The sequence below is a fragment of the Rhea pennata genome, chromosome 1 (assembly GCF_028389875.1).
Source record: "Rhea pennata isolate bPtePen1 chromosome 1, bPtePen1.pri, whole genome shotgun sequence".
NCBI classification, from domain to species: Eukaryota; Metazoa; Chordata; class Aves; order Rheiformes; family Rheidae; genus Rhea; species Rhea pennata.
The window spans coordinates 84,914,833-84,977,609 of NC_084663.1; the positions used below are offsets into that span (position 1 = coordinate 84,914,833).

The 62,777-nt window shown below is 45.8% G+C and overlaps 2 protein-coding genes across 9 annotated transcripts; one reads left to right on the forward strand and one right to left on the reverse strand.

The window, feature by feature from the left end:
* Nucleotides 1–22,343: 22,343 nt before the first annotated feature.
* On the forward strand, nucleotides 22,344–40,857 carry PHC1 (polyhomeotic homolog 1). 7 transcript variants are annotated; one of them, XM_062593676.1, is made up of 15 exons: nucleotides 22,344–22,384; nucleotides 27,027–27,183; nucleotides 27,777–27,887; nucleotides 30,549–30,626; nucleotides 31,369–31,518; nucleotides 32,518–32,673; nucleotides 33,863–34,361; nucleotides 34,651–35,453; nucleotides 36,605–36,752; nucleotides 36,874–37,079; nucleotides 37,487–37,601; nucleotides 38,204–38,312; nucleotides 38,993–39,143; nucleotides 39,986–40,217; nucleotides 40,557–40,857. In XM_062593676.1, exons 2-15 carry the CDS (start codon nucleotides 27,070–27,072, stop codon nucleotides 40,709–40,711), a joined length of 3,027 nt encoding a protein of 1,008 aa, XP_062449660.1. In that variant the 5' UTR covers nucleotides 22,344–22,384; nucleotides 27,027–27,069; the 3' UTR covers nucleotides 40,712–40,857. The 7 variants fall into 7 exon arrangements, with proteins under 7 accessions (XP_062449660.1, XP_062449639.1, XP_062449670.1 ...); XM_062593655.1 differs by lacking the exon at nucleotides 22,344–22,384 and adding an exon at nucleotides 22,526–22,581; XM_062593686.1 differs by lacking the exon at nucleotides 22,344–22,384 and adding an exon at nucleotides 22,526–22,581 and having other exon boundaries at nucleotides 34,705–35,453.
* A 2,256-nt stretch (nucleotides 40,858–43,113) lies between these two features.
* M6PR (mannose-6-phosphate receptor, cation dependent) lies at nucleotides 43,114–48,935 on the reverse strand. 2 transcript variants are annotated; one of them, XM_062593723.1, is made up of 7 exons: nucleotides 48,729–48,935; nucleotides 47,016–47,189; nucleotides 46,658–46,830; nucleotides 46,460–46,569; nucleotides 46,144–46,274; nucleotides 45,504–45,630; nucleotides 43,114–44,890 (listed from the first exon to the last, which is right to left on the reverse strand). In XM_062593723.1, the coding sequence occupies exons 2-7, from the start codon at nucleotides 47,186–47,188 to the stop codon at nucleotides 44,768–44,770; spliced, it is 837 nt and encodes a 278-aa protein (XP_062449707.1). In that variant the 5' UTR covers nucleotide 47,189; nucleotides 48,729–48,935; the 3' UTR covers nucleotides 43,114–44,767. The 2 variants fall into 2 exon arrangements, with proteins under 2 accessions (XP_062449707.1, XP_062449714.1); XM_062593730.1 differs by lacking the exon at nucleotides 48,729–48,935 and adding an exon at nucleotides 47,287–48,408.
* Between the last annotated feature and the right edge of the window lie 13,842 nt (nucleotides 48,936–62,777).

Consider the following 62,777-nt stretch of genomic DNA (forward strand, 5'->3'; position numbering starts at 1 on the left):
TGTCTGGGGAATGACAGAGGTTTGGGATGAGGTAGGCAGAGTGTAGGTGGATGGTTTGGGGAATGACAGAGATGGGATGGGGTAGACAGAGGGAGGTGGAAGGTTTGGCGAACAACGGAGGTTTGGCACAGTGGAGGTGGAAGGTCTGTGGAGCGACAGAGGCTCGGCATGGCAGAGGTGGAAGGAGTAGGCAACCAGAGAAGCTTGAGATGGCGAATGCGGAGTGTCTTGGCTTGACAGAGGCTCAGTATTGTGGAGGTGCAGGGTCTGGGGAACAACGGAGGCTCTGGACAGTGAAGGATCTGGGAACAATGGAGGCTTGGGACAGCAGAGGGTGTGGGGAATGATGGGGGCTTGGCACAGTGGAGGATCTGGGGAATGACAGAGGTTTGGGATGGCAGAGGGAGTGGAGAATGACAGAGGCTTGGCATGGCAGAGGTGGATGATCTGTGGAGTGACAGAGGCTCAGCACGGTAGAGGCAAAAAGACTGGGCAACCAGAACAGCTCAGGACATCGGCAGTGAAGTGTCTTGGGAGTGACAGAGACTCAGTACTGCGGAGGTTCAGTGTCTAGGGAACGATGGAGGCTCTGGACAGTGCAGAGTCTGGGCAATTACGGAGGCTCAGAAAGGTGGAGGGGGAAGGTCTGAAGAATGAAAGAGGATCTGTAGGGCTGAAGAGGAGGGCCTGGAGAAAGAGAGAGTCCCAGGACAGGGTGACCGCAGGTAGGTAGAGGGTCTGGGGAACAATAGCGGCTCTGGACGAGGTAAGTAGAGGGTATGGCTGAAGGTCTGGGGAACAACAGAGGCTTGGGATGGGGTAGAAAGAGGGTAGTCTAAGGGCCTTGGGAACAAGAGAGGCTCAGGACGGTGGAGGGTCTGGAGAATGACAGATGTTTGGGGCGGTGGAGGCATTCTGTCTGGGGAAAGACAGAGGCTTGGTAAAGCAGGGATTCTGGGAAATGATAGAGGCTCAGCATGGTGAAGGTGGAATGTCTGGGATAGACAGAGGGTCAGCAGAGGGTCTTGGGAATGACAGAAGCTTGGGGTGGGGTAGGCAGAAGGTAGATGGAAGGTATGGGGGACAAGAAGGACTCAGGATGGTGGAGGATTTGGGGAACAAGAGAGTCTCAGGGCAGCAGAGTGTATGGGGAATGAGAAAGGTTTGATATTCTCGAGATGAAGGGTCTGGGGAACAATAAAGGCTCAGCATGGCGAAGGAGAAATGCCTGAGGAATGGCAGAGGCTTGGGACAGGGTAGGCAGAGTGTAGGCAGAGGGTCTTGGGAATGACAGAGGCTTGGCATGGTGCAGTGTCTGGAGAATGACAGAGGCTCAACATGGTGGAGGCAGAGGGACTGGACAAGCCGAAAAGCTTGAGATACTGGTGACGGAGTATCTTGGGAGTGACAGAGACCCAATACTGCGGACACACAGGGTGTGGGGAACGATGGAGGCTTGACATAGTGGAGGGTCTGGGGAATGATAGAGGCTCAGGCTGACGGAGGTGAAGGGTCTGAGGAATGGTAGTAGCTCAGTATGGCATAGGAACTAAGCAATGACTGAGTCACGGGACAGAGTAGATGGAGTGTCTGAGGAGTGATGGAGGCTTGGGGTGGCAGAGGCAGGGGGTCTGGGCAATGACAGAGTTGCAGAATGGTAGAGCTGGAGTTTCTGGGGAAAGGCAGAGGCTCAGAAAGACAGGTGGATGCTCTGGGGAACAAGAGAGGCTTGGAACAGTGAAGACGGGTTTTGGGGAATGAGAGAGGCTTGGGATGGTGGAGGTGGAGGGTCTGTGGAAAAACAAGCTTGGGACTGCGAGTGTGGAGGGTCTGGGTAATAACAGATGCTCAGGACAGCAGAAGGTCTTGGGAATGAGAGAGGCTTAGGATGGCAGAGAGTCTGGGGAATGACAGGCTTGAGGTGGCGGTGATGAAGAGTCTGAGGAATGACAAAAGCTCGGGATGGCGGAGATGATAGTCTGGGGATTGATAGATTCTGGACAGCAGAGGCCAAGGGTTAGGGCAATGATAGAGGCTGAGGATGATGGAGATGGATGGTTGAAGGAATGAGAGAGGCCCAGGACAGGGTAGATGGAAGGTCTGGGAAATGACAAAAACTTGGCACAACCAAGGCAGAGTCTGGGCAATGACAGAGTCTTGGGACAAGGGAGTTGGAGGGTATGAGGAACAACAGAGATTCGGGGCAACAGAGGTGGAGAGTCCAGGCAACGACAGAGGCTCGGGATGAAGGAGGCGGAGAATCCGGAGAAGGAGACAGGCTTGGAACGGGGGAAGGTCTGGGGAATGAGAGGGACTCGGGACAGCGGGGGCAATGACAGAGTCACAAAACAACGGAGGTAGAGTGTCGGAGAAATGAGAGAAGCTCGTGATGGCAGAGGGTCTGGAGAATGACAGAGGCTTGGGCTGGTGGGGGTGGAAGGTCTGGGAATGACAGAGGCTTGGGACAGCGGATGTGGAGGGTCTGGGGAATGACAGCCTTGGGATGGAGAAGGGTATGGGGAATGAGAGAGCATGAAATACCTGTACACCAATGCATGCAGCATGGGGAATAAACAGGAGGAACTGGAGATCTGTGTGCGGTCGCAGGACCATGATCTCACTGGAATTACAGAAACATGGTGACATAGTTCTCATGACTGGAATGTTGTCATGGATGGCTATGTGCTTTTTAGGAAAGATAGGCCAGGAAGGCGAGGTGGTGGAGTTGCTCTTTATGTGAGAGAGCAACTGGAACATATTGAGCTCTGCCTAGGGGTGGATGAAGAATGAATCAAAAGCTTATGCATAAGGATTAAAGGGCAGGCTAACACGGGTGATACTGTTGTGGGTGTCTACTATAGTCTACCTGATTGGGAAGAGGAAATTGATGAGGCCTTCTACAAACAGCTGGAAGTAGCCTCACGATCACAGGCCCTGGTTCTCATGGGAGACTTCAACCGCCCTGACATCTGCTGGAAGGACAACACAGCCAGGCACAAACAGTCCAGAAGGCTCCTGCAGAGCATCAATGCTAACTTTGACACAGGTGGTGGAGGAGTCAATGAGGAGAGCTGTTCTGCTGGACCTTGTACTAACAAACAAAGAAGGGCTGGTTGGAGACGTGAAGGCTGGCCCAGCCTTGGCTGCAGTGACCATGAGATGGTGGAGCTCAGGATCCTGCAAGGAAGAAGCAAGGCAATAAGTAGGATCACAACCATGGACTTCAGGAGAGCAAACTTTGGCCTCTTAAAGGCCTGCTTGGAGGAATTCCATGGGTTAGGGCTCTAGAAGGAAAAGGGGTCCAAGAGAGCTGGCTAGTATTCAAACATCACTTCCCCCAAGCTCAAGAGCAGTGCATCCCAAGGAGAAAGAAGTCCAGCAAAGGGGCAGGAGACCTGCATGGATGACCAAGGAGCTCCTGGCAAAACTGAAACAGAAGAAGAAAGTCCACAGAATGTGGAAGAGGGGACAGAGAAAGACAGAGACTTGGGACAGCAGAAGTGGAGGGCCTGGAGAACAACGGAGGCTTGGGGTGGCAGAGACAGAGTGTCTGGGGAATGACAGAGATCTGAGACGGCAGAGCTGGAGAGTCTAAGGAATAAGAGAGCCTCAGAAAGGCAAAGTGTTTCAGCAATAACAGAGGCGTGGGATGGTGGAGGTTCTGAGGAAGGAGAAAAGCTCAGCATGGTGGAGATGGATGGTCTGAGGAATGACAGAGGCTCGGAATGGCAGAGGGTCTTGGGAACAAGAGAGGCTTGGCATGACAAAGGGTCTGGGGAACAGCAGAGCTGTGGGCTGGGATACGTAGATGGTACATGGAGAGTCTGTAGAAGGACACAGGCTCAGGACAGTGGAGGCAGAGGGTCTGGGGCAACGACAGAGACTCAGGATGGGGAAGGTGGAAGGTCTTGGGAATGACAGAGGCTCGGGATGGCAGAGGGTCTGGAAAATGACAGAGGCTTGGGATGGCAGAGATGGAGGGTAGGCAGAGGGTCTGGGCAATGATAGAAACTCGTAACAGCAGAGGCAGAGGGTCTGGGGAATGGCAAAGGCTCAGGATGGGGGAGGCTAAGAGCTGGAGAATGGCAGAGATTCTGGATGATGGAGTCCAAGGGCTGGGGCAAGGACAGAGATTGAGGATGGTGGAAGCGAATGGTTCAGGGAAAAACAGAGGCTTGGAATGGCAAAGATGGAGGGTAGGCATAGAGTCTGGGCAATGACAGAGGTTTGGCATGGTGGAGGAAGTGTGTCTGGTCAACGACAGAGGTTTTAGACAACAGAGATCGAGGGTATGGGGAACGACAGAAGCTCAGGATGGAGGAGGCAGAGGGTCTGGGGAACAACAGAGTCTTGGCATGGTGGAGGTGGATGATCAGGGAAACAACAGAGCCTTGGGACTGTGATGGGTAGAGGGTCTGAGAAAAGACAGAGGCTGGGAATGGCAAAGGGTCTGTAGAATGCCATATGGGGAATGATAGAGGCTTCGGACAGCAGAGGCCAAAGGTCTGGGGAATGACAGAGGCTCACGATGGCAGAGGTTCTGGAGAATGAGAGAGGCTCCAGATGGTGGAGGTTCTGAGGAATGAGAGAAGCTTGGGAGGGTGGAGGGTCTGGGAAACAACAGAGGATTGGGACAGAGGAGGCGGAGTGTCTGAGCTATAACAGAGGCTCCATATAGCAGAGGTGAAAGGTCTGGGCAATGACAGAGGTTCTGGATGGTGGAGGTGGAGGATCTGGGAAATGACAAAGGCTCTGGATGGTGGAGCCAGAAGGTCTGGGGAATGACACAGGCTCAAAATGGTGGAGACAGAGGGTCTGGGGAACAACAGAGGCTCGAGATGGCAAAGGCAGAAAGTCTGGGCAACTACAGAGTCTACACACTATGGAGGCAAAGAGTCTGGACAATGACAGAGGCTCCAAATGGTGAAGGTGCAGAGTCTGGACAATGACAGAGGCTAGGGACACCAGAGGCAGAGTGTTCGGGGAATGACAAAGGCTTGGTAAGGTGGAGGCAGAGTCTAGGGAATGAGAGTCTCAGGATGGTAGAGAGTCTGGGGAACAACAAAGGTTCAAGACAGGATACGTGGAGTGTATGGAGAAGGACACAGGCTCAGGACAGTGGAGAAGGGCCTGGGCAAAGACAGAGACTTGGGACAGCAGAGGTGGAGGGTCTGGACAAGTACAGAGGATTGGTGCAGCAGAGACGGAAGGTCGGGGCAATAACAGAGTTTTGACATGGCAGAGGCAGAAGCTCTAGGGAACAAGAAGGGCTTGGGACAATGGAGGGTCTGGGTAATGACAGAGGCTCAGGACAGCAAAAGGGCTAGGGAGCGCAGCTAACAGAGGCAGTGAGCAGATGCAGCAGTTTGCGCAGCACTGTCTCGGCTCTGCCTTGAACTTCTGGGGCCCATGTTGGACACTGTGGTCTGCTAACCCTTGTGGGATGAGGGGACTAGAGAGTGACTCTGCTAACAGGTAAGGGGAGCTGGGCAAGGGCAAGGGAAACTGCAGGAAGCCTTAGGCTCTCCTGGAAGAAGCCCCAGCAGTTATCCCCCACTCTAGCTGGGTGTAGCTACTGCTAACAAGCAGTCTCCTGTTGCCCCTGAATAGAGGGAGTTGGGGCTTTTGACACAGGTAGCCCTTGTTTAGGGTGGATCAAGTACCCTGTGGGTCGGTAGCAGAAAGAGGTCTATTTGAGAGCCAGGCCTGGAGCGCAGCTCCCAGAGGCAGCGAACAGATGCAGCAGTTTGTGCAGGAAGAACGCAGTTAGGTGCAAGAGGCCATCTTCGTCCAGCGCCAGTAGCGCCCACTCTTGCTAACATGGTTGTAACTCACTGTAAAGCATATTTGCCAGTAGCTGTGGGAATTGCTACATCAGCTGTGTCAGAAGTGTCAACCCAGACAGAGTCTCTTGCAGCAGATGCTGCCCTACAGGTCCCAGGCTGCAGGGAGTGCTTGAAGCCTCTTCAGAAGGCCTGGACTGATGGTCCGCCCTCCTGCAAGAGGTGTGCTGTTGTTGAGGATTTGTATTGTCAAGTCAAAGAGTTGCAGGATGAAGTCAGTAGATTGCAAAACATGCGAGAAAGTGAGCAGGAGATAGACAGGGTGTTCTCAGAGACTGTGCTGCTCCCAGAGTCCCAATCCTCTGCAGCAGGGGAGTTGCTGGAGGACTCTATGAAGAGCGAAATAGTACAGCACAGCACAGTGCTGTTGAAGAAGGCTGGAAGCTAGTTGATTCTTGAACAAAAAGAAGAAAGGCCCCTAATCCTCCTGTAGACCTGGAGTTACAGTTGAAGAACAGGTTTAGTGCACTCCAGGATGAGGAGAACCTGGACCTGGCCTCAAGGGAAGTAACTGAGCTGCCTGAGCCTGTGCCTTGCGTGACCACTCGGAAGAGGCCATGAGTGGTTGTAGTGGGTGATTCCATACTGAGGGGGACAGAGGTGCCTATCTGCTGACCTGACCCCTCCTCTAGAGAGGTTTGCTGTCTGCTGGGGGCGAGGATACGAGATGTGTCTGGAAGGCTACGAAGGCTTGTCCACTCATCAGACTACTACCTTCTGCTGCTCTTTCATGTGGGTGCTAAAGATACAGAGAGCAAACTAGAGACAATCAGGGAAAACTTCAAGGCCTTGGGCACAGTAGCTAAGGGTCTGGGAGCCCAGGTGGTCCTCTCATCGGTCCTGATGATTAGGGGGAGGCATGGGAGGAGGAATAGGAAGATTTCTCAAATCAACAACTGGCTACACTGCTGGTGTTGGCAACAGGGTTTTGGATTCTATGGAACATGGTTTGAAGACCAACAACTGGTGGGGAGAGATGGGATTCACCTCACCAAGCGGGGCACACTTGCCTTTGCAAATAGGTTAGCCAGCCTAGTAAAGAGGGCTTTAAACTAGGTAGGAGGGGGGAGGCAGGGTGTCATACAGACAGGGTAGACAACAAAACAGAAGTTGGGTTGGGGGCCTCCAACAGGTGCATGTAGCTGGGGATATGCATTTGGGACATGGCTATGGGTGACGCCCCTACACCCTTCCTGGGAAAGCTGCAGGCATGACCACCTCTTTAAAATGCATGTATACCAACGCATGCAGCATGGGGAACAAATAGGAGGAGCTGGAGATCTGTGTGTGATCGCTGGGCCATGATCTCATTGCAGTCACGGAGACATGGTGGGATAGCTCACATGACTGGAATGCTGCCATGGATGGCTGTTCTTTTTAGGAAAGATAGGCCAGGAAGGCAAGGTGGTGGAGTTGCTCTTTATGTGAGAGAGCAACTGGAATGCACTGAGCTCTGCCTAGGGGTGTAGGAGGAGGAGGCAATTGAGAGCTTATGGGTAAAGATCAAAGGGCAGGCTAGCATGGGGGACACTGTTGTGGGTGTCTACTACAGGCCACCTGACAAGGAAGAGAAAGTTGATGAGGCCTTCTATAGACAGCTGGAGGTAGCCTCACGATCACAGGCCCTGATTGTCATGGGGGACTTCAGCCACCCTGACATCTGCTGGAAGGATTACATAGCAAGGCACAAACAGTCCAGCAGGCTCCCGCAATGCATTGATGATAACTTCTTGTCACAAATGGTGGAGCAGCCTACGAAGAAGGGTGTCCTGCTGTACCTTGTCCTTACCAACAGAGAGGGACTGGTTAGAGATGTGAAGGCTGGGGGCAGCCTTGGCTGCAGTGACCATGAGATGGTGGAGTTCAGGATTCTGCGGGAAAGAACTAAGGCAACTACCAGGATTGCAACCCTGGACTTCAGGAGAGCGGACTTTGGGCTCTTCAGAGACCTAATTGGTGGAGTCTCATGGGTTAAGGCCCTAGAAGGAAGGGGGGGTCCAGGAAAGTTGGTTAATATTCAAACATCATTTCCTCCAAGCTCAAGAGTACTGCATCCCTATGAGTAAGAAGTGCAGCAAAAGGGGCAGGAGACCTGAATGGGTGAGCAAGGAGCTCTTGGCTGAATTCAGACAGAATAAGAAAGTACACAGCATGTGGAAGAGGGGACAGTCTACTTGGGAGAATTATAGGAATGCTGTCAGAGTACACAGAAATGCTGCGAGGAAGGCTAAGGCCCTGTTGGAATTGAGTCTGGCAAGGGATGTCAAGGACAATAGGAAGGACTTCTTCAAATACATCAGCAGCAAGAGGAGGACTAGGCGAAATGTTGGCCCGCTACTGAATGGGGCAGTGGCCCTGGTGACAAGGGATACAGAGAAGGCAGAATTACTGAATGCCTTCTTTGCTTCAGTCTTCACTACCAAGGGCAGCCCTCAGGAATCCTGCAGCCTGGACACGAGGGAGAAAGTCCAGAGAAGGGAAGACTTGCTTTTGGTTGAGGAGGATAGGATTAGAGACTTTCTGGACAGGCTAGACAGCCACAAATCCATGGGCCCAGATGGGATGCACCCACGGGTACTGAGGGAGTTGGCAGTTGTCATTGCGATGCCGCTCTCCATCATCTTTGAAAGGTCCTGGAGAACAGGAGAGGTGCCTGAGGACTAGAAGAAAAGCCAATGGCACTCCAGTCTTCAAAAAGGGCAAGAAGGAGGAATCAGACAACTACAGGCAGTCAGCCTCACCTCCATCCCTGGAAAGGTGATGGAACAGCTCATTCTGGATGGCATCTCCAGACATATGGAGGAAAAGAAGGTGATCAGGAGTAGCCAGCATGGATTCACCAAGGGGAAATCATGCTTAACCAACCTGATAGCCTTCTATGATGGCATGAATGGCTGGGTAGATGAGGGCAGAGGAGTGGACATTATGTACCTTGACTTCAGCAGGGCTTTTGACACTGTCTCCCATAACATCCTCCTAGGTAAGCTCAGGAAGTACGGATTAGACGAGTGGACAGTGAGGTGGATTGAGAACTGGCTGAAAGGCAGAGCTCAGAGGGTTGTCATCAGTGGCATGGAGTCCAGCTGGAGGCCTGTGGCTAGTGGTGTCCCCCGGGGCTCAGTACTGGGTCCCACCCTGTTCCACTTCTTCATCAGTGAGCTGAAGGAGGGGATGGAGTGCCTCTGCAGCAAGTTTGCTGATGATACCAAGCTGGGAGGAGTGGCTGATATACCGGAGGGCTGTGCTGCCATTCAGAGAGACCTGGACAGGCTGGAGAGCTGGGCGGAGAGGAACCTCAACAGAGATCAACAAGGGCAGGTGCAGAGTCCTGCACCGAGGGAGAAATAACCCTAGGCACCAGTACAAGCTGGGGGCTGACCTTCTGGAGAGCAGCTCTGCAGAGAAGGACCTGGGAGTGCTGGTGGATGACAAGTTGACCATGAGCCAGCAATGTGCTCTTGTGGCCAGGAAGGCCAATGGTATCCTTGGGTGCATTAGACAGAGTGTTGCCAGCAGGTCGAGAGAGGTGATCCTGCCCCTCTACTCAGCCCTGCTGAGGCCTCATCTCAAGTACTATGTCCAGTTCTGGGCTCCCCAGTCCAAGAGAGACATGGAACTACTGGAGAGAGTCCAGCACAGGGCTACAAAGATGATCAGAGGGCTGGAGCATGTGCCCCGTGAGGAATGGCTGCGAGAACTTGGCCTGTTTAGCCTGGGGAAGAGAAGACTGAAGGGGGATCTTATCAATGTGTATAAGTACCTAAAAGGAGGGTGTCAGGGGGACAGAGATAAACTCTTTTCAGTTGTCCCATGTGACAGGAGGAGAGGCAATGGGCAGAAATTGAACGACAGGAAGTTCTGCCTCAACGTGAGGGGGAATTTCTTCACTGTGAGAGTGGCAGAGCCCTGGAAGAGGTTGCCCAGAGAGGTTGTGGAGTCTCCTTCTCTGGAGATCTTCAAGGCCTGTCTGGATGCAACCCTGTCTAACATGCTCTAGATGACCCTGCTGAGCAGGGAGGTTGGACTAGATGATCTCCAGAGGTCCCTTCCAATCTTACTGATTCTATTATTCTATGATTCTGTGAGTAGACAGAGGGTTTGGAGAATGACAAAGGCTCAAGATGAGGTAGATGGAGGGGTAGGAGCAGGGTTTGGAGAATGACAGAGGTTTGAGACAGGATAGGCGGAGGGTTTGTAGAACAACAGAGTCTTGAGATGGAGTAGGTGGAAGTGTTTGGGGAGGGTTTCTTGAAGGATAAAGATTTGAGAGTTGGTATGGTTTCGAGAATGACCAAAGTTCAAGATGGGCTAGACAGAGTGGAGGAAGGCTTGGAGAGCAACAGAGGCTTGAGATGGATAGATGGAGAGTTTGGAGAACAGCAGAGTGTCAAGACAGAGTAGACGGAAACGTTGAGGAAGGGTTTCTTGAAGGATAAAGATTTTAAACATGGTAGGGTTTTGAGAATGATCAAGATTCAAGATGGGGTAGGTGGAGGCGCAGGAGGAGGGTTTGAAGAACGACAGAGGCTTGAGATGAGGCAGGGTTTGGAGAAGCAGAAAGGATTGAGATGGCTTAGCCTTGAGGTTGGGGTCAGGCTTTGGAAAAATAGAAAGGATTGAGATGGCTTAAGCTTGGGTTTAAGTCAGCATTTGTAGAAGGAGAAAGGATCAAGACGGCTTAGGCTTGGGACTGAGGTCAGAGTTTGGCATTTGGATATGCAGAATGGATTGAGATGGCTTAGTCTGAGGTTGGGATCGGGGTCTGGAGAAGCAGAAAGGATTGAGATGGCTTAGGCTTGGGGTTGGGTTTGTGGCTGGCATTTGGAGAAGGTGAAAGGATTGAGATGGCTTAGGCTTGGGGTCGAGACTGGTATTCGGAGAAGTAGAAAGGTTCTAGACAACTTAGGTTTTGGGTTCAGGTTGGAGTTTGGAGAAGGCGAATGTATGAAGGTGGCTTAGTTTTAGCATAGGGGCCATGTCTGGGGAAGCAGAGAGGATTGAGATAGCTTAGGCTTGGGGTGTCTGGGTTGGTGTTTGGAGAAGCAGAAAGAATCAAGACGGCTTAGGCTTGTGTTTGGGGCTGAGTTTGCGGTTTGGAGGAAAAGAAATGCTAGGGATGGGTTAGTAATAGTAGTATGAGTAGTGGTAGGGGTAGGGTTAGGCATGGGAACACAGGTAGGCATTGGAGTCGGGCAAGAAAAGGTAGACGTGTTAGGATTTGGAGAAAGGCTAGAGCTGGCTTAAGCTTAGGCTGAAGGCTTGATGAAAGAAAGACTAGTGAGGACTTAAGCTTAGGCTTAGGAGAAGGAGAAATGCTAGAGACAGGTTGGGGTTAGGGTTGGGGTTAGCATTCAGAGAAGCAGAGAGGCTAGAGACAGCTTGAAATTAGCATTGGAGAGGAAGAGAGGCTAGAGATGGGGCAGGGTTGGGGTCGGCATTTGGAGAATGAGAGAGGCTAGAGATGATTTGGGGTTGGGGGTCAGCATTTGGGGAAAGAGAGAGGCTAGCGACATGTCAGAGTCGGGGTCAGGGTTAGGCAGAGGGTTAGATTTTGGAGAGGGAGAAAGGACAGAGACAGATTAAGGTTGTGGTTTGGAGAAAGGCTAGAGATGGCGTAGGCTTGGGCTTAGACGTAGGCTTAGGCTTAGGGTTTAGAGAAAGAGAAAGGCTAGTGTCAGGTTTAGGGTTTGGGGTTTAGGGGTTGGGGTTAGAGTCAGGCGTAGGGTTAGGTTTTGGAGAGGGAGAAAGGACAGAGACAAATTGGGGTTGTGGTCGGGCTTTGGAGAAAGGGAAAGGCTAGAGATGGCATAGGCATAGGCTTAGACATAGGCTTAGGCTTAGGGTTTGGAGAAAGAGAAAGGCTAGTGTCAAGTCTGAGTTTAGGGTTTGGAGTTAGGTTTATAGTTTGAGGAAAGAGAAATAGTAGAAATGACATGGGAGTGGATCTGCAAAGAGGCTGGCTGAGGAAGGTGTATGGTGGCAAGAGAGCTGTGCTGTGAGGAGGTCCTGTTGTGGGCCAGATAAAGGGAGTCTCAGTGCTAGCATTGGCCTGAAAAACTTTTTAGGGTTAGCATAAGGTTTTTAGGGTTTTGAGAAAGTGAAAGGCTAGAGATGCTGTTGTATGAGGTCTGGGAAGTGGCTGCCAAGGGAAGGTGTGTGGTGGTAAGAAGGATTAGGTTTGGCTAAGGGTTTGGTTTTTTAGTCTAGTCTCTTTCCATTTTGGTTGAAGATCATAATCTCCTTGTCTTAGAACTCTGATCTGTATGACCACGTCCCTCACTTGGCAGAAAATACAGTCCAGTTTTCTCGTTTCAGCTACCCATGCCCAGGCATTCTGGATGGGTCATTCAACAGCCTCAGTAGCGGTACTTGTTTAGACTCTGGCAACACACAATTCCTTTCTGTTAAGGTATTCAAACAGATTCCCTGTAGCACTCCTAGCAAGAAAAGTATCTGGGGAATTTCAGAATGCAACATATTACAATAGGAGAGTAGAGTATATGCAGATGGCCCATTGGAATATGCAGTGCCATTAGCAAGGAAGCACATGAAAAAGGCAGGACACTAGTTAACAAAAATATAGGTGCTGGTTTAACAGAACTGATGTCCAAGGAAGAAATTACTAGGGCTGTCATACCATAAATATAAAGTAAAGCTATGAAATCAAGAACAAGAGCAGGACCAATGGGGAAAAAGTAAACAAATGGGCTTTTTATTTGAGAAGTGATGATGCTTATAAATGAGAAGAACTTAACGGAGGAAAAAAAATGGAGAAAATAATACAAACTGAAGCAAATCATATGATCAGAATTGTTTGACAGATCCCTGTTTAGCAACCTTTTGCTTGATCAGCATAGCTTAGGGGAGCTAACAAATCTGGTTTTGCTCTAACTGTAACATAACCATCTGTAGCATCTATCCAAAAAAGTGGGCACAGCCAGCTCTTCCAACCCCCTCCCCCAGCCATGGTTCTTGTGCTGTCCAATAGGGACAGAAAAAAAATGAAAATAAAAAACTCAAATAAGTGCCTAATGAGCATTTGGAGGAGGCAGAAAACCTGAGAAACTAAGTGATTCTGTGGCTAACTGAAAAAAGGACGGGACTGAGTTTAAAGGATCAAAAACACGAGGAAACTGAAAGAGGTCTCTAAGCAGAGTTACTCTAATACTGACACTTCCCAAAACATCCTGGGAGGTGTTAGGTATTTCCCTATGTTGCTCTGTCCATGGACAGAACAGGACATGGGAGCAAAAATGAACCACAAAAACTCCAAGGTGCCCTCTTGGCAAGTTTCCTCCTCTGGGTATTTAGGCTGTGTAGGAAGAGACTGGATAAGGATAGATTAGACTTCAGACAGGGTTGTTATAAATAAAAAAGACTGTAGCACAGTGCATTCAATGTACACAAGAGCACACTGTGTCTCTCCTGCCTTTGAATGGGCACATGATAAGGAACCATTTTCAAGCTTATATCATGAAATTAGGTCTGAATAGAAATTGGATCACCAATTTTCCCCTCCTTCATCTGATGGTAAGAAGCCTTGCCACTTTTTTATGGATAGGGTAGGTAAGTAAGGAAATGGAGCGTGTGAAATGTGAATACAAACAGAAGGGGTTTCTTTCCTGAGACTCAGAAATGTCCAAAATTTGCAATTTTATGAGTTGTACAGTTTGCCAGATTGTTTCTGATATGGGCCTATTTCCACTCTAAATAGTGGATCAACCCATTAAAAATGTCTCTCTCTCATGCTGATAGTCAATGTAGTTCATGTTGTCTTAGTGGCTAGGTGCAGTAACTTTGGAAAGTAGACTGATATTATGAGTTCTTGCTTTTTGATCTGTTTTTCTTTTTATATGCAGTTCTCGTTTTAAAGGAGGGGGGAGTGCAGAAGAGTGCCTTCAGGGTATTGCAGGTAACTGACACCTGGTGGTGGCTCCTTACACACAAACAAAGCATTCCAATCTCCCTCTTTTGTTTTCTAACATCCTACTTACTGCAGGGAGCAGAGAGGCCCTGGCATGGCATTGATCTGTATTTTCAGGGATGAGAAACAAAGGTGAGGAGATGTTGCAGCCTCTCTCCTTTCTCAGCTGGCAAACATGGAGAAGTCTGGTCATGGCAGAAGTGCAGATTCACACTAGGGTCATTCTTAGAGAAAACAGAATGTAGAGAAGGGAAAGAGGACATGGTGGTACCTTCAGAGTTGTGTGAAGTGTGGAGCTGGAGAGGTCAGGAGGAGGGCTTAGAAACTAGTACAGTTAGATGAACTTCCTTGCTCAGAGACAGAACAGAATGGCAATAACTTTGGGGCTGCTAGGAATATTTCTTGTCCAGCTTCTTCCTTCTGAAGCTAGTGATAGGTCAGCTTGGTCTGGGCTAGCAGGAGATTGATGAAGCCTTCCAGTGATGTGGTGAGGCTGTGGGTAGGCTGGTGCATGTGTAAGAAGGTGCAGATATCAAGAGGGAGGAGATCTGAGCAGCCTGTAAGAGATAACAAGGTGGGGGGGAGACTTGCTTTTTTCTGAGGCTGAGCAGGCAAGACTGGTAACTGGAAGGTGGGATCTCTGGTGAGCAGTGGAGGGTATCAGTAGGAGCAGTGCTATCTTCTCACCTCGTAGCACCTCTTATCCACATTGCAAAAAAAAAAAAAAAAAAAAAAAAAAAAAATCTTCTGAATGAATAGACAAAAAAACTGTCTCTTGCTTCTCGGACATCTACATGCATTTTCCACAAGCAAGCATTGCAGAAACTGACAGCTAGGCCACACCTTGCAGAAACACAGTTTTATCTGCAGCTCTCAAACTGCTTTCCTAACTCACCTCAACAGCCCCATATAGGAAAATGGATTCAGTGAGTCATTTATCATTAATCTTATCTTAAAGCAGTTGTGGTAGGTAGAAACTGCTTATGGTGAGCTGCCTGTATGTCCAGACACTCTGTGACTCCCATATGTAAGCCATGCTTTGTAAGAAACCATTATTAGGTACACTTGTGTACATTATTAATTCTTATAGTCAGTAATAATAGGCAGCAAGTTTTCATCATTACTAGGCATTTCACTGCTGTAGCTAAACTGGCTTTCCTCTCATTAGTGTATGAGCTCTAGAAGTACTGACTTGTGGCTAGAGGACTCACCAAGCTATTCAAATGCCTCTTTGAGAGTAGCCTTTGAAACACTGCAAGTTACCACAAATCAGAAACAGCTCCAAATTACATAGGTTAGATAGTGCTGTTAATACTGCTACTGAACCAGAGTGTGGCTTACAAAACTTACCTGAGGACGTAAGGAAATCACTGATGATTAATCTGCATCAAACTCCATGCTATATTAGTGTGACAGGATCTAGCTGTTATGAAACTAGCTTGATGTATGTATGTGAGCTACACTCACAATAGTGACTGCAGTGTTGACTTATCTCACTTATTTCCAGTTCACTGGGTCATGTCAAGTCAGCCTGTTCTCTGAGCAGGAAATCATCCCATGCTTGGAAGTCAGTCTGAATATGACTTCTGGCTCCCTCTGCACTCTCCATACTATAGGTCATACTATCAGTCTAAAGAGCGAACTCTTGAAGACTGAGGCTGAATATCACTGCAATCTATCATGTTCCCTGACAGTATCTATGATAACTCCTGTGTTCCTTGTCACAAGAGAAAGGCTTTTCCATCTGCAGTATCTGCAGGTTATTGTCTTCCAAACTGAAGAGAGCAAGGGAGTGTGTGTAAGGGAAAGAAGGCAAAAGAAGATGCATAGGATAAATGTCCATTTATATGCTTGTACTATATGAATCTGTACAGCAGAGTGTACAGACTCATCTTCATGCTAAGTAACGCTGTTTATCTACCTGTGTTTGAGGTTCATTCCCTACCACTGTTTTCCTTGTAAGTTGGAAAACGCATGTGAACTCAAAAGGTGCACTTTTCCTGCAGGGCCACTGAGTGTCAGTATCGTTCCATGGCTTGCTCTGAAGATGCAGTTTCTCCAGCAAAAGCTTCTGTAAAAATAGGTTCAAAAGCCCTAGCTTGCTCAAAAGCCCGGAGCTGAGCGACTTGTTCCCTGGCACTCTGTGCTATGGAAACGCACAGAATGCTCCTAAATTATAAACAAGAGCTGCTACCCATAAAATGAATCTTGGCTTATATTTATGCACCCTGGCAAGATTCCAGTCAGTTTCCATAAGTAAGTTTAATAAATTATAGCATGAGACTTGGTGACAACAATTTGGGGATAGAACAAATGCTTCATGAGGAGAAACTAAAAATGCTGGGACTCTACTATCTGGTGAGCTGCATGCTCTTCCATGTGGCCACTAATGATACCAAGGGCAAATTGGAAACTATCAAACAGAATTTCAGAGCTCTGATGGTGATGGTCAAGGGTCTGGGAGCACAGGTCATTTTCTCCTAAATCCTGCCACTGAGGGGAGAAGGATGGGAGGAGGAGCAGGTGGATTTTCCAAGATAACAACTGGCTGCACCACTGATGTTGGCAACAGGGTTTTGGTTTCTATGACCATGGGACCCTGTTTGAAGATCAGCAGTTTATTGGGAGAGATGGATCCACCTCACCAAGTGACGCATGTGTGTCTTTGTCAACTGGTTGACTGGCCTGGTAAGGTGTGCTTTGAACTAGGAAAGATGGAAAACCAGGAGAGTTATTGAGACAGAGTAATCAACAAAATGCAGCTGAAGTCAGGATGCCTTCAGTGGGTGCATGCAGCTGGGGTAGTGTGCATGGGACATAAGTATGGAGGATCCTCTTACACCTCATTTGGGAAACGTGCATTCTCGATTATCTCTCTAAAATACCTGTACACCAATGCATGCAGCATGGGGAATAAACAGGAGGAACTGGAGATCTGTGTGCGGTCGCAGGACCATGATCTCACTGGAATTACAGAAACATGGTGACATAGTTCTCATGACTGGAATGTTGTCATGGATGGCTATGTGCTTTTTAGGAAAGATAGGCCAGGAAGGCGAGGTGGTGGAGTTGCTCTTTATGTGAGAGAGCAACTGGAACATATTGAGCTCTGCCTAGGGGTGGATGAAGAATGAATCAAAAGCTTATGCATAAGGATTAAAGGGCAGGCTAACACGGGTGATACTGTTGTGGGTGTCTACTATAGTCCACCTGATTGGGAAGAGGAAATTGATGAGGCCTTCTACAAACAGCTGGAAGTAGCCTCACGATCACAGGCCCTGGTTCTCATGGGAGACTTCAACCGCCCTGACATCTGCTGGAAGGATAACACAGCCAGGCACAAACAGTCCAGAAGGCTCCTGCAGAGCATCAATGCTAACTTTGACACAGGTGGTGGAGGAGTCAATGAGGAGAGCTGTTCTGCTGGACCTTGTACTAACAAACAAAGAAGGGCTGGTTGGAGACGTGAAGGCTGGCCCAGCCTTGGCTGCAGTGACCATGAGATGGTGGAGCTCAGGATCCTGCAAGGAAGAAGCAAGGCAATAAGTAGGATCACAACCATGGACTTCAGGAGAGCAAACTTTGGCCTCTTAAAGGCCTGCTTGGAGGAATTCCATGGGTTAGGGCTCTAGAAGGAAAAGGGGTCCAAGAGAGCTGGCTAGTATTCAAACATCACTTCCCCCAAGCTCAAGAGCAGTGCATCCCAAGGAGAAAGAAGTCCAGCAAGGGGCAGGAGACCTGCATGGATGACCAAGGAGCTCCTGGCAAAACTGAAACAGAAGAAGAAAGTCCACAGAATGTGGAAGAGGGGACAGGCCACTTGGGAGGAATATAGGAATGTTGTCAGAGTAGGCAGGGATGTGATGAGGAAGGCTAAGGCCCATTTCGAATTAAATCTGTGGCAAGAGCTGTCAAGGACAACAGGAAGGGCTTCTTCAAATACATTGGTAGCAAGAGGAAGACCAGGGAAAATGTGGGCCCATTGCTGAATGGGGCAAGGGCCCTGGTGATGAAGGATACAGAGAAAGCAGAGTTACTGAATTGCTTCTTTGCTTCAGTCTTTACTGCTAAGGGCAGCCCTCAGTAATCCCAGAGCCCGGAGATGAGAGAAAGTCTGGAGAAAGGAAGACTTTCCTTTGCTCAAGGAGGATCGAGTTAGAGATCTTTTAGGCAAATGTGACACCCACAAATCCATGCGCCATGATGGGATGCACCCACAAGTACTGAGGGAGGTGGTGGATGTTATTGCTAGGCTGCTCTCCATCATCTTTGAAAGGTCATAGAAAACAGGAGAGGTACCTGAAGACTAAAGTCAATGTCACTCCAGTCTTCAAAAAGGACAAGAAGGAGGACCCAGAAAACCACAGGCCAGTCAGCCTTACCTCCATCCCTGGAAAGGTGATGGAACAGCTCATTCTGGATGGCATCTCCAGATATATGGAGGAAAAGAAGGTGATCAGGAGTAGTCAGCATGGATTCACCAAGGGGAAAATTCATGCTTCACCAATCTGACAGCCTTCTATGATGGAATGACTGGCTGGGTAGATGAGGGGACAGCAGTGGTTGTTATCTATCTTTCAGTAGATGGCTTTCGACATTGTCTCTCATAACATCCTAATAGGCAAGCTCAGGAAGTATGGGCTAGAAGAGAGGGCAGTGAGGTGGATGGAGAACTGGCTGAAACGTAGAGCTCAGAGGGCTGTGATCAGTAGTGCAAAGTCTAGTTGGAGGCCTATAGCTAGCAGTGTCCCCCTGGGCTCAGTACTGGGTCCACTCTTCTTCAAATTTTACTTGAATGAGTCTTATTGTTATATATTAGTCTTATTTTACCAAACTGGGAGGAGTGGTTGATACAACGGAGGGCTGTGCTGCCATTCAGAGAGACCTGGACAGACTGAAGAGTTGGGCAGAGAGGAACCTCAACAGAGTTCAACAAGGGCAAGTGCAGAGTCCGGCACTTAGGGAGGAATAACCCTAGGCACCAGCACAAGCTGGGGGCTGACCTTCTGGAGAGCAGTTCTGCAGAGAAGGACCTGGGAGTGCTGGTGGATGACAAGTTGACCATGAGCCAGCAATGTGCTCTTGTGGCCAGGAAGGCCAATGGTATCCTTGGGTGCATTAGACAGAGTGTTGCCAGCAGGTCGAGAGAGGTGATCCTGCCCCTCTACTCAGCCCTGCTGAGGCCTCATCTCAAGTACTATGTCCAGTTCTGGGCTCCCCAGTCCAAGAGAGACATGGAACTACTGGAGAGAGTCCAGCACAGGGCTACAAAGATGATCAGAGGGCTGGAGCATGTGTCCTGTGAGGAACGGCTGCGAGAGTGCGGCCTCTTTAGGCTAGGGAAGAGAAGAATGAAGGGGGATCTTATCAATGTGTGTAAGTACCTGAAGGGGGGATGTCAAGATGATGTAGCCAAACTGTTTTCAATGGTGCCAAGCGACAGGATACAAGGCAAGGGGCACGAACTGAAACACAGGAAGTTCCACATGAATATAAGGAACAATTTCTTCCTTGTGAGAGTGACAGAGCCCTGGAACAGGTTGCCCAGAGTGGCTTTGGAGTCTTCTTTTCTGGAGATATTCAACACTTGTCTGGACGTTATCCTGTCTAACATGCTCTAGGTGATCTTGCTTGAGGAGAGGGGCTGGACTAGATGATCTCCAGAGGTCCCTTCCAATCTCAGTCTTTCTGTGATTCTGTGATTCTGTAATTCAGTCAGTTCTAAACAATTTTCTTCTTTTATCTTATTAGAGAACTGAAAGCAAGTGAACAGTTGTTCCACAACTCTTCTCTTTACACATCCTCAGCCCTCAGACATTGTCACTTCAGAACAGTCTATGCTCATTAGAACAGTTTTCCAACAACTCCTCTCAATCATATTCAAATACAAAAATGTAAGATGAACCTGTACAGGGAAAACCACCTTACTAGTATAATTACCTAGAGTTTAAACATACTACATTTACACAGAGGAATCTCAGCAGGGTTGTAGACCTGTGCAGACAGGAAGTTCCACCTGAATACAGGGAGGAATTTCTTTCCTTTTAGAGTGACAGAGCATTGGAGCAGATTGCTCAGAGAAGTTATGGGTTCTCCTTCTCTGGAGATATTCAAAACCTGCCTGGATGCGATCCTGCATAACATGCTTTAGGTGACCCTTCTTGAGCAGCAGCATTACACTAGATGATCTCCAGAAGTCCCTTCCAACCTCAACCATCCTGTGATTCTGTGTGATTCTGTGAATAGCCCAATTCTGTTGCTAAGGATCAATGCGCACAGAAACTTCCTTTCATGGGTCTTTGGCCCCCAAAGCTTTCATCCTACTTTTTGCCTTGTCAGACTTGAAGTTTGCTAGTAGATCACACACACATGCACACAAAATAGAGAGCACAATCACAAAGAATTAGAATAATTAGAAATAATTTATTAAGAATATCATACAGAGTGTGATCAATGTGCAGAACTTGTCCAGACAAACACATGAGCTAGTAGCTGCTTGCATACAACTAGCCCAATTTATACCCTTCTCTTTTTCTGATGCTTGTTTTATGCTTGCTCATCTCTGATCCACCTTGACTCCTCCATTTCTGTGATCCTGATTCTAAACATCCCATTATAGTCTTGTCAATCCTCAAATTCTATTGTTCAGTCCCCATATTCCCCTCCTCAAAACATCCCATAATAAGTCTTAATGTCCCTTTATTGCAGTAGTTTCGGTTAGTTTGCAGAGATCCTAGAGAGTTTCTTCTGTTAAATCACCTTTAGTGAATTTTGCAACAGGGACAAATGGTTTAGTCTTTCATCCAGTGGAATGGTTGATTCAGAGGGATTAGGTTGGCTGGGTTCCCCATCTTGCCATTGTCTGTCTGATCACTAGCTGATCTTTGTCTGTTTTCAAAAGCTGTTTGCTTCATAAATCTCTCTTATCACTCCTCTTTTTTTAAGAGAACAAGCCAGATACTTTTCCATCTCAATTTTAAAAAGAATCCCCAAGTATTTAGAGCTGTTTTGTTTGTTAACATCTCAAACACCTTCCTATATGGCATGTTTTGCCAGCTTTTCAGGCAACAGCAAATAATCTGTGATTCAAATTGAATGGGGACACCGTCTCCTGTGAATTGATAGTTCAGCACTTATTTTACTGGGTCAGATGCAGAAATCTCAAACATGTCACTTGCAGGAGAATTTATGATGCTCATAGCCTTAGAGATACTTGAGTCAGGTCGAACCTGCTTCAGCACCTTGTACTTGTAGATGGAGCATGATTCCTTTCTGCTTTTGTTTTTTCTTACTCTTCTTTGCTTTATCAGTGATCAGTTTCTTTCTACTCTTCCTTGGTGCATAAGCCACCGCCTTTAAAGGAAACTCAACAAATCTGCCCAAGATGAGCCCCTAGTTTGACCCAGTTGAGCACTCATGTTCTTAGGTACAGTCATACTTATAACAACACTACCATTACAACTCAGTAACAACTCACCTAACCAGTCATGGTTACCCTAAGTCAGGCGATCAGTTCTTAAGTAATCAGAGCAAGCAAGGCTGAAGTGACTGTACAGCATATCTTCTCTTGACTAAAAGTTGCCAGTAAGCTCTGGCACTTAGTTCTCTTTATATTCCCCACTGTGCACCTGTACACATGCTCTACATCATCTGACCAGAAATCATTCCATGGTTATTAATGGTTGCTACCACTGTGTCCTGTAAACTTCACCATAGTTTGTTCCAAATACTAATATAAAAAGCTAACAAAAAATCACTAATGTTCAATAAAATCACTAATGTTCAATAAGGTTAACAAATTTCCAGAAGGACTAATAGCAAAGTGCATCTCAGCAGAGAGGCCCCTGCCCTGAACGGAAAAAAGTATTGTGTGCCAGCTGTATAGCCAGGTCATTATGCTTATCATGACCTCAGGCTGTCTTTAGTCCCTAGGTCCCCTTTCCCTTCAACCTTCTGAGGTAGTGGGCTAAGACATGGCACAAACTGAAGCCTGACCAGAGCCTTTTGGTTTGGGAGAAGCTGAGCAGTGAGACATACAGAGCATCTGGGGCAGTATGTGACAGAAAAAATTTTCAGGACTACGTGTGAAGTACATATGGTTTTCAACACCCTGAGACATTTAATCCAAACAAAGAATTAAGAACATAGAACGTGTACTATGGACACAAGCTCTCCCTGCCTGTGACACTGCCACGGAGCAGTGGCCAGGACACAGCAGCAGCAGGTAGCAGCAGGTCAGGCTCAGCTGAGCCCCATGTTCCTGCCAGTGTTTTGCTGACCCCGGCCCTTCAAAAGCTTCCAGGCCCAGCAGGGAGCGGCAGCAGCCGCCCCGAGTCCCTTCCCCTCAGCGCCGCCGGCCGCCACGGGCGGATGAGGGGGCGCTAAGCAGCGGGGCCCGCTCGCGCCTTCCCTTCCTGCTGTTCCCACCGCCCGCCGGGCCCGAGCGCGACCTGTCCCCAGGCCCCGGCCCCTATTGCCAAGGCAACGGCAAGCGGCGCCAGCGGGAAGGGGCTCACGTGCCCCGGAAGAGCCTCGAGGGAGGAAGTGACGGAGCGCGGGAGCCTCAGAGGCTAACATATTAAAACAGAAAAAAAAAGAAAAAGAAAAAGAAAAAAAGGTGTGTGTGTGGGGAAGCAGGGGGCGGAACCGTCCGAGGCCGCGGCGCGCGCGGATCGTTGGGCGAGGTGCGCGCGGGCCGGCCCCGCCCCTGCGCCCGTCGCCCCGCCCCGCCCCGCCAGCCTAAGCGGCGCGCAGGGCCCTGGGGCTGCCCTATGAGGCCGTTGCCGGGCTGGGGCCGCGGGGAGCCTGTGTGAGGTAACGCCCCTTCTGCCTCCCTCCCCGAACGGCAGGGCCCCGGGCCGCCTCGCCCCCACTCGGCCTGGCTCGACCCGGCAGCTCGACTGCCCGCCTGCCCGCCCGCGGGGGCGTGTCAGGAGCTGGCGGCGGCGGCGGCGGCCCCGGGCTCCGGTAACGCCTGCGCCGCCGGCGCGGCCCCCGGCGCGCGCGGCTGGGGTGGGGGGGCGCGGCGCCGCGGCGGGCGCGGGGCGCTGCGGGCGCGGGCAGGCGCAGGTGAGGCCAGGCCGCTCGGGTGGTCGCGGCGAGGAGAGTTTCGCGGGGTCAGGACGTGCTCCAAGTTGACAGCGCCTGTAGAGCAGCCATTGTCTGCCCTGCTCCGCGGCAGGCTGCACTGGGCATCGGACAGAACAACTTCACCTTTCAGCCCCGCTCCTGCTGTCCAAGTAACTCCAGAGTCTCTCGATTCTTTGCGCTGTTGACTTTGCTTTAAAATTTTGTGTTTCTTTTATTCCCGGCCCCCTCGTCATCGCTAGTATCCTGCAGTGGTTTCCCCACCTCCCTCTGCAGTGGGGCCGTGTTGCATTGTATATACGTGTTGTAATGAAGTGTCTGCGCACAGGGATGCGTGCACACCCTCTGTTGGATGGAGCCAGCACTCGCTCAAGTTTACTCTTGGAGTTGTAAGCAATATGGGAGCTGGGGTTGCACTGTGTGCTTCTCAAGAACTTGTGTCCCTCTTTGTTTGTGAGGCATCTGGTGGACATTCGTGTTAGGAACACAGGAGCAGACACAAGTGTGGGATAGGTGGTAGTGTACCCATGAACAGCTTGTGCAGTGCTGTAGGATCGCGCTGACTGCTTCCAAAGCATTGGAAAGCAAATGTATCTGTCCTTGCAATTTCACTTCTCTGCTTGCAAAGTTTGGAGAGCATGCCATAGGAAACTAGGGTAACAGAGCAAGGAGAGATGAGTGTGCTATAGCTTTAGTAGCTAATTTGTCCCTCTAAATCTTGTGGGCCATTCTGTGCAAATCTTACTTGTTCACTGGCTTGGTTTTCTAAGGATAAAGCTACAAAACCAGTTGTAAATTTAGAAAGTATTCTGCAGGCAGCAATCCTATGCGAGGAGGAATGGATTGGATGAGCAAATAAGACTGTTTTTTTTTTTTTTTTTTTTGCCTCCTTCTTAGCATTCTGTGGCTAGTGTAGATGTTTGGCCTGAATTTTTTGCTGTTGCATGTGAGAAGGGTCGAGAAACTGTGGACAGGCTACCTGTATCCTTGTAAAGTGTTGAAATCAGCAGGGCAAATTAGGCTGTAGACTGAGCCCACATTTTCATGCTTATACTGCTCCATGAACTAGCTTTATCCCCTTTTCTTCATTTCTGCAGTGCTGTCATCCCTGCTATGATGTTAATAGGTGTTTGTTTTCTGGTATGTCAGTCTCTTAGAGTGCAATTCTGTATTAGGCTTAATCCAATTTAGCTTTTATTCAAAGGTTAATTAAGGTTAATTCCCTGTAATGGCCACATATCTTACTTTTTTTTTTTTTTTTTTTTTTTTTTTTTTTTTTTTGCTTGGGATCTACTGATTATGTTTGCAAGGTGAGTTGGTTAACTCAGTCTATTGGGAAAAATAATCATTTGGTTGCTTTTGACAGATTATCTGTCTTCTTATGGACTAGCCAGCTGAATCAAGTAGTCTAGTTGTCTAGATCAGTAGAGTAGATCACTAAACTGATGTAAGAGGAGGGTGCTGGAAGATGTGCTTGGAGGAGGGGATGTGTCCGGAGAGAGGGTGAAATCAGGAATAGCTTGTGTGGGAGCAGCCTGTGTTTGGGTCTGATTATCCTAACATGGATCTGCATCCACTTGTTTGGTAAAGTACCATGCTGCTTAATCTTTGTATTTGGAAAGGATTTTGTGGGATAACCTTGCATGTTATGAGTGACTGTTAAAAATCTTATCATCCTTCTGTGAAAAGACTATATGGTGCTTCATCAGTGCCCACAAAAGGCCTTTTGCCTACACAGAGACCATTTTTTTTTTTTGTTTGGACACGTACTACCCCAGAGGTACCAGTGTTTCACTAGGATTCTGTTTATGATAGGGCCTAATATTAAGAAAACCTAAATCAATGTGAAACTCTCAAAGATGCTGAAAATTGTGAGCATTGATAACTGTTGTGTACTGAGGAAACAGATGTTAGCAAGCAGAGCACCATGTCAGAAGCCAGGTTTCTCCTCCTAGTGCAGCTGTTGAGGGTAAGGTTACATGCTACAACTAAGAGAATCTAACAGCTTGCTTAGTTTCCTTGCCTGCTGCTTCTTCCTTCCCTTTTCTCTCCCTTGCACTTGTGGGATCACAAGTGATCTGATTCAAATCACTGACCCAATAGAAAATGAGGGCCTTTGTTTGTTTGGTTTTTTTTCTGCCAAGTTAGCAAGCTGAATCAACTGATGGGAGGGATTTAGTGAGTACCAGAAGCAAGGTAAATGTAGGAAGAACCTGCAATGGAGGTTGAGGGTGGGCAAGAGAACAGGAATTTCCCCCTTCTAATGGTAGCAGAACTATTAAATACACTTGTAATGTGTGTGGCTTCATCCTATCTTGCATTTTAACCCCATTCAGTGGGGTTACCTTCATGTGTTTACCCCAGTTTCTTTCTTTGTAACAGTCTGTATTCTCTCCCTTCTCAATTGTTCAATTAATTTATTTTTAGGCTTCATTTACTTGTGGTGCTACCCCCTGGGAAAAATCTTTAAGGCAATTGTCTTCTCCAGAGCTTCTATATTCTCGGTCAGATTATTGACTAACTGTTTCTAAATGTAATAGAGTTGTGCATGAAGACTGTGGCCAAGTAGGAGGTTGTGTCTCAGTTGGAGAAAAGGTGATTGCAGGGCAGAATTACTGATGATACTGCTTAAGCAGTACAGGAAGGTAGTGCTAGAATTGCAGGGGGATCCCTGGGCAGGACTTAAAGACACACAGGGAAGCCAGAACAGGAACGGCAATTATGTGCTTATTAAAAATAGATTTTTTTTTCCCCTAGATTTCAAGGAGTAAGTTTGGAGCAGCAATTCCCTGGTTTAGCCAGCCTTCCTCAGCAGTGTTAATGCTACTGTCCTAGTTTATTTAAAGTTACCTGCTGTCCTTAACACTTTAAATTCTTCCAGAATTTAAGAACTTGTGTCTGGGAGAGAATATTACTGTACCTCCCTTTCTGTTGTGCTAGTCTGTTTGTTCAGTCACCTGGAAAAACTAGTTCAAAGAATGAAGGCTGTGAGTGAAGCTGTGAAGACCATAATTTCTGGATTTGAAAAGCTCTAATGTCTGTGTTGGTGCTATGAGATCTTGGAAGTGTAGCGGGTCTCATTTAGAGGTGTATCAAATAGGCTGAAGAGGAGCCAGCTGGTGCTGTTGAAAACAAGCAAGCTATTAGTGTTATCTCGAAGATATTTTTAAATTGTACATGGGATGATTTGCTTCTAGGAAATCCATTCTTCAATGGAATTCCATTGAATAAATCTAATCACTTTTGCTCTTTTGCCTTTCTGGCCCTAATGCCTTCTTCTTATATAACTCACGTTTCTTGCTGGAGGAAGCTCCCTGATCATCCCCATGTGTTACTCTTCTGCTGAACATTTTTTGCAGTTTTGTTTTTTTTCCTCTTGGCTGATGAAAGCCTTCTCCAATCTTTTCTCAGTCCTGTAGTTCACCACAATCCATCTTTCTCCTATTGGAAGATATCTCTAGCCCTGCATGACTTCAGAAATTTTCCCCTCACATTTGTTCCAAGTGATCCCTTTATTCCCTCTGCTCTCGTTACATTCCTCCTTAAAGCAACTTCCCACCATGGATGACAGGTTCCAGTCTAATATTTGAGTTATGAACTGTCATGAACAATGAGTACCCAGAAGTGCATGTGATCAGAGAAAGAACGATTAGGGGCTGGGGTTGTGATAAGGAGGGACTGAGTTGGTCAATTTGCAGCAGGACAGTGGAGTTGTGGGATAATTTTACTACTTCTGGAACTAGAGAAAAGGGAGATCACAAATTGGGAAGGTGAAGTGGGAGATCAGAAGCACAGTGTAACATGCCTCAGTTTACTAGCTTGAAGTAGAAGAGATTAGATCTTTAAACCAAATGATTGTCTGAATGACCTGAAGCTGGTAGTTAACCCTCTGCCTTTTTAAGAATTCAGGATAGCTGTAGCTTCCACTGCAGCAGGGCAATAAAAATGTGAGAATGTGTATGTTATATTTTTCACTGTGGTAATAATAATAAAAAATAAACTATAACTTCTGGGTGATTTCAGACCTCTGGCATCTCCAGCCCCTTGTGACTTGGCAAAGTGATGTAAGAAGCTTGGTACTGAGATACTCAAGTAAAAAAGCTTTATAATGCTGTGAAATACAATTTGGTTCTTTTTCTAGCATGACTTATTTTCTAATTCTCTTGATTTAGGTCTGGAGTCAATCTTGGTCTGAGCTCCTGGGATCCTGTCACTATGGAGACTGAAAGTGAGCAGAACTCCAGTTCCACTAGTGGGAGCTCCAGTTCTGGAGGAAGCACTCGTCCTCAGATATCACAAATGTCTCTGTATGAGCGACAGGCGGTACAGGTAAGGCACTGTTATGTTCTAGAACTGAATGTCTGTCCATGGAAGGTGGCAGTGAGCCCTTCTGTATTGCTCTGAGCCGTCATATGTCAAGGTAAGAGCATGCTTAGAGGAGTGTCATGTTTTCAGATTTAGGAATTCTTATGCTAGGCCAGATATTTACTCCATATAGCCTGATGCTCCTCTTCATGATTTATAGATGACTCCTCCAGTGTCCAGCTTCTTAAATTTAATCAGTTCTGTGATCCAATAGATTAATCTTAGCCTACTGTCCTATAGCAAGTCTTTCAGTTTATCATCTGAAAGTTCCTCTGGAACATCTGTACTATATAAGAACACTGGTCTGCCCAGTCAGCTATGCCCATCCCCAAATTCCAAGAGTTTTTTGAAGTCTTAAAAGTGTACTTCCTGCACTGTGATTCAGTCTGTTACTGAATTTGTAGTTATTATGTGCTTTGATGTTCTAATTTGGTGACTTCACTTTTTACATGGGAACCAGGGATGTCTTGTGTCTGTTATTTAGATCCTGATTTCTCTCTCTAATCACGTTTCAATGGCGCAGTATTTTTCACAATTGGCTTTTCCTCTTTCTCCAGGCCCTTCAGGCACTCCAGAGACAGCCTAATGCAGCCCAATACTTCCACCAGTTTATGCTTCAGCAGCAGCTTAACAGTGCCCAACTTCACAGCTTGGCAGCTGTACAGCAGGTGAGTTGCCAGGGGGCAGAAGGAAAGGAATTTCTCTCTGGGAAAGAGCTTCACTCTCTGTTTATGCAGTGATTTTTATGATGAGGTCCTGATTCACAATTTAGACAACTGACCCCTAAACATGTATTTAAAAGTAACGCAAACAAGAAACAGGAAGCTAGATGGAAAGATCCATTTGACTTTCAGTAACAGAACAGGACAAGATAAAATCTAGGCTCCCCGTAAGAGAATATAGTTTTTGGAGGCTTGTGATTATCCCCTGCACATCCTTTAAATAAAAAATTGATGATGACATCAGTTGTGGGTACAGTAGCATTTTAAAACTGTCTTAAAATGAACCATAGATTGTTGTTTCTCTGAGAATGCACATGATCTTGCACACCTGAAATTTCACATGACGTCCTCTGAATTTTCTATGTCTTACACTTAGTATCCTGTGTTTTCTTTATCAGTTATGAGCCAGATCCATCTGGCTCATGTCTTCTCCAGCAAAGGGGATGTTTCTTTAATTGAGATCTGTTTGTATAAATCAAAATTATATGATGCCTAATTGTCAGGCATTTTTTTTCTTTAGCAAGTTTGTTCATTTGTCAGACTTTATCCTTCACTTGAAGATGAATTTTGTGTGAGATGTGACAATAGTGTTCTATCTGTATAATGTCTTCATCAGTAGTTGCAGTCCTTAGGTGTCAGTTCAGGAATCACATAATCACAGAATGGTTGAGGCTGAAAGGGACCTCTGGAGATCATCTAGTCCAGCCCCCCTGCTCAAGCAGGGTCGCCTAGGGTATATTGCCCAGGATCATGTCCAGATAGCTTTTGAATATCTCCAAGGATGGAGACTCCACAACCTCTCTGGGCAACCTGTTCCAGTGCTCAGCCACCCTCACAGCAAAAAAGTTTTTTCTCATATTCAAATGGAACTGCCTGTGTTTCAGAGAATCACAGAATGGTTGAGTTTGGAAGGGACTTCTGGAGATATCTAATGAAATACCCCCTGCTCAAGCAGGGTTACCCAGAGCACATTGCACAAGATTGCGTGCAGGTAGATTTTGAATGTCTCTAGAGAAGGAGGCTGCACAGCCTCTCTGGGCAACCTCGTCCAGTGCTTTGTCACCACCCCTTTTACACCCTCCCTTCAGATACTTATACGTGTTGATAAGATCTCCTCTCAGTCGTCTTTTCTCCAGGCTGAGCAATCCCAGCTCTCTCAGCCTTTCCTCACGTAGAGATGCTCCAGTCCCTTAATTATAAGCCTTTTGCTGGACTTGCTCCAGTAACTCCATGTAGGAGCCTGGAACCGGACACAGTAATCCAGATAATCCTCCCCTTCTACTCAGCCTTGGTGAGGATGTACCTCCCTTAAAGGCAGTTCTCAAATCCCTACCTGCAGCTTTATAGTGTAGGGGGAGTAGAATCCTCTTGACCCAGCAGTGTGCCCTTGTGGCCAGGAAGGCCAATGGTATCCTGGGGTGCATTAGGCAGAGTGTTGCCAGCAGGTCGCGGGAGGTGATCCTGCCCCTCTACTCAGCCCTGCTGAGGCCTCATTTCAAGTACTGTGTCCAGTACTGTTCTCCCCAGTACAGGAGAGACATGGAGCTACTGGAGAGAGTCCAGCATAGGGCTACAAAGATGACCAGAAGGCTGGAGCATCTGCCTTATGAGGAACGGCTGTGAGAGCTGGGCCTCTATAGCCTGGGGAAGAGAAGACTGAGGGGGGAATCTTGTCAATGTGTGTAAGTACCTGAAGGGAGGGTGTCATGGGGACAAACTCTTTTCAGTTGTCCCATGTGACACGGCAAGAGGCAAGGGGCACAAACTGAACCACAGGAAGTTCTGCCCGAACATGAGGAGGAATTTCTTTCCTCTGAGAGTGATAGAGCCCTGGAAGAGGTTGCCCAGAGAGGTTGTGGAGTCTCCTTTTCTGGAGATATTCAAGGCCCACCTGGATGCAACCCTGTCTAACATGCTCTAGGTGACCCTGCTTGAGCAGGGAGGTTGGACTTAGATGATCTCCAGAGGTCCCTTCCAACCTTACTGATTCTGTGATTCTATGACAGTTTCACAGAAATCTTTGATATTGACTAACTGAACTTACTACGCACGCAGAGCACTTGCCATGGAATCATATAGGACAGAAAAATTACCTATTACTTATCTTCTCTGACCAATCGTACATGCTGTAATTGAAAGTTTGTTACCTGTAGTAGTGTCATTGAATGCTTGTTAGTAACTTGCAAGACTGGCCCAACATAGTGTTAATGTTGTGGAGTTGGAATGGGTTGGAGCAGCAGGATGAGGGTTGTAGTTTGTAGCGTGACAAGCTGGGGCAGAGGTAGAATATATACCCCTGGTGGGTATATCCTCCACCCTAGGGGGGTGGAGGATTGGAGGTCACACACTGCAAGTGTCTGTTGTCCACTGCCTTGGGTGATGTACAGGACTGAACTGGTTAGGGAAGAGGAGGTACCCTGCTGAGTTGCTACACCTGTTTTGTAGGGCATGGCAGAGATTTATAATCATTATATTGTGTTCCAGTTCTCAGGAATGGGAGAAGGTAGTGATGATGGGATGAGGTGTTCTGACCAAGGCAAATATTTGGATTGGATTTAAAGGTTTTTTTTTTCAGGTGCTCTTTTCTCTGCCCAATCTCTTTTGCAGGCTACAATTGCAGCCAGTAGACAGGCCAGCTCTCCCAGCACCAGTACCTCACAACAGACTACTGCTACCCAGGCCTCTGTAAGTAATTGCTTCTCCAGACATACCAAAGCCTTGTCCCAGCTCCCCTTGTTCTTTCTCCTCTTTGTCTTTTAGGAAGGAAATAAGCCAGGAAAACACACCTGCTAAGGATGCTGGGAATCTACAAGATGCAGACATCTTTGAGGATTTGGGGTGCTGTCATTATTGGTGGGGGTTGAGGAGCCAAGAGAAGGTTTCTGAGTGGGAGAGGCCTCTTAGCTGGAAAGGTAGAAACTGATCTCTTTGCTGAGGCTTTGAGGATTCATTATCATGGTTTAAGAGAGTATCAAGACTTCTAAGAAGAAGGAGTTATGATCAGCTTGAAAGCTGATGTCAGTTCTTTTTTTTTTTTCATGGGCAGAGGAAAAGAGGCTTGTTGAACGAAAGGAAGTCTAGGTTTGTCTTGAGTATTGAGGAACTGGGATTTAGTTAAAAAATAGAAGCGTTTGTAGGGTGATTAATTTTTTTTGTTTTCTTCAGAGGCTGAAGAAAGAATTTTTTTTTTTGATCTCTGTAGAGTTGCATGTTAACAGTGATGCTCAGGTTCAGCATACAAACCTAAACTAGCCAGAAGTTTAGATTGCATTGTCCCTTAAGGCAATAGTTTTTCTTTGTCCCTTGTGCAAGATGCAGGGAAAAGCTGTAAGATGCCTGTGCTGACTGTTACTCAATGAGATAATTTCTACTTGTTTCTTTCCCCCCGTTGTTTCCTATGTGATTTGGGGCTTTTCTTTGTTTTAAGATCAACCTAGCCACCACATCAGCTGCACAGTTGATCAGTCGCTCACAGAGTGTAAGTTCCCCCAGTGCCACAACCCTGACGCAATCTGTGCTCCTTGGGAATACCACCTCGCCGCCTCTCAACCAGTCACAGGCCCAGATGTATCTCCGGGTAAGAGATGTATAGACAAAGCACGTCCTGATCATGAACGCCATTTCCCAACCACTCCAGTGTTTTGCTATATGGGACTACCAGCATAAATTCTTGCCTCTGAACTATCTCAAGCTTTAGGGATCATGTGATATATTTTAAATGCAAATAGGGAATCTTTTGTCCCTGAAACCACAGGTTTGACTCTGGACTCGTCTTTTGAGGATAGATGAGGTTTATATTGTGTGGTTTAGGGGTGTGTGCAGGTGAGATCCTTAAGAATCACATTTGTCTCTGCTCTGCATAGATGTTAAAGATCCCATGGCACTTCTCAGTAGAGTATAAATGTAAAATATATATCCTAGACTTGAATACAGCTCACAGAAATAAATCTACTCTTCTCATTCAATGGTGGCACAAAAATATGTCTGGTAAATTACTCTCTTCAACCCCTGCTGAGCTCAAGCACATAAGTCAGGATTCAAATAAATGTGATTGCATAGATTGATGTGAACAAATATCTCATCCCTTAAGTCAGTTTGAGGTCCTGCTATATACAAAGTATTGATTATTGTCAAATTTGATCTAGAGTTTGGTTATCTACCTAAAAAATATTTTCTGCTGCTCAGCTTGCTTTAGTTGGCTTTAAGTACAGACTGTAATCCTCTTCTTTTCAAACAGCCCCTGTCTTGGATGTACATCTTGTATTCTTCCTTCTCAACCAGTCCTAGATATATATCTGAAAATGATAGCCTAGCTTTCTAGCTAATCCTGAGCAGTCTGTGGGAATCAATCCAGGCCAACATTTAATAGAAAATCATTAATTTCCATAAGGAAATTATTTTCCAGTTTCCTGCTCCTGCAGGTGGTTCCCAGCATTACAGTGCAAGGAGGGTTGGGGGTATTGCAGCGTGTGACATTGCAGCCCAGTGTTGCTTTGTAATCTCTTTGCTTGTGGTTCGCTGTCTTTCTCTCCTCTCTGTTCCTTTCATTCCACATCACCTGACCCTTCCCCAACAGCCGCAGCTGGGGAACCTGTTGCAGGTAAACCGGACCTTGGGCCGCAATGTGCCTCTTGCCTCCCAACTCATCCTGATGCCTAATGGGGCCGTGGCTGCTGTCCAGCAGGAGGTACCACCCATTCAGTCTCCTGGGGTCCATGCAGACACAGACCAGGTCAGTGATACCCCCCTCCCAGGGTCCTCCCCTCTCTCCTGCACTCAGTCACTCTATGCTCTGGTCTTTGTCTCAAGTTCTCCCTGTGTAGAGGATTAGCTCTATTTTATCCCTGTTTGTAGCCCTATAACTGCTGCATATAGGAGGGTCTGTTTTCTCTTGCCGCTATGTTTCTGTGTTTGCTTTTTGCGTTCAAAGACAGCATTAATTTCTGCTTAAAATTCCTTGGGTGAACCACAGGCTGGATCAATCCTGTCTTCATAATTTCTTGGTTATCCTTTTGTGGAAAGAATTGTGGGTTCTGTGTCTGGTTTTCAGTGGGACAGGTGCTCTGCAATGAAGAGTTTCTGCCAGTGGTAGTATTCCTTGATACAGTTAGTCTGCTGTTGTAAATATGTCAAAGACTGAACAGACCACAAGGTCTTAGCTCCTGCATTCATCTGTAAATATTACTCCAGGTCAAGGAGCTGCCGTGGCTTCCCATTCTGGGGATTTCCAGAGGCATTTTTGAACAACCTGAACTGCTCCTTTTCTGCCTCTGCTGCAGTTACTTCACATTTGTCTTGTCAGGAGCGCTTTCTTTGAAACAAAGTCAGCCATGATCAAACTTGAAGATAACACTGCATTTGGAGGGGAGTAAATACAGAGGATGGCAGCACCAAAATGCAGAGAGAAACTGGAGAAATCAGAAGGGCTGCATGCCATGAGAAGAGATGAGGGCCTCCTGAGTGGAAAGCCCTGCACAGAGAGAGGAGGCAGGTGGCACAAAAATCAAAAAGGAATTGCTGAACTTAAAGGGGAATCTCAGTGCTTTTTGAGCCATGCTAAAGTGGATCCTACCAATGCAGAAGCAAGGCAGGCAGGTCTGAAGGCTGTCCTATGCCTTTTAGTTTCTGATGTTGGAATCTACTGTATGGAGAGAAACTCAAGTTTTGTTCAGAAAGTGCCACGAGATCTTTAACTTCCATCAGAGATGGGCAGAAGGGAGTTAAGGTTAATAAGACTTCTGGGGAGGGCTGCATCTGAACTTTGTCCTGCAGTGTTAGCCAGCTCCTAGTGTGAGGCTTAAGCATCAGCTTAGCCTGCATCCCAGTAGCTCATATTGCATGTGTGTTCTCTGCTTCTGTGAAACTCCCAGAAGGTAACATACATAAAGCAAATGGACTCCATTTTGTATGTGTGTTTCTAGGTGCAGAACTTGGCTGTGAGGAGCCAGCAGACCTCAGCCACTAATGCCCAGCTCCAAGGCTCTACTCAGAAGGCAGCTCTGCCAGGAAACTCCCAGCCTTCGGGCCTACCACAGGCCACAAATACAGGCCAGACTTTGGCAGTGGCTCAGGCTTCTTCTGGCAGCACAGGCCAGTCTCTCAACTTGAGCCAGGGGGCCACAGGCAGCAATGGTGTCTCTGGGGGTGTGGTGGCAAGTAGTGGGAGCCAGACCTCAACAGGACTGAGCCAGGCATCCTCAGCAGGCCCTGCTGGCAGTTGCCAAAGGAAAGGCACAGGGGTGGTTCAGCCATTACCAATAGCAGCTGCCCAGGCAGTGACTGTCAGCCAGGGAAGCCAAACAGAAACAGAGAATGCAGCCACAAAGAAGGGTGAAACAGACAGTGGCGGACAGCAAACGGTGGGCATGAACCTGACCAGGACAGCTACACCAGCACCTAGCCAGACATTGATCAGCTCAGGTAAGTGGGAAGCTGCTCCCCCTCTTTGAGCCCACTGGGCCTTTGCAAAAGTATGTTTTGAAAGCCCAGTGGTGATAGGTTTCCTGACCTGCCTCCCAGCCTCAGTGTTCCAGGATGGATATTCTCTAGGAATTATCTCTCTCCATGAATAAGAAAATTTGATCTCAGCCTATTCAGTCCCCAATCTCCTCTGCAAATAAGCTGTCAGTCATTTGAGAGCTTAACAATTTGAACCAATGCTGGGGGGTTAAAAAGTTCATTTCTTGTCCCTGCTTCTTTTTGTTCCCAGCTGCCCTGCTGCTAATTTTCTGTGCTGCCCTCTTTTCCTGCCCCATGTTTGTAGCCACATATACGCAGATCCAGCCCCACTCACTGATACAGCAGCAGCAGCAGATCCACCTGCAGAAGCAAGTAGTGATCCAGCAGCAGATTGCCATTCATCACCAGCAGCAGTTCCAACACCGCCAGTCCCAGCTCCTCCACACAGCTACCCATCTCCAACTGGCCCAGCAGCAGCAACAGCAGCAAGCACCATCTCTGACTCAGCAGCAAGCTCAGACCCCGCAGCAGCAAGCTTCATCTCAAAACCAGCAGCAGTCTCAGACCCTTGTGGTGCAACCTATGCTGCAATCCCAGCCACAGCCTGTTCAACTCCAGCAGGACAACCCTTGCCAGCCAGCCACCAAGTCACCTGTTCCAATTCAGTCAAAATCTCTGGTCACCTCCATCAAACCACCTCAGCTTGGGCCTGCCAAAATGTCAGCAGCACAGCAGCCTCCACCACACATTCCAGTGCAGGTGGTGGGTACACGGCAGCAGAGCTCAAGTCAAGCTCAGGCACTGGGTTTGGCTCAGATTGCTGCAGCAGTGCCCACCTCCCGGGGAATGCCAGCTGTGGTCCAACCTGTTTCCCAAGTCCATGTTGCTTCCCCGTCATCTGCTCCAGCATCCTCCCAGGAAGCTCCTCCCCTCACCACAGGGGTAAATTTGGCGCAAGTTCAAGGCACAGCCCACGTGGGAAAGAGCACAGCCTCCACTACAGTTGTGGCTCAGATGCCAGCTGCATTCTACATGCAGTCTGTCCAGTTACCAGTAAGTGACATCACTGAGGAGGAAGATAGTATATGGATCTTTTTGTTCATTCCTAGGACACCAATTTCAGTCCAGCTTGGGTCAGTGAGATGGGATGTGTAAGGTATTTGGGGAAAGGAATATGGAGACTTTTCCTTTCAGATGCAGTAATTCCAATCCAGCCATAGAGATTATTGACTGCAAGTAATTCTCTTTCATATGATTGTTCAAAGGCTTGCATGAAATGGATTGGTGATACTCAGTCCTGCTTCAAATAGTAGTATATGTCCTCATCACATACTACTACAGTTAACAATAATTGGCCTCTTTGTTGTCTTTCTCAGCAGAGAGACCAAAGCTGAGTAGGCAGGTAGATTGAACTCACCTCTCCCTGGTAGGTGTGGATACCAGCAGGTCAGAGACCCCTTGGTGTGTGGCATTGGCCACGGAGTTAGGGCTGGTTCTAGCCTTCTAAGGTTTCCCTAGCAACAGGTTATGCAGAGAAAAATTAAGGTGGCTTATGCTGCACAGGCTTCTGTCATACCTCTCTGAACTGTCCAGATAGAGCCTGCCTAACTCTCTGTGATGGCCACACTTTGCTAGCGCATCTATCCTCAGGTTCCTCAGACTGTTCATTTTCATGAAATTTCACTTGTATAGTCAGGGGCAGATGCACCAGATGTTTCTAAACTCTGGCTCCTCCTTCAGGCAAAACCTGTGATGGCTCCCTGATTTTTGAGAACTAGAGGATAACTCTGCTCTTGTCCAGCATGTTTTCCTTACTGTTCTGACTCTCTTCCTTTGTAGAAACAATGATCTAGCTAAAGGCCCGTTTGGAAACAGGTGAGTGACTGCCATTCCACTTCCTTCTTCCTGGAGTAATCCCTTGAGCCTGGGATAGTGCTAGTGTCTTGATGTTATATCAGTGTATCAAGATTAATTGAGACATCATATCCTAGTCATAGTGCTGTGCTGGTGAATGCCTTAGGCTTTTCTCCCAGAAGGCAAATGTTCCTAAGCAGAGGAATGTGCTGCTGAGGTGTCAGGGGAAGTAACTAAGCAGAAGATAAAGGAAGATGGAGCAGGGTATATTCTCCTGTTGCGTTCAATCTGTAGTTCTGTGATTTGGGGAGGTCCTCTTTCTGTTTATGTGTTCCTCTTTCTTCACACAGGGCAAGTCTCAGACCTTGGCGGTGAAGCGCAAGGCAGAGTCAGAGGAGGAGAAGGAGGAATCACCCAGTGTCAATGCAATCCTGCCTGCTAGGTCCTCTCCTGTGACAGACAGCCCCAAAAACATGGAAGAGAAAAGTGGCCTTGGAGGTGAGGTGCAAACGAAAGCTATGTTTTGTGTTGGCTAATGATCTGATCTTATATTGCAAAGGGAACATTAGGAGTAGAGAGAGCAAAGGTTACAGTGACTCCCATTGTCTTAACATTCCAGATAAATCTGATTCTGCTGCCAGTGCAACCCCAAATACCACAAGTGAAGCAACATCAGTCACACCCACCTTGGCTTCCACCCCAAACCTGGCAATGGTGTCACGTCAGATAGGAGACTCCAAACCCCCACAAGCCATCGTGAAGCCCCAGATCCTCACACACATCATAGAGGGCTTTGTCATCCAGGAAGGAGCAGAGCCATTTCCGGTAAGTGTCCATTGCTGCAGAAAAGGACATGTATCTCTTTTGAGAGGGTGGTGGTCTACCTTCTTTCCACAGGAATTTCTTTCCTTGTGCTCCAAGTCTGCTTTTTTCCTTAAGATACAGGCAGTGAAAAGAGGAAGGAGAAGGAGGAAGGTTTCATTTATGAAGCAAGCATTAAGTTGTGTTACTAAAGAAAGTGAACTGGAGGGAAGTGATGGGAATTGTTTTCCCCAACAGTCCTCAAAACAATAATCTATTCAGGAATTATAAGAAGGTTCTTCTCTCTGGCTTTTAATGGAGGGAAAGATGTACTGCATGTTGAACAAGCAGCAAGTGAAGTAATGGGAAATACAGTTAAATGGAACTGCAGATGCTTTTACTGATGGGCAGAACTTTCTCTTCCTGTCTAGGTTGGCTGTTCTCAGCTATTGAAAGAATGTGAGAAACCTCTGCAGGGAGGGGCTCCCTCTGGACATAGTGAAAACCTGTCCAGCAATTCCCCAGGAGGGGACAGTGCTTCTATGGGTGAGTTTTAGGAAATGTTACTGAAAGTTTTATTTATTTTTTTTTTTCTGTGATACTTCCTTATCTACTTCATACATTATGAACTTGTATTTCTTCTTATGCTTCTGCTAACTCTTCAGAGACTCAAACTCAGGCTATAGACATAAGATCTCCTTTTCTTGAGTGCTAAAAGATGATACTTTTTTTTCTTAAATATGATTTAATACACTTTGTATCAGTAACAAGCAGGAAATTCTGAAACATTCCTGTCTGTAATGACATTTTGAAGGCTATGAAAGATGTGTAAACTTAGCTGAGCTGCAGTGATTAAGATCTCCCTATAGCCTTGTAGGATATGAGGGATATGCTAGTTCTAACTTGCCCCAAAAAAGGATAATGAAAGCAGAAATACACTGTACTGTGCAACATCACAGTGCCCTAATTAGGGGGCTTCCACTTCCCCTCTCCCAGATTCTTCCCCAAGCTAACTATTTTGTATATTGAATAGAAAATACTGTTTGGAATCAGTCTGTTCTAAAGAAGAGCAGTGGAATGCTGAATGATGATGTGTGGTTTGCTTCAGTTCAAACCATCAAGTGGTCTGCATCTCTGTGTCTCACTAGAGCTTGATAAGAAGGCAAACTTGCTGAAGTGTGAATACTGTGGAAAGTATGCCCCAGCCACCCAGTTTCGTGGCTCCAAGAGGTTTTGTTCCATGACTTGTGCTAAAAGGTAATAGCAGTACCTCATCTTCCTTTTCTCTGACTATCAGTTATCTGGAACTGGGCATGTGCCTCTATTCTAGGTAGAGTGCAGTACTTCAGTACATCTGATCTACCCTCCATGGGATACACTGACCATAGAGATCCTTTAGGTTGGACATCCTAATGGTTTGTGAATGCTTTTAGACCTGGAGGAGGTAGATGTGATGTTGAGTGTAAACAGGATTTCTGACTTCAAAAAATGAGATGGGAAGGGGGAAGTTTTTACTGGGTTCTGAAGAACCACTCTTCAGTCAGATGCACATCTGGCTGACTAATCAAATGCTTACTGTTAGCTGTCTGCAGCATTTTGCTACAAGACAAAGACATAAGGGAGTATAGAGAGAATAACATGGGGAGAAGTTGGACAAGTCATTGCTATCTCCTGTTGACAGTAGAGGACATGTTATGGGTCTTTTTTCCCTTAGGGGAATGACTTAATCGACACTTCAGATATTAGATCAAAACTCTGATATCCAAATATTGCTTGTGTCAGAAGTCTGGACTGGTTCCTTCCAAGGGAAGTCTTAGGAGGAGGAGGAACAGAACCTGATGGTAAAGAGGAGTTCTATCTCCATCTAGAGAAAGGAGAAGCAGTTGCTGTTTAAGTAATCTATTTCCTAACTGCTACTCTGGTTCTACTTATTTGAGGTACAATGTCAGCTGCAGCCATCAGTTTCGGCTGCAGAGAAAGAAGATGAAGGAGTTCCAGGAAGTTAACTATGCTCGCGTACGCAGACGGGGACCACGGCGCAGCAGCTCTGAAATTGCTCGAGCTAAAATCCAGGGCAAGCGCCACAGGGTAAGGACATAGTCCTGTCTGCCTCTGTTCAGGCAGATCTCACTGTAAAGTTTGTCACTGCTGGACATACAGGTTTCCTATGATGGACATGCTCTGCCCCTGTAACTGCTGTATCTGTGTTAGCTGCTGGATGGTCCTGGTTGTTCTTCTTTGAGGCAAGGACTGAGTTTCTGGACACTTCCAAGTGCTTAGGCCAAGCTTTCACAAGACACTGGTTCAGACCTAACTCATTCTGCCTCTGTACTGTTCCTGTCTTAGTGACAATGATGTGAAGTGTGTTTTTGCTTGTTGTAAATGCACTCAAAGCTGAGGTGAAATGCATGACCCATCTTCAGACATACAGCATGTGCAGAGTGCACATTGACACAGTTGTTACCCAAGACGTAGTGTGTTCCAGTTGTGCATCAGCTGCAAACAGTGGATTCACACTTGTACTTGTTCTGTTTGCTCTGTGTTAATTCCAGTATGTGTTACAGAGCTCTCAGTGAGTGAGACCAGCTGAAAGCCTTGGTATAAAACAATCCACTTTTCCTGTTTGATTACCTTTCTTACAGCTTAAGAGTTAAATCAGATCATAGAAGGGATCTAATGAGTTCCAGAGTGAGTATGAGGAAGATGAATGGACTAGGGGGAGGGCAGAGAGATTATGAGTGAGGAGGAAGGGAGGAAAGGGTAAGGCCTGCCTCTTCTAGTATCAGTGGTCTCTTGTGTCAGCTGCCTGTGGACCAACAGCCTGAGACAGGGACTGTGGGAAACTTCTTCTGTTCCTAGTTTCTTGTTTTGCACTTAATTATTGTTAATTTCTTATAATTACCTTTTCTTTTTTTCTTGTGGGCTTGTAGGGCCAAGAAGATTCCAGTCGAGGCTCTGATAACTCCAGCTATGATGAGGCTTTGTCCCCTACATCTCCAGGGCCCCTGTCAGTGAGGGCCAGTCATGGAGAGAGGGACTTGTCAAACTCCAGTATAGCCCCACCCACCCCAGATCTACATGGCATCAACCCAGTCTTCCTATCCAGCAATCCTAGTCGTTGGAGCGTAGAGGAAGTGTCAGAGTTCATTGCATCCCTGCAAGGTGAAGTTAAGCGCTCTCCTGCTATCTTGTGATCCAGCACGGGAAAAACTGTTGGCTGTCTTTCTGGCAGCGAGAGGCCCTTAAAGTCCAAATAAGAGATGTCTGGTGCTTTTATTGCACACTGTAGTCTCTGACCTGGAGTGGACTATATAGGTGGACTCCCTTAATGCCTGGAACAGCTTGTGTCCTCAGGCGGCCTGTGGAGTAGAGCTTGGTGGGAGATGGGGGTGCTGGTTAGATTCCTAGCTTGCTTTCTGTACCTGCCAGCTGCCCCAAGAGTGGGAGTGAGGAGAGTGCCTGGAGTACATGTTTCTCAGTGCTATTTTCTTGGCTTCGCAGGCTGCCAGGAGATTGCTGAGGAGTTTCGGTCACAGGAAATTGATGGCCAGGCCCTGTTGCTCCTCAAAGAGGAACACCTCATGAGTGCTATGAACATCAAGCTGGGACCAGCTCTCAAGATTTGTGCTAAGATCAATATCCTCAAGGAGACCTAACAGCTCTGAAGCTAGAGGTCTTCCTTTTGCTGTGCAAAAGGTGCCAGCTTTGGAGTGTTCTGCTCGGGTGGTGAAAGAGGAGACCGTCCCATATGATCTTGCATACAAGAAAGAATGAGAAGGAAATTAACTGAGTTGAACTGCCATGCACAAGTCTGTGTCTTGGTCTCTTTATGGTGCTACAAGGGGGAAGAAAACTCCCATCTGGCCCTTGAAACTTCTTTCCTCCTTTGTGGTTTTGAATATGCTTCTCCCATACACCATGTAAAGAAGGGAAGGGGAACCTCTTTCTGCCCTAATAGACTTCTGACAGGGAAAGCAGAGAACTGCCCTGTCTCTTTTGCCACAGCAAGTGTGTTAGATCTAATGTAGTTATTTTTAAACCTTGCTATGCCAGAGCTTGAAGCATAGGGGAAGCTTGCCAAGCGCTAATATTGTGAGCAGCTGTTCTTGCAGCACTTACGAAGAGGATCAAGTAAATTCCAAGTGACAGAAGTGGACAAAGGAGAGTTAGAGCCAAAGGGGCTGCCCGTGTTCCACTGTTTTAAACATACCTAGACTGTTCCTGAACTGGATTTAATAGCCATCCCAGCAGGCATACCAAACCTGAAGGCCCAGGGCAGTAGGAGCTGCCTTAGCTTTATCATCTCCTGTAGAGATGCAGATTGAAGGCTGTTTTAGCAGCTGCTCACTCCAGCTGTTCCCCTTTAAGCCAGTCAGAGAAAGATTCATACCAAGTTCAAGGTGATGGGGGAAAAAATGGGGCAGTGTGTGCTTTTACCTTAGGGAACCCTGCAGCACTAGGGTTGTGTTGCAATAGTGCTAGGGCATAATTTACAGAGCCAAAGTAGTCTTCAGAAGTAATGAGGTTCTTCCTTCCTGGTTCTTCCTGGAGTTTGGGTGTGTTTTTTTTTTTTTTTTTTTTTTTTTTTTTTTTTTTTGGTGTGTGTGTTCTCTTAACAGTTTGTGAGATTAATTTTTTGCGTGTGTGTGTGTGTGTGTGTGTGTGTGTGTGTGTGTGTGTGTCTGTCCTTCATTATCCTCAGGAGAGCTTATGGGACAAAGTTTAAGCTGGCAGAATTGTATCTCCTGCCTCAGGCCTCTTTTCTTTTTGTCATTGTAAAACAAGTATTTTTCTTCCTCAGTTAAAAAGAAAAAAAAACCACTCCCACCAACTGAATTCTGATCCTTTAATGCTATTTCTCCTTTCTAAATGGTAGAGTTAGATGAATGCTCCCTTCCAGCCTACACACCATTTTTTAAAGGACCAAAGAGAGTATTCTAAGTTTTCTAGCTAGTTCACCAGAGAAGATGAGTCTGAGCAGTACTTTTTTTTTTAAAAAAAAAAAGAAATTAAATTACACAGAGCACTAAGAGGTAAGTGCCCTGAAAGCAGGATATTTTCTAAACCATGTCTCAGCTCTTTTGTTTTTTTAAATTTCAGATGAACTTTCCAGTGAAATGTCTCTTCTGTATGCGAAGTACCTACAGTTGGAGGAAGGCTTTAGGGTCAGATGAGAAGGCCTGATAGCATAGGTTTTTCAAATGGGCTACGTATTCACCCCTCATTAGGCAAAGAAACAATTGAGAGGAAGCACAGTGCTTAACAAATGCCTATAGAGTGTGAAAGCAACTTCCTAGTCTTAGTATTTGAATTAAGTATGACATTGGTAATGACTCCTCATTCCTGAGAAAGATATTGCTGTCTATTAGAAATAGGTCCAAAAGGAAGCTGCCCATTTTTATATGTTGATATTGGATCCAGTGCTACTATAAATTAGGGAATGGAAATTAGCATCTGTAACAGTAGTCATCAGTGAAGGGCTACCCTTAGACCATTCTAGACTTAACAAGTTGCTTGTATAACCAAACTCACTTTAACCTATGGCAAGGTAGAAAGGCAGCATATCAGTTACTAGCACTTTCCAAGGACTGAATTTATCTTATCCAAAGGGAAAGGTTTTACCCTTTTACCTAAGTTCACTATGTGTGTTCCAGGTTCTTAATAATTAAAAAGGAAAAAAAAAAAGACTTGAAGGCTTCACAAATCTAGCCACTTTTTAACCACCCAACTTGACCATTAATCTCTTGATCATATCATCCTTCTACACTAATTAAGAGGCTCTTAACTTTCACCGAGACGTTACTTTATTGCTGCACAAAAATATGCAGCATCAGAGGTTCTTCTGATCCATAACTGCCAGAACTTTTCAGTCCAGAAAGATATGCTTCTTGCCAAGCCCTGAGGGAACTGGCTTGATACAATGTAGAAGCCATGTGCTAACAAGAGCCTATTAGTTCCTGCCAAGAGTAATTCAGGCACAAGACAGTACATGGTAAAGATCTTCCACCTGTGACAACAAAGTTGTCCTCACAAAGAAAGCTGCTGTCACACCAACACAACAGTTGTTCAGGTTTATTTTATTTTTGAAAGTTGTGTTTTGTACATTAAAAAAACCCAAATTATCTTAAACACCACCATGAAAAACAGTAACAGCAGACTTGGTGACTTCCTATTTTTCCATGTTATGAGAAAGATTGAGACTCTAGAAGTCAAAGAAAGCAGGAATTGTTTGCCCTCTCAATCCAGCAAGAAGGTAGGGCCACTCACTCCTCAGTTTCACTGTTCAGATTGCATCTGCAGTATGAGAATGCATTAAGTCTTTTCTGTTCCCTGTTGTTAGCAGCAATGGCTTATTCACAGTCTCTATCCTCAGGACCGAACACAGGTCTCCACAAGTTTACAGTATGACAGAATGCAATTGCTAGAGTCTAACCACCTCACACAGAAAGCAATTGGAAAGCAAGGTGCCAAGTACCTAAAGGCTCCAATTAAGTCTTACAATTCAGCTGAAGCTGCCTTAGTCCCAGGGGAAAGTTCTCCCAGCTAGTACCAGCATCCACCTGCACTGGGCAAGTGTTATAAGACTGACCTGAATCATGCTTAGGGAGAATGTTTTATCCAAGCTGACTCTCTAAGCTCAGGAATCCTTTAAGCAGTATTGAATGTGCTAGCATTCTTACCCTTAGCTTCTGTGTTTCCTTTTCATAAAGAGAAAAGGATCTAGTAGCTTCACAAAAAAATCCTCTACCAGAGGATGAAACTTCAGAAAGCATATAATCAGAATTTTGATAGTGACTGAGCTGTATGAGCAGTTAACTTCAAGAAGGCATTTAACAACCCAAATTACAGCTACATGCAACTTTCTCATTTTGCCTTGATTTCAGTTTCATCTTCAGCACATGTCCTCTTTACTTAGCAGCACATTATTTCCTTTGGCTTCCCAGTGATTGAGAAGACACAAAGATGTCATTTGGACAGAAGGATAAAGTCATGAAACAGTATTTAACTCTCTTAGTTTAAGTTTTCCGGTCTGAAACAATACATGTTGATAGCCCACATATCTCTGCATCTCTTCAAGAAAACTGATGTGTACTTTTCAACTCATTACCATTAGGAAAAACTGCAGAAGTGCTAATGCCTCTTCCATCCCCAGGGAGTTTGGCATAGAGCACCTTGTGCAGGTTATGCTGGCAGAAACTGGCTTGCGTAACAGTGCAGAAGCTAGAAAAGCTGAAAAAATGCATTTGAAGAATAAGGCCAGTGTCTTACAGTTCTAATAAACTTTAGAGGAGACACAGAATGCTCTTCCTAGGATCTCAGCTGAACTCACTGTCTCCTTTTCCACACTCTCTTTGCACCCATCTGTGCCCTTCCAGATAATTCATCTCCCAGCCCTGCTCAATACTGAATGCTGAATACTCATTTTTTGCTGCCTCCTATTCCACTCTCAACTCACATTTCCCCCCCCACCCCAAGCTCTGCTGCATTCCTTGAAAGCCTAAAACAGCATTATATTCATAACACATGCCCTCAGGTACTGGTGGTGCTCATACCCAGAGGCTTTCATTATGCTAGGAATGTGGCACACCAGAAACTGCAAAAGCAAATAGTTTGAAGAAAATCAGAAGTGAGATGAAAACTGTCTGGGAGGCACCTGGCTAAACAAGCAGCAGGGAGATGGGGGGAAGGGAAAAAAAAGTGTTGAAAGCCTATCACATTGGCAGCAAGTGGTCATCCCGTTCTTCTGACTCCTCACCCAGCTGGTCATCACCCACACCACGGTATGCAGCTGGTGCATTTCGAGGCTTAGATCGGCAGACAAAGTCACAGCCATCCTATAAATACAGTTTATTACAGCACTGGAATCAGACTATATGCATTTAACTTAACACTAAAAGCAAAGCAGCTTCTACAACTTCTCTTTTGTTAAAAGATTATGCTGATCCTCAAGCTATCTGGGACAGATTTCCAAAACTTGTCCTGGTAACAGGAGCATGTGTACAGAGATACTACTCAGTCTTGAAGGCTGGTCAACTCTGGGGTACAGTTGTGGTACCATGATGCTAGTATGCAGCAACATCACACCAAAACAAGAATGAAGGATGAACAACACAGCCCAAGGTGACCAAGCAAGGGTTTGGGGGAACCAGATGTGAACACTTCAGTCCCCAGCTTACCATTCCTACCTGAGAAGTGTTGGCCACCAATGAGCACGTGCTGTAGTTACGTGGCAATCATAGGATATCAGTACAACAGGGGAAACCAGACTAACATTTAACAAGCAAGCATTCTACAGAATAAGATATACGATCTCTTCTGCCTCAGGTTACTCTGTGGTTGGTCTACCCAGACACAACCCATGAAGAAAAGGCAAGTCCCAACTGCCATTTTCCTCATACACTAACACATGGGTGAGACTGGAAATAGACAAAGATTTTTTTCACTCACCGCCACCAAATTTCCCAGATCCTGCCAGAAGGCAAAGTGAGGAAACTGCTCCATGCCCTTAGCTCCTACCACTAGGCGCTGGTAGAGGAATCCACCAATGATATAGACTGCAATCAGTGAGGCAAATCTGGAAGACAGAATCTAAAGCTAGAGTTGAGAAAATTCTACAGGCAAGCTCTCTATAGCCAGTTACCTGCCTTAAATTGGTACTAGAGTAAATAATTGAGAAATAAACAGAGTCCAAGCCAGAAAAGGTACCCAAGAATACTGATCTGCAGGTATAAATCTTTCAGCAGCATCACAAAGTAGTGCCTCTAAACACAAACAATGGAGAGTCAAGACTCCTAGCCTGAATTCTCAGCTCTGGCAAAGAGCTATGGTACAATTTTAGGAGGTCATACCTTCCATGTTTCAGTATGCTTGTGTAAACTAGGAAGGAGTATGTCTATAGGGAGCAGGGCAGCTCTACACCATCATGCTTTAAGCAACAAATTCTGTCCAAAGGCTCAGAGATACAGTAGCATTTAACAGTGGCTGCAGACAGCTGTACTACAATTATCTCATATAGTACATCATTCCTAGTCCATAATCTCCAGAGCCATTTAGAAACAGCAAATGAACAGCCCTTCCAATAACTCACATGATTAGCAGAATTGAGCCAATGCTCAGGTGGGAATCCTCAGCTGGGCAGGCCACACTGCTGTCCATCTCAAAGAGGTAGAAACACTCCTGCTCCTTTTCTCGTTCTTCTGAAATAATGTTGAATGAACTCTGTTTTGAGAAAAGTCATGTGAAAATATGCTTTGGCATGCTGAACTTTACAAGAAAGCAGTTCTACCATTGTTGGTGCAGCTGTGCAATGGATACTGGAGGGCAGAAGAAAACCACTGTCTCCTCAAAGCCTTCTGATGATAACCAACCATTTGATAACCTCTCCCACTTCATGTGTCACTCACCGCTGTAACCCCCCGCTTGCAAGAAATCATTATCACAGCTCTTCTCTTCTCATTACTGCAGTGTCTACCGTATGAGTCACCCCCTTTATAAATTAGCATGATCCAGTCACCTGCAAAGAAAAAGAACAAGGGCTATAGATCCAGACCAGAAGGCACAAGGCAGACCTTGGGTAAGCAAGTTATCAAGTGGAATCTTACTTCCATTGAAGACCTGGGTTTCATTGATTCTTCCTACCACTGTAGTCTTTCCAGTCTTTCTATCAATTTGTACTAGGCCAGCAAAATCATGCAAGGAGCTGTCGACCTCCCTGCACACCCTGAAGTGGTAGGTGTAATTTTCTGTTGTGCCTAGCTCCACAGTTGTGTTAAACCTGCAGCAAAGAGAGGGCAGAGAACAGACAGCCTATTGAATTAGAAAGAATAGGCTGAAAGCAGTGATTCAAGACCCTGGGAGCCAGCCACAGCCCATACCATGGTGAGCCCATTCTATAGTCTGGCCTTAAAATTTTCAATCTCTCTGAACTAAGACCTGCAGAGACTTGTGCTTGCATTGTACCTCATTTGGCTCAGAGGTTCCAGTTTCTTCAGCAGGGCTTTTTCCATTTGTGACTCGCTGGTCTCATCACCAATCACATCACATTTCTTCTCTTTCACCTCTTCAGCCCACACTCTGATAGCAAGGGCCGTAAGGACTACCAACAGACCAGAAGTATGCCAAGCTGATGACATCCTGGATACATACCAACCACACAGAACACAAGAGATTAATCATTTCATTTTAGCTTGCTAGGTGACAAAAGTCAGAAAGGCAGCAATTGGCCACTTACTCATTGCACTTACTGCAAAAAGGAGAAGTCAAAACCTAGAAATGTCTTAAAGTTCCCAGGAGACAAAACCTCTGAATTTCGCATGGTCAAAGACAACTCACTAATACAGCGAGTCTCTTTTCTAAGTTCTGCCTTGGGACCACAGTTTTGCCACTGAGCTCATTAATTAGCATTGATTCAGCCAAAGCAGAGTCCAATAAGCTCTAAACACCAGAATACATTTGAGACAGAAGCCGTTGTTTATTACATCCCACTGAGAAGCCAGTCAGCAGAAAATGATTTACCAGCCCTCTAATCAATTGCCTTAGCAGTTCTTGTGTAAAGACTTTGCAAGGCAGAGCAACTATGACTAGTCAGTCAGGCTCTGTCTGTTCAAGCTCCTTAATTCTAATAATTGAATGATTATTACGTTATCCCTCTTTAGTTGAAAATCTGAAAGCCTTTCGCGATACAAAGCTGCAACTTCGCAGCATAGTTTTCTTCCATTTACACAGGGGAAGAAAGAAAATGAAATAGCCTATGCAAGACAAACAGAAGAGATAGTGGCAAGGATGAGAATGAAATCTGGAAGTTTTCAGACTTTTGCTATAATAATACACAAACCATTCAGTAATCACAGCCCCTCTTCCTCAGATGCAGTTACACGACTGACTGCCCTCTGCTTCTGCCATCACAAACTTCAGCAGAGTTGCAGATGCTAGTGGGAGTTAACTAATAGACCAACAGTTTAGTAAGCACCTAGCTGTGAGCAGACAGCCTGTTAGGTGGACAGCCTGTTCTGCTGAACACAACTATTACCTCTCACTGCCACAACGTCCATCATGAGAAGTTACAACTGTTAAACCAACATTTTAATCACCATGACCGCAAATATAAAGAAGTCTGATATTCTTATTTGGGAAGCTTCTGACTCAAGAACTCATGATTCGCCTCTTGCAAGACAGCAAGGAGAAGTCTTCCCTTAGTACTACATTACTACTACATTCTCTGGGCAACCTGCCTGCAAACATTTAAATTCATGTACTTGCTACGGTATACAGCAATACCGTAACACTATTGTTTGTCCATTGCCTCGGATCCTTCAGGCAGACTTCAGTGCACAGTGCCTCTACACAGGCCATGGCCTGTCGCTGAAACAGAGCGGCCTGCTTGCAGCACAGCACCATGCCGAGGGACTCGAGGCACGGAGTGGCCTCACCCCGCGGCAGCCCCAAGAGCCGGACGCAACTCCCCCTGCCCCCTGCCCCCTGCCTTTTATTCCCCTGCGGCCGCCGAGGCTTGTGGGCGGGGCGGGGGGGGGGGGGGGGAAGGCGGGAAGAGGAGAGAATGCGCGGCCCGGAGCACCGTCCTCGCTGGTCGCAGCCGGCGCCAATCGTCCCACCAACCACCGCAGGCCGCGACCAGGGCTCAGGAGTGCCCACCCCACGCGCGGCGCGCCCCACCTGGTGCCGCGGCAGCCCCCCTCACGCGTGGCCTCGCCTCGCTCGCCCGCCCAGCAGGCAAACGCGGCCCCGCTCAGAGCAGTCAGAGCTCATGAGCAGCCCATGCTGCGAGCGCGCCCGGCAGCGGAGCCTCCCAGAGGACCGCTAGTGTGGGACGGGGACCAAGTTCCGCTGCCTCTCGCTTTCCCAGCCGGCTCCTTTCGCCCACCCCCCAGACCGGAAGCAGGAAGGAAATGACGGTGCCACCGCTTTCTCCCAATAAGAACCTGGGAGCCGCCGGGGGTTTCCACGCCCACTTATGAGTCTTCACCGAATGAGGACTGGGGATAGAAAGACGCGGGTTCTAAAGCTCTCCCCAGCCAATAAAGCGGCCCCGCTGAAGCCCGCCTTCGTCCCTGTCCAACGGCCAGTGAAAGAGGCGTGCAGACCTCCCCCACTTGCAATTTAATCTTTTCCAATGAGCGATGAGGGTCTGCGAAAGGAACACACAGTGCCGCCCACTAACCCCTCTCACCCAATAGCCACTGAGAAACGCGGCTAGTGGCGGGAGCCGCTCGCCCAATGGCAGAGAGGCCCCCGCTGCCGCCCCTCCTCGTGGCGCCTTCATGATACCGTACCGCGCGACGCCCCGCCGTGTGAGCATTATCTCTGCTGTCGGCTCAGGTGGCCCGCGCTGCCTGCTGGGGGCTGTAGTGCGGCTGCGCAGGGCGTGGGGCGGCCGTTGGTGCGCCAGGCGGCTGTTGGGTTGCGGCACCCCTGCCTCAGCGGATGTGTTACGCGCTTGCAGCCGTGTGCGGGTTTGTGCCTGCAATTCTGATGTGAATGGTGTCCCTTTTACTTTACCCATCAGCTTCTCTGGTCAACACATGCACTCCTGCAAGCTTGCAGCTCTCCCAAGTTGCTCATTTGTCATCAGTTTAATAATCGTACTTTTCCCCCTCATCGTTCACATCCTTTAACAGAGATATTAACTAGTATTGGTCACATCCCGCTTTCTATCCACTGTTGATAGTGAACTGTTGCCAGGAGGACTGCAGCATTTCCCTTGCGAGGAATGGCTGCAAGAGCTGGGCCTGTTTAGCCTGGAGAAGAGAAGACTGAGGGGGGATCTTATCAATGTGTATAAGTATCTGAAGGGAGGGTGTCAAGGGACAGGGACAAACTCTTTTCAGTAGTATCATGCGACAGGACAAGGGGCGCAAACTGAAACACAGGAAGTTCCACCTGAATGTGAAGAACTTTATTGTGAGAGTGATGGAGCCCTGGAAGAGGTTGCCCAGAGAGGTTGTGGAGTCTCCTTCTCCAGAGATATTCAAAACCTGCCTGGACGTGATCCTGTGCAATGTGTTCTAGCTGACCCTAGTTGAGCAGGGAGGTTGGACTGATGATCTCCAGAGGTCCCTTCCAACTTCAATTATTCTGTGATTCTGTGACAGCTAATCTCTGAGGTATGGTTGTAGTTTGTTCTAGAACTATTAATGAGAATAGGATGCGAGCGAGCATTAGAAACCTTGATAAAGTCAAAATCCCTAAGATTTTCTGTTCCTTCGCTGCCTACAGGATTAGTTAATTACTGTAAAGAATTAGATTGGCTTAACTTAACTCATTACTGACAAGTTGATCTCAGTTGTTACCTTTTTTCTTCCAGATGTTTACAAACACTTGCTTGCTCTGGTATTTTTCTGAGATTCGTCTTTTTTCTTGTGTCTTTTTAAATGCAAGTACTAAATTGCCTTTAGTATTCTTTCCTTCTGCTCCACAGATATTCTAAGAGTCACTGTAGAGCTCAGAGTCAGAGCCAGTCCTGTAGGCTGAAGAACGCCAGGTATCAAGATGAAAACATCTCATTTAATATTTTCTAACTTTTCCTCTTTGAAGCTGAAATCTCACTTCTGTCCTCAGTACAGGTTCAGATCAGCTATAAGCAAGTAAATATACTAATAAAAAAGCATTTCTCAGTATCATCTAGCCATAGCTTGCCTTCCCCCTACCCCATCCCTTCTACTGGTGCTAATAGACCATCACTTTCCTTGTATTTTGCCATCCCACTTACGTACTTCCAGAATGATTTCTTGTTTAAGTGGCAAGGGATACCATTATTCATAGGATTATTTTGTGCCCTTGATCCTTCTGATTTTGTTTCTGCCTGGCATGGTATTTTGTTATGTTTTGGATTAAAGGTGTCCCCCACAACTGTTGCAAATTTTTCTATTGCAGATGAGTCCCAGGTCCCTGCTGATCATGCACAGACTTGGTGAACTTGAATATCAAGAGTGTAATTTATAAGGCTATAAATGATCTGAGATTGACTCATCTAAAAGACAACTCTCTTTATATCATATTCTCACTGCTGAGATAAAATTTTGAGTCCAATTTCCAGGGCAGTGTTATTAGAAGGGATGGGGACAAATCACAGAAGTTCTCTTTGAGACTCTGATGCTCGTTTCACCTTTTAGTAGGAAAATAATATTTGATTTGGTGAATCTGTAAGCATACTAGATAGGCCACTTGTTTGTGAGGGGTTTAGGAGACCTTCCTAAGCTATGCATCTTGATAATGGTAGGAAGGAACATTTTGGCTCCTCGCAAATTGATCATTTTAATCCTGCTTTGATTTGCTTCCTGTTGATTCCATTGGGAGTATGGCACAGACATCTCAGTAGCAGAAGTCAGATGTATTTATATTCACAATTAGATATTAACTTTGTGTTGCCTGTGTAATCTCCTATGGTGTGATCACTTCACTATTTCCTGTTCAAACAAAAACTCAACTTATCACTGATATTTGAAAGAATAAGGTAAACTCCATCAAACCAGAGCTCTTAATTCTTCTACACCAGCATTCACTTCTCCGCCTGTTCACAAATAGCAGTGCCATACTCCTTCCTTAACATGCAGGCCCTGCAGCCAGCCAGTGGTCCATCTTTGATCAGTCCTTTCCCCTTGGTCTATGCATTTAAGCAGCTTCTAATTCTTGTCAGCTTTTTTCTAGCCACGCAGATTACATTCCCAGCTAAGCTCTCATCATGACTATGGCAAGTTCTCCCTGTGTGGGCTTGACAACTCTCTTTAGACTCCCCTAATATCCATTCAAAACACTCAAAGGAGGCTTTCCTTGTCTTGTGTTTCTTTGCTGTCTTCTAACTTCCCTTTCTCCTCAAGTGCAGACTTCCTGTTTTCCCATCTAAAGGCCCTACATAGAAACACAGGATTGGAAGGATTTGCACAGATGAAATGCTCTCTTAGAGCCAAGTGTGTGATGGAAGAATTTGCAGGAATAGCCATTCTTATCCTCCTGGACATGCACATATTGCAGATTTTCCGTAGCACTGTGTCGAGTGAAATATTCTCCCCCACAACCACTCTTCAAATTTACAGTGTGCCACAAGGACAGAGAGAAAATATCACTGTCCTAGAAGTGAATAACATGGCAAAGTCCTTTAGTGAAAATGCCTAGGCAATTAACATAAGTGAACTGTACCAGCAAGAAAGGTGTATCCTCAAACCTAGCAAACAACCTCAAATTGAGCAGGAACTGGGGGAATCAGACTGCAGACCCAAAAGGAGAATCAGGCAACCATGCAGCAAAGGGGTTTCTCAGCATGCTAGAAGCATCAGTGCTCCCCACCATTCCTACCAATGGTCTTTGTTACTTCAGAAGAAAACTACCCTGTCCTCTTATCTCTGGCGCTGCTGAGACTCAGAGGGTTTTGAGGGATGCTAACTCTTAGCACCTACCTGTGTCTCAAGCACCTTCACACTTGGTGCTGGGTATAGAAAGAGTTCCCAGTAAGTGTCCAAAACTCACAGTTTCCTTCTCAAAACCATGATGTGCACCCCTACTTCACCCTAAAGCTTTTGGTAACAATAGGACTGCCAGTTTGCTGTAACCATCGCTTATGCTACTGGCCCTTTTTACCTTATACTATCTCTGTCCACATGCTTCATGCTTTATCCTGAGAGGGAAATCTTCAGAGCTGCGTACATTTAGACAGTAGCTACCACAAGGTAATGAAAGCCTCTTGAATTGACAACGTTTAGAAAACCAGTGAACATTATGAATAATCACCTCTTCCCCTGACTGCAGCTTTATATTTCATCACCCCTCCGCAGATTAGGAAATGAAAGTTGTTACACCTCCAGTGCTCTCTATTCTGGTGTGAGCTTGCTTATTTTGCACAGCTGGAGATACAGGTTGAAACTTCACATTTCTTGTCTTCTGAATGCAGCCTCAGGTTTCCTGTTTCACAGACATTGAATCCTGTCATTCAACAGGATGATCAAACAATCTTGTAATATGCAGTCTTTGTTTTGCCATGGATGGAAGCAGATCAGAAACTTCTACAGCAGGAACAAGTAAGAAAAAATCTATACGTCTCAAGTTCTCTCAGACTCCTCCACTGCAGGCCAAAGCTAGATGGGAAAGGACAGGAAGAAAGCTAGATGAAGTAGGAACAGAGAATTTTATTTGATAGTATTTCCACAAGATCTAGCAAGCACACTCTGAACTGTCCACAGATTTTGAGTAACCAGCTCAACATGCTGTAGCTTTGATTTTAAAATTATCTGAGAATTCTCCTGTGACAAAAGCCAATGGGCCAGAGATCCAGCACTGTTCCCTTCCCTCTGTCCATCAGACTCCTTTTAGCATTTCCTGCTGGGCACTCATTTCAGGCATTCCTTTTACCAAAAGAGGTTTGCACTTTTTAAAACTGTCTGCTTGTCAGCAATAGTTCTTTGAAGGGCAGATGAGGTGTGGCTACAAATAAATTAAAGGCATGTCCTGGTGAAAGATCAGAGACAGAAGAGACATATCAGATCATCCATTCTCTCTCCCATGGGAATAGTTCTGTGACACATTTTTTTCTGTGCTTTTTTATTCAGTTTTATATACTACCTGATGAGCACAATTTCAGCCTGTCCTCTGAGGTAGTTCTACGGGCCATCTTACTATCCAGAAGATCTTTTTAGTTCTTGCCTTAAATTTTCTCTTTCCTAGTTTCCATTTTATTCCCCCTTTTTAAACACTGCAAGTGTCATACTGAACAATTTCTCTGGCCACTTATTTGTGCTTTGAATAATGAGATTTTGCATTGGTGACCTTTCTTTATAAATGTCTCTATGTCTAAATGTTTAAATGCCCATAGGTTTTAGGTGAACTGCTTTGTGTTGGCTGCAACACTACTGGCTGTCCATAACTTTTTTTCAGAGCTATTAGAGCAACCAGGGCTGTCACTCTGAAACAGGAGATTTCTCTGCCCTGTGAAGCTGCCATTGTTAGTACTGCCAAATATTGTTTGCTGAGCTATAAAACCGGTGCTGGCATAGAACTCCCAAAGTTCTTATCTGCTAGCCACATCGAACCTACTTGGAAGGTAATCTTGCTTTTAGACATGTTTTCAGATGCATCAGAAAATGCAGAAGCATCCCTTCGTTCCTCACTGGTTGTGCTCATCCAGTCCTATGAGAGGTAGGTATCACAGGATCCCCTGTTGAGATATTTACATTTTTCTTTTTAATGTTCCTCTTCTCCAAATTTCCATATGCAAATTCTTTTGAGATAAAACCAGAGGGCTGAAAAGAGGAAGCTAGTCTTTGAACACACATTTCTGTGTATATCATTTAATTACTTTCCAGCTCCCTTCTGCCTGCAAAGGACTACTGCTCTGAGCTCAGCTTAAGTACCTTTCTTGAGCAAGAATTTGACTTTCATCTCTCTCTGCACACACACCCCCCCCAGCCTCTCTTGAGAGATGAGCTTTCACATATATCATCTCTGCTTTCAAAAGCACACCCTTTAATACTGAATCACACCTGTGACACAGTATAACAGGGTCAACAACTGGTTCTGGCTCACATGGACTCCACTAACATGAATAGTTGCACCAGCTGTGTTCTCTCTGGCTGCTAGAGGCTGAAATATTCCACACTACCAACGTAACCATTCAGTAGTCACTTGAGACAGTGTGTTAACCAGTGCAGCATGCTTGCCGTAATAGCAAGGAACCAGGTCAGTGCCCTAGCTAGGGACAGGATCCTCATCCCTCAAATCCTCTTCCTCTGCCCTATGCAGTAATGCTGCTCCCATAGGGATGTAGAGAAGAGCTGAGGGGATCTTTCTGGGACAGTGCAATGATATTCTTTTTATTGTCCTTGAAGACTTGAATTATTAAATGACAACAATTTTCAATTTCTGAACTGAATCTGGACTCCCAAACCTAAAAATACTTGGTCATGTTGTGGATAACACAGTTTGTCACAGTTAACTCTCCAGAGCTCTAACAGACCTAACTTTCTATTTTTTATACAGGAAAATTATAACAGTTGATTTTTACACTAAGCATTAAATTAGACCACCTTTCTCTTCCCTTGGGGAGATTCTTCCACAGTATCCCAGACAACTACATGAGAATATTTTTAGATGCACCACTCAGGCTTTCCCCCTCTATTTCAATCATCTTGGCTGCTTCTCCTTCCCTCTCCCAGAAGGAGCTTCACATAATATGCCAGTGGCTGAAGTTCAAGCACAAACTCTTGAGTCTATTTTTAAAAGGGGAACTGCATGGACTTCCTTTAAGAGAAAAATGTTAATTTATCAATTTTTATTTCACTTCCCTGGGTTGAGTATTGCCATTCAAGTGAGGCTCAAACTTATCTTAAAAGCTTCAATATGTCTCGCTCCCTTCATACTGTTTTTTTATCTCATAAATTATCTAAATGTATATTTTTTAATTAAAAAAAGCAAACTCTTCTGCTGTTCTGGTTGTGGAGATGCACTGGGGTTTTGATGCCTATTCACTGATTCAAGTTAGTTCCTTTTTTGCTGCAACTGGTTTGAAACAGTACAGGATGAACTGCTCTGTTATTGCTAGTAGGTGCCAGCTCAGATACTCAAGTGCTGACATTTAAGAATTAACTGTTTCACTGACTGTTGTTCCAGTAATCTTGTCCTGGAAGTAAGTTTCCCTAAAATTAGGAATAGTGATCTGGAGGATGCAGGAAAGACCTTCTTTGTGATGCAAGAGAAGAAGGAAAACGGAAGTGCAAATGATCAGTTCTCTGAAATGTGGTCTCAGAAAAAAGAATTATGTTTCAACAGATATTTATCCCTCTTTGCTCAGTTTTCAGTTTGTAATTTGTAGAGAAGCAGTTCCAGCCTACCACTTAACCACAGACAGACTCCAACCACAGGCTGACTCCATTCACTTGAGGATTAATTTGATGGCAAAAACTGAGGTACAAAGGTCTCTTACAAGAGGAATAGGGTACAGGCAGAGAGAACAGCTACTGAGTTCAAGGTCTTCAGTTCTCCCATTGTCCTTCTATGTGCGAAGTCGAGGATCCTTTCTGTTTTTGTAACTGAAAAGGGTTTTTTCTTTTTTTTTTATTCTTTAATGTTTTAAAAATAAGAAAATGTTTTTTTTAATGAGAAGTGGGGTAGCTAGAAGATCCTGCAAGCTCAGACTGACTGGCTTCAAGAAACACTGCAAAACCTTTGTCTTGGGAAACGTCTTTCTACCAGAAGAATTGTACTTACGACAAAACTCTCTCACATTGTTTCCTTGGTTACGCTGGGAACTCCTTTTAGCCAAAACTACAAGTGTAAAATATGTTGATGTAAAACAGGAAAAGCTATTAAAACCCCTAAGCCTAAAAACCTCTCTAAAAATCAGAATAAATTAATACAAGTAGGAAGCAAAGCACTGTCTCCCAAACAGAGTCAAGGAACAGAGCATAAGAATGGCCTTTTCCAGTCTAATCAACATCCATCATGGTTGGTAACATTTCCCTGCAATTGACTGATAGCTAAACCCTGGGGAAAGAGCATAATAGCAGGCTAACTATTGAGTAATTCTTCTCTGCCATAATCTCTTTGCCTTTCTGTAGTTTAACACTAATCAGCTAGAGTTTGTGATCCATTCCATTTTCCTTATTTGTCCAACCTTACTAATGTTAAAGGATGCATTCTTGTGTTTAAGTGAAGACCCTTTTCCTTTGGTTTTAGCACGGTGGGGTTTTTTTTGTTTGTTTTTTTTTTTTTTTTTTTTTTTTTTTTTTTTGTTTCTGCTGTACTTTTGATACATGAGGTGTGTGTTTTTAGCCTCTACAGTAGAATCTTTAAATAATCCCCACTACTGCTTACAAAAATTTTATTCTTTTAGCTTTCTATTTTAATTTGTTTTTAACAAACTTTCTTATTTCCCAAAGTTTCCCATTTTGCAATGATTATACTGTAGTGGTTTCTGTTCTTTTTTTTTTTTTTTTTTTTTTTTTTTGCTCCTACAAAGATGTTGACTCTCAATGCTTTTGTGGTCACTGTGACAGAGAAGTTATTGGATGGAATCATGGTAAACCAGGGCATGTACGCAGCTCAGGGCAAAGTCACAAGCTGCTTCCACTTCTGTGTGTTTCCCGACTTGCTTCTCTGCAAAGTGATTATTGATGTTGTCTAAACGCTTAATATCAGCATCATATTCTGACATGACATTTGCTTAGTTTAATGGTATTAATTGATGCCTGTTATTATCACTTGCTTCTTTCACTGTATTTACGATTTTCTTCATCAGTCCATCACTGCTATCATCATCCATGTCTGGCAATCCATATGTAATTCTAATCCTAGGTATTTCTAGTATTTGCCAGGTCTGTGGTGTTCCTCTAACTGTTGCTTGTTGATGCAGTTAACTTATTAATCTAATTTGATTTTGCTTTTTTGGAAAGAAAATGGCCTCTTCTGTCTTCCCTGTGTATTTTGTATTCTAGTGTTGTAACATACTAATCACAGCCCTTCTATCAAGTTTCTGATACGCTTGCTGTGGCAGTATCATTGGTTAAAGCTAATGCTTCACTTTTTTCCATTTTATTCCTTAGACTCTTAGCATTTGTTTTAGGAGTACAAATATGATTGTTTAGGTTTTGTGACAATGCAAACAGAAAAGCATCTGAGATTCCATGAACTCCACCAGGGACTTTGCCATTGGATTTGTGTAGAAGACTTTGTCATACTACAATAGAAGGATGCGGTATATAAACTTAATAGATAAACATAGGAAAATCTTCAGCCCCTCAATATCAGCAAGTATTAGCTGCACATTCTATGCTTTTTAGAAAGTCTTATTGTCTATTCAGCTGTCAGAGATTAATAACTAAAACAAGCAGACCAAAACACCCTATAGCTCAGCTGTGGTACTAAATGTAATCCTCTTTCCCTGCCTGAGAGAGTAGATTTGAGTGCTGGGATTTCAAACAGCTTATAGTATCTCTTGGGTCAAACCCAAGCTTCAGGACATGACAGTGGGAAAATAGTGTTACATTGAAAATTAATCAGTCTAAATATCTGTAAATGGATCTCTTAGTCCTCTAAGTTGCAGTCCTGTCCCACCCTTTAAAAGGAAGTTGTTCGAGGCTATGGTTAATGGTTAAAAAAAAAAAAAAAAAAAAAAAAAAAAAAAAAAAAAAAAAAAGTTAATACTTTGATTCTTTTACAGATGACTCCCACCCACGCTGCCCTGAGCACTGAATAGCCTACAGAGGGAGCTGTTACACCTTCTCCAAAGACAAGAGGGATTGGCATTCCAGGCAAGAATCCTACTGGCCACAGGGTGCTCATCTCCTGATGATCCGTGATATCATGGAAATGATAATGGTTTACAGTCTTGTTTGAGGATTTTCCATTTCCTTGCAAATAGCAAGGCATGTGGGCAGTGCTGTCACTCTGGCAATATTGTGACATTAAAGCAGAGGAAGGATTTAGGACTGTAATATTATAGTGCACTTCCGGTCTCAGTGTACATCTAAATTCCCAGCAGGCAAAGAAGCAGATGGGAGGGTGGAGAGGGGAGGGTCACCGGCAGCTACTCAGAATACTCTCCTCCCTGCAACCGCCTCCATCTCCTTCTGCTCAGTGACACTTGCCACTCTATGTGTTAATGCACAGATATTTATTTCTCAGTGTATTTTCAATGCTACTTCCTCTCTATGCCAAGAACTCAGCTGTGCTGGTGATACTGGAAACTATCTGTTCCACTGCTCATTTTCTAGCAGGTGCTTGTTGGAGGCAGGGGCATTAATGACCACTGAAGAAATGGGTTGAAGTGGTTGACCATGAGGGAAGTGAGGTATGTCTGCACTGGTAGAGCAGAAACACTTGATCTGGCTCTATATGAGCCAGGGCTTCTTTTTTTTTTAGGTCCAATGAATGTGGCTAGTATGCTTACAGGCCTTGGACAGAAGTTGCATTGTGTGATGTTCTGCAGACTTACAAAGCTGGCTCTCTGCTTGGTTGGGAGGATGCACCAGGCCCTCACACTTGCATAGGTAAATCCTGACTCCTCGAGAAACAACCATACTCTCCAATTACCCATTTTTCTGAAGAAAGGCATGAAGAAAGCCTCCATGGTCCTGCTGCTTTCCTAACACTGCATATGCTACCTGAGTGATGCCCAGTATCTCTGCTAAGACTTCCCCACATAAGCAGGACTTTCCTACCTATTCAGTTACACATGCCCTGTGCTGGAAGGGCTGTTGGTGTTCAGCATCCCTTCCTTTTTCCAGAGATAGAAGCACAACTATCCCCAGGCAACCAGCAACACTCAGACATTCCTCAAACAAGTCTTATTCCCAGCACTTTACCCAGCCAGCTTTGTTAATGCTTCTGTGTGAAGATGTCTGCCCTGAAGCTTTCTTTATAGCAGCAAGAAATAAGGATGGGGCCCAGCCCAATCACTGAAAGCTTGTTTTTGTTGGGATTCATTGCACATATGGGGAAGGCATTTTTTTTTCTCTTGGCTTTTTGTAGGATTTACTTCAGGGTTGAATTTCTTTTGCAGGTTTAACCTTTTAACAATAACAGGCTTCTTTAACAGAGGAGTTAAAGGTTAGGCAAAAGGAAATGAATACTGAAAAAACATAGGAGGAAAGTTCATATAAAATTTTAATGAGCTTTGGTCCTGGGCTCTTCACAGAGATCTTTTGGTGCCTTCACTTCCTACTGTGACCTATGATTGGTAGTGCTGTGTAATGGCTATGTAGATATGTAGTAGGGCATTAGTATTAATACTAGTAACAAACATTCCTACATAGTGCTCTGTATAGGAAACTCCAGGAGACTGATGTGCATTTGATTCACTTAGCATGCAGGGTACTTGCCATGGGATTATATACGACAGAAAGAAATACCTATTACTTACCTTCTTCCACCAGTCATACATGCTGGGGGCAGTGGTAGAATATATACCCCTGGTGGGTATATCCTCCACCCTGGGGGGTGGAGGATTGGAGGTCACACACTGCAAATGTCTGTTGTCCACTGCCTTGGGTGATGTACAGGACTGAACTGGTTGGGGAAGAGGAGGTACCCTGCTGAGTTGCTACACTTGTTTTGTAGGGCATGGCAGAGATTTGTAGTCGTTATATTGTGTTCCAGTTCTCAGGAATGGGAGAAGGTAGTGATGATGGGATGAGGTGTTCTGACCAAGGCAAATATTTGGATTGGATTTAAAGGTTTGTTTCAGGTGCTCTTCTCTCTGCCTAGAGATTCTTTGGGAGCCCAGAACTAGACACAACATCCCAGATGTGACCTCACCAAGGCTTAGTAGAGGGAAAGGATCACCTTCCCTGAGTTGTTGGAAATACTCTTCATAAATCAGGCCAGTATACCATTGACCTTCTTGGCCACAAGGACATACTGCTGGCTCATGCTCAGCTTCTTGTCCATCAGGATTCCCAGGTCCTTCTCTGCAGAGCTGCTCTCGAGAAGGTCAGCCCCCAGCCTTTATTGGCGCATGGAGTTATTCCTCCCTAGATGCAGGACTGTGCACTTGCCTTTGTTGAACTCTGTTGAGGTTCCCCTCTGCCCATCTCTCCAGCCTGTCCAGGTCCCTCTGAATAGCAGCACAGCCCTCTGGTGTATCAGCCACTCCTCCCAGTTTTGTATCATCAGCAAACTTGCTGAGGGTGCACTCTGTCCCTTCATCCAGGTCATTGATGAAAAAGTTGAACAACATTGGACCTGGTACTGACCCCTGAGGGACACCACTAGCTACAGGCCTCCAAGTGGATTTTGCACCACTGATCATAACCCTCCGAGCTCTGCCATTCAGCTTCACTCTAGATTCAAACTTTCCTAATACTGAAGGGATTTGAAGCATGTATGTTCCATGCAAAGCACTGAAGAAATATCTTCACCAGAGCTTTTAGTCTTCTTTCTGGAGCATGTTGCTATAGCCAACTGACATGTACTAATATTCTTGGAAGATAAACTTTTCTGTAAGCAGCAATGATTGTTGGAGGAGCATGTCATCAGATCAATGAAAGTTGCAATCCCCTTCTCCATGGCATTGCTGAGGCTGCACTTAGACTGTGTCTCCTCTGGTTAACTCTGCAGTTAAAGAAGAATGTGAGGAAACCAGACAAGAAGAAAATCCAATGGAGGATTACCAAATTGGTCAGAGAATGGAGAATGTGACCCACAGAGCAACACAGAGGGAGCTGGGCTTGTTTAATCTAGCAAAGAGGAGGGGGATTGTATAGCTATCTACTATAACTACTTGAATGGTATTTACAAGGATGTTGGAACAAGACATTTCTCTGTAGGGCAGAACAAGGGGCAATGGCCACGATTGAAGCTTGGCGAGTTCGGATTGGACATTAGGAAAAAAAAGTCTTCACCAGGAGGTTGATGCAATAGAGAAACAGGTCAGCAGAGAAGTGGTAGATTCTCTATCCTTTGAGGTTTTAAAGATTTGGCTTGACAAAGACATGGCTGACTGATCTAGTGTTGGCATCAGTCCTGCTTTCAGTGGAAGGATGGAGTAGATGATATCCAGAGCTCCCTTCCAACTGGCACCTCCATGATGCTGTCAGTGTGTGAAGCTAGATTTTTATTTCAGGTGCAGGAAACTTAACACTGCTCTTCCATAGTTGGGGCTCCTATCCTTTTGAGTTATGCCTGATGATAGAACCTTGGATTCACTGCTGGAAATCCAGGAAGATAACATTAAAGCATACTCTCACTGTGGATAGGCTAGCACCTTACAGGAGTGTTCTTGAAGGGTGTAGAGGAAATCACTTAAACTCCAGCCAAAAAACTCGAGAAGGGTTATTGGCCTTCACAGTTGTACCCACTGTGTAATGTGTAAATGGCAGGAGAGAGATGCCTTGTTTGTACCACCATCTACAAGCTGGATCACATGGGTCATGAAGTGACATGTGAAAGTAGGCCAGTGGGTCCCACTGTTGCTTCTGAGAGTGGGATAGAAGCAAAGCGGCTTGAGGGTAGATTTTGAAAGGTGATTCAGTGTCTGTGCACATCCACTTGTGCCCAGTGGGATTTTCAAGCCTTTAAATACCTGCCCCTCTTGATTGACTAAAATAATTTCTCCTTAGTTTTTGCGTACATAGCACGTAGAAAATCAAAGTGCATTGGATTCATTCCCACATCTAGGAATCACACCCAGAGATCCAGAACCAGCTTGTGAGCAGTGTGAGCTGATTTCTTGACAGTTTGCTGAAAGAGGCAACCCTGGCTTTCCCTGCTGCATGCATTCCTGCACCTCTTTCCTGTGAGAATCGTGTACAATTAGGCAAGCTGCTGGTCTGTTCAAATCAATGTAAAATCTCATCTTCAAAAGGCTTTGATCACCCCATGTACAAACCCTCTTCTCCATGGGCAAGGGAGATCTTCCTGCATAACAATTTTTTGGGTCAGGCAGAAAAGCCTTAAAGCAGAAGGAAAAGCCTTCATATAGGATCACTGCAAGGCAGAGAAGGTCTCCAATTAAGGTTTATTACCTCATTGCACTTGGATTTCTTAACTCTAAAGTCCTTGAGCTTAGCATCTTCTTATGATAGTAGGAGAGGGCAAAGACAGAAAGAATCATTTTCCATGTACCCTTCTTAATCCACAAATTATACCTTATGTCCTCTAATACAGACCTCTATTCTTTGGAGTCTGGGTTAGGACAATGAATAAGAGCTATATCTTGCTGCCACTTGCAAGGATAATAATTACCAGAGCTATTGATCCTCTGACTGCCAGAAGTCAAGAAGA

What these genes read in the sequence shown, in the direction of transcription:
- PHC1 (XM_062593676.1), top strand. Translation starts at nt 27,070, where the DNA reads ATGGAGACTGAAAGTGAGCAGAACTCCAGTTCCACTAGTGGGAGCTCC. An exon ending in ATGAGCGACAGGCGGTACAG is followed by an intron (nt 27,184 to 27,776) that starts GTAAGGCACTGT and finishes CTCTTTCTCCAG; the next exon opens with GCCCTTCAGGCACTCCAGAG. An exon ending in GCTTGGCAGCTGTACAGCAG is followed by an intron (nt 27,888 to 30,548) that starts GTGAGTTGCCAG and finishes TCTCTTTTGCAG; the next exon opens with GCTACAATTGCAGCCAGTAG.
- M6PR (XM_062593723.1), bottom strand. Translation starts at nt 47,188, where the DNA reads ATGTCATCAGCTTGGCATACTTCTGGTCTGTTGGTAGTCCTTACGGCC. An exon ending in AACCCAGGTCTTCAATGGAA is followed by an intron (nt 46,570 to 46,657) that starts GTAAGATTCCAC and finishes TTTTCTTTGCAG; the next exon opens with GTGACTGGATCATGCTAATT. An exon ending in GGCTCAATTCTGCTAATCAT is followed by an intron (nt 45,631 to 46,143) that starts GTGAGTTATTGG and finishes TCTGTCTTCCAG; the next exon opens with ATTTGCCTCACTGATTGCAG.